Source organism: Sphaerodactylus townsendi, linkage group LG08, assembly GCF_021028975.2.
Source record: "Sphaerodactylus townsendi isolate TG3544 linkage group LG08, MPM_Stown_v2.3, whole genome shotgun sequence".
NCBI classification, from domain to species: domain Eukaryota; kingdom Metazoa; phylum Chordata; class Lepidosauria; order Squamata; family Sphaerodactylidae; genus Sphaerodactylus; species Sphaerodactylus townsendi.
In genome coordinates this window covers 88,072,404-88,144,492 of record NC_059432.1, presented here as the reverse complement: position 1 = coordinate 88,144,492, position 72,089 = coordinate 88,072,404, and the positions used below count along the sequence as shown (strand labels likewise).

General features: G+C 42.7%; 1 protein-coding gene across 1 annotated transcript; it reads right to left on the bottom strand.

Moving 5' to 3' along the window:
• Positions 1-23,384: 23,384 nt before the first annotated feature.
• Positions 23,385-48,913, bottom strand: P2RY1 (purinergic receptor P2Y1). Its single transcript, XM_048505326.1, has 3 exons — positions 48,328-48,913; positions 44,937-46,267; positions 23,385-24,351 (listed from the first exon to the last, which is right to left on the bottom strand). Exon 2 carries the CDS (start codon positions 46,212-46,214, stop codon positions 45,123-45,125), a length of 1,092 nt encoding a protein of 363 aa, XP_048361283.1. The 5' UTR covers positions 46,215-46,267; positions 48,328-48,913; the 3' UTR covers positions 23,385-24,351; positions 44,937-45,122.
• Positions 48,914-72,089: the final 23,176 nt, after the last annotated feature.

Here is a 72,089-nt window from a genome sequence, read left to right as displayed (position 1 = left end):
GAATATGGCCATGTTCAGGAATTTATGTAAAGCCTAACGTTGTTGGTTTGACCGCAGGCCTGAATGAAAAAAAATGAAATTAAAACATAGTCTTTGAAAGAGAATTTAGTAGCTGCTTCCCGCAGAGGAATGGACATTTTTTTCAGAATAAAATCTAAAGCAGTTCAGAGTACAAAGTGAGATTCAAAGCAAATCCTCTATTCCTCATGTTGTTTATCTTGGGGGGGCGGGCAGGGGGCAGGGGTTGTTTGTTTTTACTTCAGCTGTAATTTATCTCACTTCTCCTAATTATTTTTTCCAGGAACGGTGATAAATCGTAGACTGTGTGAAGTCTGGCCATTACTAATTGGAAGTAATATTGTGGAAATGATATTCTTCGGCACTGCTTTAATGGGCAAGGCTGTTTTTTTTAAAAACAAACAAACACAAGCATTTAACCACAGTGAAAAGCCATATAGGGTAAGGAGGAAATGGCCAGAAAATGCAGAAACGTTTGTGCTGATCCTGTTGTAAATGGAGGGTAAAAGGAAATGTATCATTTTAAAACAGTAGAACTAGTTTTGACAAATGCATGTCAAATTCTATAGAAATGTACCTTCTCTTTTTCTTCAACCTCTGAAAAAAACCAGATCTTCACATCTGAGCCAGAGTTCAATTAAAGCTGGAAGGAAGGAAATGACTATGCAGGCGAGTCGGCATTGGTGCAGTGGTTAAGAGCAGTGGACTCTAATCTAGAGAACCGGATTTGATTCCCCACTCCTCCACATGAGCTCTAATCTGGTAAACCAGGTTTTCCCCTCCTACACCTGAAGCCTGCTCGGTGACCTTGGACTAGTCACAGCTCTCTCTGAACTCTCTCAGCTCCACCTATATCACAAGGGGTCTGTTGTGGAGGGAGGAAGGAAAGAAGTTTCTAAGCCATTTTGAGACCCCTTATGGTTGAGAAAAGTGGAACATAAATCCAAACTTTTTCAAATTCTTCTTATCTGATTGGCTAGTGTTACCACTGTTTCTTGGGTAACAATAAGTGATTTCAGCTCAGCAACATAATGAGGCGCAGGAAGCTGGTATTCTTCAAAGCAAAGGATTTTATTTGGAGGTGATGGTCACAGCTCAGGCAGGAGAATCGCGCCTTGCAAACAAGCGCAAGAACTTTTATTCACACACATCAAAGGGGGCAAGGGGGCAGGTAGAAAGGGGAGGTAAGGGGGCAAGTCCCTTACCAAACACCAATAACAAAACATCAATACAAAAGGAAGATACAATTTCAACTTTCTAATGGGATCACAAAATCCTGCTGTCAAATGTCTTCCTGCGAGATCTTGCGATGGTGCTGAAGGGAGAACAGATAAGGTCCATTCAGAGAATCTGGGTGGGCTCGCTATCGCACCCAGCTATCTCCTTTATCAGATGGCTGTTCCTTCAGTTATGTCCTGAGGCTCCTGTGCCTCAACTCCGCAACAAAATAGAGTTCAAATTGTCCAATGGTGGTCCCTGCACATCCTTCAATGGCTGGGACCTCTGGGTGCTGCCAGCAGATTTTGATTTGCAAATCCAAAGGGGGTCTTTGTCCTTGCTAAGGAGTTGGCTGGGTGTTGGTTTGAGCTGCATTCCAGGACTGACTTCCTTGTCCCTTAATGTCAGCTTCTACAGGCTACTGCTTTTACTAATAGCACAAATATCAAAATAACTTTTCTAAACTTAAACATTAGGGAAAACAATACAATACAAGCACATAAGAATCTCCTAACTTAACAATAACAAAACCTTAAACTAACTGGGGAACCTAGTCAAACTAAAATCCTAAACAGCGGGCAAATCATAAATTCAACTCTAAAGGGGCTTTCATTACATCTTACAAGGGCAGAGGCAAGAGGGAAACCATATAACATTGGCACAATCACATGTTTACGTCCTTTGCAAGTCTTATGGAGGCTTCTGAACTACACAGGTCTCTGCGTCCTGACACGGAGCCAGTGCAATCGGGTGACTTGACACAGGAAAATATTTTAGCTATTTTCCTAGGTGGTAACAGTCCCCCCTCTTCTGGGCATCCAGGCCATGGGTGGGGCGCAGGGCATGGATGCCCAGAACCAATTCACGTAGGCATCCAAACATGGAGTGGGCACACACATTCTGAAGGACAGAAATGCAAGCACAATAAATGACCTGGACCACTGCGGCTTCAGGCAGCCGGGTTTCCAGAAGGGGATGGAGGTAGGCAAGGCGCTTTTATTAGACTCGACCACTGGGGATCAAGGTTGGGGCCAGCCAAGAAAAAAAGAATTGTACTGCATATTCTGTTGTTTGATTTTTTAAATCTGAATGATATTTTTGTAATCTCCTGTGGGTCACCAGAGGCAAGAAAAGTGGGGTATAAATATTTCCAGAAATATATTGAAAGGTAAAATTCTACCATTATAACACTGGGAACCAATTTATTCTATTTCAATTCTGACTGTTTAAAAGGTGGTCCACTTGCATGTATCTGTAATGAGTTCACCAGTTTTGCATGACAGGGAAATAAATATCCGCTTTGCCATTATTTTGCCAAGGCAATTAAGGAAATTTCCATTAGTTCTTGATAATAGTAGGCAGTGATTTTGCCATCAGAATTAAATTGCTTTCTGGAAGAGAACAAGTTTGAACAAGTATTTAGTATTATTCATAAGAGAAGAACATATTTATACCTGTATGTGATTACATTTTTAAAAGGTGACATCTCCTTAACATAATTTCAAAACAATGCCATGGTAATAAAGTTTAAAAAATTGCAGTGTTGGCCAACTAAGAAAAAGCTGAGTGTTAAAACAATATTTTCTGGTGCATGATATTTCTTGGAAGAGGACAACTGCTAAAGTTCTATAGAATTTGCAATCAAGAAGTTACTGTGATGTCCCTGATGAATCTTACAAAATAAATATTATTTACTCTAACATAACATAACCTGTCATATTTGGTCTCCATAACATTCCAGTTCATTTCAGTCTCTGAGAATTCAACTGTATGGAAAAAGGGTACTAAAGTAAATGGACTGGACACTCAAGGGTTCTTATAAATCTTTTCAACATAAGTTTTTCCCTAAAGGAGTTTCCCTCCCCCTCCCTCCACTAATGTGGGTGGGCCATGTCCACATGCTGAACCCCCTCCCCTCTCTCCCCTCCCTTGCATGTCACCCTCTCCCTCCCCTCCCTCCCTCCCCTTCACTTGCATGCCACCCATCTCCCTCCCCTACCTCCGCTTGGTTGATTTCCCCTTTTGCCTCTCTGGTGCCCAGAAGAGCTGTCTTGACAAGAGAACCAGTGCAAAGACTAGGAAGTAGAAAATAACATCATGTCAGCAGTGAACTAAGCTTGTCTTCAGATTGCTCAGCTATACATTGTCCACATGTATGGAAAGTAATCTGAACAGTTCATGAACAACCAAACTGCTTGCTAAATTATCATTTCCCTGCTTGAGATGGGTGAACAAGATGTGAACTTCTCAGAGTGCCATGGCAGATAAAGACAGATCTGTCCATGGAGAGCCAGAGTGATGTAGTGGTTAAGAGCAGGTGGATTCCAATCTGGAGAACTGCGTTTGATTCCCCACTCCTCCACCTGAGTGGCAGAGGCTTATATGGTGAACCAGATGTGTTTCTGCACTCCTGCATTCCTGCTGGGTGACCTTGGGCTAGTCACAGTTCTTCAGAACTCTCTCAGCCAGTGGCGAAGCCACCAGGGGAACGGGGTGTGTGCAACGCACTGGGCACACCAATTCTGGTCACGTGGGGGTGAAAAAATCCCCCCTTCATGGTCGGCTTCCCCACTCCCCATGGCCAGCTTTTGCTACTTCTTTTAGGAATGGAACATCCCAGAGAAGAAGCCTGCCTGCATTGCCTGGGCCTGGTGGGCACTACATTTCCTGGCAACTGTAGTTCCCACCAGGTCCAGGCAACGCAGGCAGGCTTCTTCGGCCTGCTCCTTTCCTAAAAGTAAGTGGAATAGGCTGCCACGGGGGGCGGGGGAGCCAGAGTGTGCACCGGGCGCACTCTGGCCTAGCTACGCCTCTTCTCTCAGCTCCACCTACTTCGCAAGATGTCTGTTGTGGGGATAGGAAAGGAAACCACCTTGAGTCTCCTTACAGGAGAGAAAGGTGGGGTGTAAATCCAAACTCCTCTTCTAACTATAGATTTGGCATCTACAGCCCTGCAGAAAATGAATTGCTAACAAAGTTAACTGCGTGAAGTTAAAACATGCAGATTAGCATGAACAAGTTGCCCACCCTTGCCTCGAGCAATGAATGTAACAGCCAGCATCTTGATTCACATGTTAGAGAGGGCTGGCACTTATGCCAAGTAAGGTCCAAACAAAAGAATGATTATCTTCAGGGTATTTGGCAGAGACTGGCTCCTTGGCAGGGCCTGAAGGAAGACAAGAATGGAAGCACTTCTGGGGTGGTCTCAGGGTCAGGCTTATTTGAATCTGTGTGAAACCCATTGTCTTAGCCGAGAACACTTTCCTTTTCATTTGTTGGTTGCGAATTTGGAGGAATTTTCAGTACACACTGTGCTGTACCGAATAAAATATCCTGAGCCATATCCTTTTCATTATACTTAAGCCGAGCATACCCAGTGAGTTTACAAAGCACCCCTTCATCAAACTGACCACTGACCACCCAACCCTTCCATAGTCAACTTTTTTTTTCAAATTGCAACTTACTTTCCTTTTCCCTTCTTCCTTTTTCTTATTTGGAATGCTAATTCCAAGAAACAATTTTCCTCTTCATTGCTAGGTCAAACTGCAAAGTATTTAGGCATAATTATAAATAAATAAATAAGCTCAGATACTCAGACAGTTATGTCACTGCTTTTCCTGACAGTAGAAATTATTGTACAGAAAACCAAGAGCAGGGAGAAATGAGCATTGTCAAGCTTTTCACAGATCATCCGGGCCTTAAGGGAACTGTTTTTTGGCCGCAAACTCCACTGCTGACAATTTTGTTTAAGATGGCAGCAAATGAAGTATTAAAAAAAGCAACCACATGAAAGTTTTTTTAAATGGCACTGTGGCTTCATGAAGACTGGCAGAGACCAAAGAACTATCCAATATCCTTCCATAAGTTGTAAGAACATATGAAGTTGCCCTGTGCTGAGTTGGCACAGGAGATAAGGTTGCTAGCTCTGGGTTGAGAAACACGGGATGCGGAGCATGAGGAGTGCAGGGTTTCAGAAGGGAGGAAGAAGAAGAGTTGGATTTATATCCGCCCTTTCTCTCCTATACGAGACTCAAACGGGCTTACAATCTCCTTGCCCTTCCCCCCTCACAACAAACACCCTGTGAGGTGGGTGGGGCTGAGAGAGCTCCAAGAAGCTGTGACTAGCCCAAGGTTACCCAGCTGGTGTGTGTTGGACTCCACCATCCAAAGTGGCCATTTTATCTAGGTGAACTGATATCTGTTGCCTGGAGATCAGTTGTAATCCCAGGAGATCTCCAGCAACCTCCTGGATACTGGCAACTCTAACTGGAGTTCTCAGAGGCTAAACCTGAGACTTTTTACCTACAAGGTGTATGCTTTGCCATTGAACCACGAGCCCTCCCCGCAAATAAGTCCAGTCCATCATCTGACTCACACAGCTCGGAATATATTTTGCCTCAAGAAGAGATACATAGCAACCAGGGTTACTACAGTATATGCCTCTAGTCCAAATCACAACTGAGTCATGTTGAAAATGTGCCACACTTTGATGTGCCGTTCTAAATTTGGAGGCAAGTTTCTTCCTGACCTGGCATATAATCATTAAAATTAATCATTAATAATCAGTAAAACCAAAAGCTGACTAGAGAGTTTCTCAGAAGGAATAATTATTGGGACATAATGTTGTTTGCCCAACATCCTTTCTCCGTGAATAACCGTCCCTGATGCTTCAGAGAGAGAAAAGAAAGCACCATGGGTCTGGGGTGGGTATATGTGTTTGAGAGTAAAGGCCATGAAAGAGGTCAGTCAATTTGTTCTAAAAAGTGTCATTTGGAGTTTCAAGTTCTTCCCAGTTCTCTGTAGTATTTAGCTGTTTTAACTCCAGACTGCTGTTTAGCATTGTCTGTGACATCAGAGAAAATAAGCCAATAGAATCCTTTTAAAGGGTTGTGATGCTTCTGCTTGCCAATTCTTACATCACATCACAATTTAAAAAAAAAATAATTAATGGACTATGAATATAGAAATCCCATTTTGGTTACTCCACATGCTATGGAATCAACACACATGGAATTGTAGTGACTTGTTTATCATGTTACAAAATGATCTTAATGGATCTTCTGAAACTAATCTATTCATTAATTCTACATTTTGTTTTTCCACATGTACTTCTGCATGTTGTTGTGGACTTTATCAATTTGTAAGTAACTCTGAATCTGTTTTTCCTGTACCCATTCTCTTTTTAAGACCTGAGAATCACTATTCATACTTATGGGTCATCCTGTGAACCTTGTAGATTTTCTTGGCTGGAAAGGTGGAGCAAATCTGGAAAACATATAATGTGGGCATGAGCCAGCCACTTAATTCTCATTTCAGGATTACTCAGACTTACTTAGACTTAGTTCTGCCTGTGCAACTGGGCACATTGAGCAACAAGTGCTCTCCAACGATTTCAGTCGGCTGCGATGAGTTCAACTTTGTCCGAGATGCGAGCCTCGTTTAGATCTTCTTTGAAGGTCTGGCACCATGTTTTCTGTGGTCTACATCGCTTTTGCTTTCCTCCAGATGGTACCCATCACACCTTGGTTTTCGGGTGATGGTGACCTGGTAGGCATAGGATGTGCCCAGCAAGATGCAATCATCACTCTGTCACAATGTCCTGCAGCCTCCGAATACCACTTCTGTGCAGAATTGATTTCAGGATTGGTATCTGATAAAGGAAGCTTGACTCTTAAAAGCTTATACCCTGAAAATCTTGTTGGTCAATGAGACTCAGATCTAGCTCTTAATTCTTATTTATTGCAGTAGAGAGCATGCACTTAAACCTCTCTCAGAATCAATGGTACTTAAAAGTGCTTAACTTTGTTTGGATCATGTCCTACAGAAATAAATAAAGTATGAAAGTAGCTGACAGGCTTTCAATAAAACATAGTGACTTGGCAGAACATTGGCTACAGCCAGACTGGACATCATTCCCATACATGTGGTGAGGAGTTATTGTGCAAGTAAAAGCATCTGCCCCATTTCCATTGCTACCTGGTATCTTCACAGATAGTATACATTTCAATGGGGTCAAAACACACATAATTATCAGCAGAGTTTAAAGCGGAGTCATTCTGGTAAGATGAGAAGGTTTAGTAGTCTTCTTGTACTCACTGCAACCTTCTAGCACACTTGGAAAAGAATACTATCCACACAAGATGTTCTTTCCATAGGAAGGCTTTTACTTTAGCAGTTGCAAGGTTACACAAGTCTATCTATACAAGACTATAATACTATACAGAACTCTTCAGCAATAACAAAGTTCAAAACATACACAGAACTTAACCCAACTCTATCTCAACATATAAAATGCATACATCAGGGATTTATTTTACCCCGCCCACGCAACAGCCTTTCATTGGTCTAGAATTACAGTTGAACTAACCAATCATGTTAAAGGTTAATCATTGCTACTTTTGCCCCTAGACTGACTGTCTACATCCTCTGGGTTTTTGCAAACTCCTGCTAACTCAAAAGATGACCTTCTAATGAACTTTTACTCTTTTTTATATATCATGACAATAATTAAATCAAGCTATGCAGTTGATTCCCTGACTTTCCCTGGGAAACCAACCATGCTAAATGGGCCTGCCTTACTGTAACCAGATCTCTTGCTGCGGTGGGGGACATCCTGCCTGGACCTCTGGTTCCCTGATGCAGCTCAGGGGGATAGGGGAAAATGGCAGGGACAGTTTAGGACTAATGCACAATGTCACTTCTGGTGATCTCATGCATTAATGTGGTGTCAAATCACTTGCTAAGAATCTGGGGTAGTGGCCCAGTGGTAGTGCATCTGCTTGGCATGGAAAAGGTCCCAAGTTCAATTCCCGGCATCTCCAATTTAAAGACATGATTTAGTAAGTGGTAGGTCTCTCAACCTTAAGCCAATAAATAGACTCTGAAGTATTGATAAGTAGCATTTATTCAATAGGCATTGAAGCACCACACTTGGCAAAGCCAGTTCTGATGAAGCTGGTATTCACAGTCCGCTTTATTTCCTGTAGAGAACCCCCCTCTCATTTTCCCAAGAGTTTTTGAAAAAGTCTTTGGAGCTAAGGTGCCCCAAGGTCAGCAGCAGATATCAGGAGAAAGTCACCTGGCTTCCTGTCCCATGGGACAGGAGTACCAGGGGAAGCCTGGTTGTCTACAAAGCATGTGAAGCCATATTTTAACCTGAGGACCAGTACTTTGTATGGTATTTTATTTATCCACTTGTTGTTGCTATTGTTGTGAACCGCCCTGAGCCCTCTGGGGGAGGGCGGTATATAAGTGGAATAATAAATAAATAATAAATAAATAAAGTGAGATCAAGGAAAGAATGCACATATGACAGTGGATACATATAACAGGCTGGTTAAATATATCCTTCTAGCAGCAGCAATTTGTTATTATAAGCAGTCCCACAGTCCCACAGTTCCATCAGATACAGGAATGTATCACAATCACCCAGATATCATTCCTCTGACAGTAAGTGATGTAAGTAAAACCTCTGTTTGTCTGAGTAGATAACACCGACCTTGATGGACCAATGGTCTGATTCAATATAACAGAGCTTCTTGTATGTGTGTTCATGTGTGAGTTCATAATGACTGGGGCAGTAAAGCACAATATCATCCCCATGGCTAGAAAAGTGGTCTGTCCAGGAATATCTGATCCTGGTCCATTATATCATCATCATCATCATCATCATCATCATCATCATCATCATCATCATCATCACCATCACCATCACCATCATCATGCAATTATATCAGTAACCTCAACAGAGTCTTTTTATTTTACACAAACCATTCCAGGAAGCTGTAAGTCACATACAGAACAAAACTTACCTGAGGTGGCCAGAACAGGTTTTTTTTGAAGACCATGTTTTATCCCCTGGTAGGTCATAGTGGCACACCTATCATTCCCACATGTCAGCAAGACAAAACCCAGTGGGATAGGTTAGCCTGAGAAGGGGAGTTGACCAGTACAACCAGAGCTACTCAACAACAAGCCTTTATTGGCATACGAAACTGTACAACCAGAGCTACTCCATGTTACAATATATACCTAATCATAGTCCAGCACTGGCCACTACACCACAGTGGCCACACCAATAGTGGTAATTTGTCTCCCAAAGAGATAGAACCAGCAGAACCTTATTGAACTGATAGGTATTTTACTAGTCAACTTGCGGGGTAGGGGTGGGGGGAGCTCTTTACTATCTTATTACTGTTCTTCTGCTTTAGGGCTTTTACTCTAGAGCTTCTACTCTAGAGCTGTGGCTATGCTAAACTCTGCGGCTTTGTGTTGACGTGTTTGGGGCTGTGTAGGGATGGGTGGAGGAAGGGGAAAGTGAGGATGGGGTATGAGTCTGAAATTGTGTGCATCGAGGGATGCTGCTGTAAATTTCGTTGTGCGTGCACAATGACAATAAAATGCTTATGCTTATGCTTTATGAAACATTCCATTCCTTTCCAAGCCCAACAATGGGTGGCAATGCCTCAGATCAGAACTGTTCCCAAGTTAAATACTTCACATGCAACTGCCATGTTCTCAGACTGCCAGCCAAGAAAAACCTTTTGGAGCAAAATTAAAAATTAAAGATACCAGAGAGAGCCAGGGAGAGGGAGAGGGAGGGAGAGAACGATTATTAAAAATATATTATTTAAAGCTGGGTGATCTGAAAGGACAATGTATTCCCACCAAAATTAGAAGGAAAAAACATTTAAAATATTTAATGTGCTACTATTTGATTGCCTGCTATTATTATCTATCAGTTCAGCTGTGATGCTGGACTGCAAAACGTACTGTCAGTTTTTCTTTTACATCATATCTATTCCCCCCCACCCCCCCCAAAAAAAACCTTCTCCAAATGTTGGATTTAGTAAAAGTTAGCTTCAAGTTCCAGAGTTCAGTAAGAAGTTATGACAATAGATTTGAACAGTCCCATACTTCATGCATCACACTATGACTGTGCTATGCTATGGATATGCTATGGCCAGTGAGCCAATAAGGTGTAGTGGTTAAGAGCGATGAAATGGGTTTGTTTTCCCACTCCTCTACATGAAACCTTCCAAGTAACTTTAGGCCAGTCAGAGTTCGCTCAAAACTCTCTCAGCTCCATCAACCTCACAAGGTGCCTGTTTGTGGGAAGAGAAAGTGAATGTGATTGTTAGCTGCTTTGAGATTCCTTGTGGTACAGAAAAGCATGGTATAAAATCCTACTCTTCTTCTCTTTCAAATTAAGCAGAAGATAAAGTCTCCTGACAATGCCCTAAAAAACAATTTTAGGTGATGCAAAAGGTCTGAGATCAGCTGGAAGTCAGCTGGCTGGGGGGCGGGGAGAGAAGAAAAGAGGAAAAGTTAGCAATGGCGTAGGAGGTTAAGAGCTCATGTATCTGATCTGGAGGAACCGGGTTTGATTCCCAGCTCTGCTGCCTGAGCTGTGGAGGCTTATCTGGGGAATTCAGATTAGCTTGTACACTCCCACACACACCAGCTGGTGACCTTGGGCTAGTCACAGCTTCTCGGAGCTCTCTCAGCCCCACCCACCTCACAGGGTGTTTGTTGGGAGGGGGGAAGGGCAAGGAGATTGTAAGCCCCTTTGAGTCTCCTGCAGGAGAGAAAGGGGGGATATAAATCCAAACTCCTCCTCCTCCTCCTCCTCCTCCTCCTCCTCTTCTTCTTCTTCTTCTTCTTCTTCTTCTTCTTCTTCTTCTTCTTCTTCTTCTTCTTCTTCTTCTTCTTCTTCTTCTTCTTCTTCTTCTTCTTCTTCGCCTGCTTGAGCTTTTGGGAAAGATCTCAGGAGTAGGAATTGCTAACTGCTCCCCCTCCCATGATTCATATGATCCCCCCAATATGCAATATACCCTTATCATGTTTTTTACACATGACACATATAAACATAATATACATGTCAAATCTATGAGTATTTATAAAATGGTTTAATTGGCAGTTTCCTTCTGAACTTTCTGTATTTTATTCCTTTGTGTTGGGTGATATGGACTATAAAAGCAAAAGAATGCTTTCCATTATGAGGGAAATGCTATTCACCATCCTATTGGACTGTAAAAGGCCATATGGATACAGGCCTCAGTCTTGCGGATCAGAATGATTTCCACAACTGAAAAAGCAAGGAAAAAATGATTTGATGTGATGATTAGAAACCTGCAGTCATGTACATTGTGGATTCCCCCTCCCCAGAAACCTGACAGAGTTCTGGTCCCGCACCTTACATCAGTCATGTATTTCCCCACAACATCTTGGTATACTCAAATCATCTCCCACTAGGTTTGAAGTTCTGAAAATAGCACCGAGATTCATCTGTTCTCGTTCATTCAACTGAGAACAGTTGACAACAGCTCTGGGGGAACAATGGCACAGAACTTGTGAAAATCTCTGAGTTTTGCAAAAATTGCTGCTGCATCCAAATATCAGCCTATACAGATTCTCTTCCTTTTTCAGAACATCTGCTGTAGCCTGAACAGGCAATCCATAGGTGGGATTCTGCAGCTGTAGTGAGCCAGGATTGCCAGATCTAGTTCGAAAATTCCTGGAGCTTTAGGGGCAGCGCCTGCGGAGGGAGAACAGTATTGTCTAGAGATTCTATAATATGCCACAGTTTCTGCCTCCAAAGTTGCCATTTCACCTGAACGAGCTGATCTCAGTAATCTGGAAATCAGTTGACATTCCAAGATAACTTCTGGCCCCCATCTTGCCAATGGTAACCCTAAGTGTGCTGGGTATTATGGCCCAGAGTTTCTCCACTTTGAATTGCCTTGCTTTTCAGTTCTTACATGAACATAAGAACATAAGAACTAGCCTGCTGGATCAGACCAGAGTCCATCTAGTCCAGCATTCTGCTACTCGCAGTGGCCCACCAGGTGCCTTTGGGAGCTCACATGCAGGATGTGAAAGCAATGGCCTTCTGCTGCTGCTGCTCCTGAGCACCTGGTCTGCTAAGGCATTTGCAATCTGAGATCAAGGAGGATCAAGATTGATAGCCATAGATCGACTTCTCCTCCATAAATCTGTCCAAGCCCTTTTTAAAGCTATCCAGGTTAGTGGCCATTTTCACTCACCTCCTGTGGTGCAGCATTATTCCAAACACCAACTCATCACGCTATGCGTGAAGTAAGTGTTTCCTTTTAATTAGTCCTGAATTCTTCCCCCAGCATCTTTCAATGGAATGCCTCCCCCTGGTTCTAGTATTGACAGGAGAAAAGAGAGAAAAATTTCTCTCTGTCAACATTTTCTACCCCATGCATGAATTTTATAGACTTCAATCATATCCCCTCGAAGCGCGTCTCTCTCTCCAAACTAAAGAGTCCCAAAGCGCTGCATTTCCTCTCCTCAAGTAAGGAAGGGTGCTCCGATCTAAGTCAATCATCCTCATTGCTGTCTTCTCTGCACTTTTTCTATCTCTTCGGGATATTCTTTTTTTTTGAGATGTGGCGTAACTCAGAACTGAACCCACGAAAGTACTCCAAGTGCGGTCGCATCTACTGCAAGGCCTTTATATAAAGGAGCATAATGATAATCCTTGCAGCTTTATTATCAACTCCTTTCCATGCATACCTTTGGGTCTACTACAGCAACTGTTTTTAAACCAAGCTTTACAAGTGGGTGCCTCATTGACTGGTGGTAAAATACCTGCACCTAATTTCAGGCATACAAGGAAGCACTGGGCCAGCGTGGTATAGTGGTTAAGAACAGATGGAATCTAATCTGGAGAACCAGGTTTGATTCCCGATTCCTCCACATGAGTTGCAGACTCTTACCTGGTGAACTGGATTTGTTTCCCCACTCCTCCACATGATGCCTGCTGGGTGACCTTGAGCTAGTCATAGTTCTGTCAGAACTCTCTCAGCCCCACCTACCTCACAAGGTGTCTGTTGTGGGGAGAGGAAGGGTAGAAGTTTGTAATCTTTGAGACTCAATGCAGGAGAAAAAGGTATATTTACAGGGTGTAAATCCAAACTCTTCTATGTTAATCAACACCACTGGAAACCTAAGCCGGGGTTTTTTTTGGGGGGGGGCTCTTTCTAGGACAATTTTCTATACTATGGAAATTTCCTCTCTTGCGTTATTCACAGTCAGCTTGCAGCAAAAGATGCTTCCTTAATTTAGTATTATGCTGACTCTAAAGAGCATTGAAACAGAATTTTTACTTCTTCTTAGCACTTCCTTTATACCCGTACAAAATTATCCCATATATGATCCTGCCACCCTGACAGCTGCTATGCCTCATTGCATGAGGTAGAAGCAGCCCAATGTATTCCCAGCAGCTAAGTTAGAAGCGCAAGAGCAGAAGCTGAAACAATCACTAACATAGCAACATGAATATCCCGTTCCACAGAATCCATGGTAACAGCCACCGCCCACAGTCTCAACAATGTGCACTAGTAACACCCCCACAAGAGCAGTGCAACACACGGCAATCACACAGAACCCTCAAGATACCATCCCACCAAGTACAAGCCGGGCCCTTTCCACACACACTCAATGCATACCAAGTTAGCCAAGGAAAAAACAGCCCTTGACATGACACCAGCACCAATCCCGAAATGACCATTACAGTTCCACCAAAACCTGTCCAAGCTCCATTTATCTCTCTCCTTTGATTCAGTATTGAACTGCAGCTTTAGCAGTTACAGCGGAAACTGCACTGGAATACATCTTCTCTGTCAGCACATCTTTCTGAGTGATCAGCATGCGCATATCTAGAAAGGATCCTTTCCTCATCCAGTGGGAATATCTCAGTCAGTGTCAGACTTATTTTAGAGCAACAAAAGAGGTAGTTGATCACCACAAATGGTGATGGATGGCCAGAAACTGTGAACAGACTGTTTAACTTTAAACAATGGTTGATATATTTTCTAAAGTTTGAAATCGAATTGAAAACATTCCACATATGCTTATACTGCTTTCATCATCCGCAATCTCAGTTATAGGTTAACAAATCAATTTTTTTTAAAGAGGAGTTTTCACCCTGCTTCTGAGGTGGGGAGGCTGTGTGGTTCCTCTCTCTATTTTAGCCTTGTGCATTTTCCTTGGCTAACTGAATGGGTTGGAGACAGCATAAATTTTCCACCAGTGAAAAGGAACTCCCCTGTCTTCCTCCTCCCACTGCAGCTCAGCAGTCATGAAATGTTGTCCCTGAGGACCCTGAGGAACAACATGGGAGGGGGGTATTGCCAATGGGAGAACTGGCTGAAACTGCCAGTTTAGTTTGAATCCAGCACCAGTATTCGTTATGTCTGAAGTGCAAATTCTTTGCCACGGCTGTGCTCCTCCACCCTTACTTCCAGATTCACTAGGGCTGCCAGGTCGCTAGCCCTTCATTCCCTGGTCTCCTCTGCTGTTCCAATGAGCAGCAGGAGAAAACAGGGAAGACAGATATAGCACGTTGACACAATGTCAGTGCCAGCCAAAAATCCATCTGTGATCACACAACGCTCTAAGAATCCTTCTGATCTCTATGGTAGAAGCCATAGAGATTTAGTAGATTTATAGAGCATTGTGCAACATGGTGACTGCACTTTTGGTTATTCTTGCCTGTTCTCTCCCTGCTCCGCCAATTCTCTTGCCAGTTGCCAGCCAAGCTTAAGTTTCAGCCGCTGACTTATCAGGAAAACAATTCAGTTAAATAAAGGGGATTTCTTTGGTTGCCTCAATTCTGTTGGAAGGGAGAGTTGAGAAAACTGTGTTATGCTCTAGTCCTGTCCATTTTCTGTCTCTGCCTGATTCTTAAAGCTGAGCATGTTCATTTGCATGCATTTGTATGTTCTCACACTGCTGGAAGCTTTAGTCCGAGCCAGTCAGCTCTGATCATGCACCAGCACGGTGAATGCCATTGAATCCATAGCAGCATCGACTTTTAAATGGTGTCCGTGGGGCATACATAACCCAAGCAACCCATTTATCAGCATGTGTCAGCAGCATCTATCTGGCCACACACCAAACTGAATGCCACTACTATGCAGATACAAAACTATTCAACATGCTGCTCATTTTAAATGGCAAGCAAACTATCTCAACAAGCAAATAAAATGAGTCAAAACGAGTATTCCAAATAAGGTTGCTTTCAGCATGCCTGTGATTCGAACAACATGTTCATAATGGAAATGTAAAATTTCAAACTTAAAATCCACACCATGCCCAATGATCAAGCCTCACAAGGTGTCTGTTGAGGGGCAAGGAAGGGAAAGGAGCTTGTAAGTGACCTTGAGTCTCCTTATAGGAAAGAAAGGTGGGATTTAAATCCAAACTCTTCTTCTTACAAAACTGGTCTTCAAAAGTCTAGACCTATTGTCTCTGGATTTCATTTAAAGATATTCTGTAGAGCATTAAGAACTTGGCATTTTTCTGAATTAAGCACAAATGCCATGTCTTGCCTCTGGTGCTCATTCGCTACAACTGCGAAATAATATTAAATTAGGTTACTGTTCTCACAACATATACTCCCCAGTGGGTTCCACTGTGCACATAAATAAAACAAAAGGAAGAAGCTCTGTCTTAAAGTGTTTTGCTTCAAGGTTTATTACCCAATAGATCTCTGTACCACAAAGTGTGTGTGAAATGTGGTTCCAAAAATGACTCCTAACCACACAGTTCATCTTCTTTTGTCTTGAAAGTATATTTGATGCGTGTGGCCTATGAATGGCAAGACAGGCAGGGAAAATGAGGAGGGGGTCTCCTCACAGTGTGGGTCTGTTATTAAGCTGAATGTACACTGCTGCTAAATCACGCTTTAAGATAATGCCTACTGAACTGGCAGTACAAAGTGTTTTGGAGTGCTTCTGGCAATCTTCCACAGAGCTACTTGTGGAATTGGGATTGCAACAAGTTCCAGAAGATTTCTTTGTTTCTATTTCCATATCCCACCATGTCACAGAGGCTTGGGGCAGGTAACTGATAAAGAACTCACAGCCCCCCCCCCCCCCAATCACTCTTGTGGAATAGAATACTAATTTTTGTATGAGTTTTTTTGGACAATATGTTTTAATTGTGATTGTACGGTGTGAGCTGCTCTGAATCAATTTGTTCAGGAATAGTGGTCTACAAATCAAATAAATGAATGCATGAATAATATTGGGAAATATGACATTCTTAAAAGTATATTGCGTCTGCACTCAGTTTAGATTTTAAAAATTAACTCCAATGTGAATATGTTACAAATACATTGTATAAAGTGTGTGCTATATAAGTGTTACTGTGTAAGTACAGCAATAATAATACATATGAACAAATGAAGCTGTCTGATACTGAATCACATCATTGGGCTGACATGGTTAGTACCGTCTACTCAGACGGACAGCAGGTAGGAAAATTAAGCTGAGTGTGGCAACCAGTCTGGCAACAATATAGCCTGGTTTTTTTAATTTTATTCATTTAGGACTTTATAACAAAAAAAGCAATTTATTTGCTTATAACTAGAGTAGAAAAATACAGTTTTTCAACAATTTATATTTTAAATTGTCATAAGGGGGCACTTATCATTTGAAATGTTTCAAGTTAGAACATTTTTCCAGACCTTGCAAGAGATAAATTGTGCTACAGTGGACTGTTTTTGCTGACAGGGCACAGAAAGGCAGGCCCATAAACATACAGATATCGACCATTATTACATATATAAACAAACCATCCTTTATTTCATTGTTTTCTAAAACCTTACAGATACATAGCATTTTAACTTTCATGGATGAAAAGACAATTGTTGTCTACTTATTTATACTTTGAAAGGTTTTTTTTCTACTTTTAAAATTGCAGGGTCTTTTATCAACTCCTCAAAATGAATCTGGTATAACAAATCTGCTGCAATTCTAAGCAAATGTATTGAGTCTGTGTATGTAGACAGAGACCAATTCCTCTTGAAAAAAGGGCTACTTTGGAGAGTGGTCTGTGTGGCATTATGTCCCACTGAGGTCCTTGCCCTTCTTAGACTCCACCTCCAAATCTTCAGCCCACAAGTGGCAACCCTACTGTTGTATTTGGTGCCTCATATTTGGGTTGCATTTGCCCTTTTCCTACTTGGAAATGCCTTCAGTTATTTTTAATGTGGTATAAATGTCATACAACTCTGTAAAAATCTCATACAATCCCACAAGTCCAGTGCTAGGACTGTGGGTGTTTACTTTTAATAAGGGAACCAAACTTGAAGCATGTGTTTGTGTTAGTGAGATTCTGTTGGGGAGAGAAGTCTGCCTTTGATCTTTAGAAGAAAACAGGAAAATGTTTAGTGTGATTGTGGACTTTCAAGCAAAGGATATTTCTTTTAAATACAGAAATAGCTTTCTTGGTGTTTGATTTTAGACTTAATTGGTGCTTCTTAATGATCCTGTAGCAATGGACTGACGAGTTCCAATGAAATAAAATCAGTGGGACGGCAGAGACGGTAGAAGGCAGAGGTGGAAGATCAGGGCAGGTTGAACAAGGATCAGTAAGACAAAACTACAAAGACAACGCTACAATCAAATCTTAAAGATTTCTAGGGAATGAAAGGATGCAGATGGCTCATGTGAAAGAAGTCTATCCTGGGGGTAGGTAGAGAGATACAAATAGTTGGGATACTATTTATAGTAAATATTTTCTGTGTTGCTGAACTTTAGTGCAAATATTTGGTAGTAAATGAAGTTTGGAGAAATATGGTATACGATAGACAGGTAAGTGAGGAACTTGTCTAGTCACAGGTATTGTGTATATCAGGGGTGGGCAATTATTTTTTCCATGGGGCCGCATAAGAGACAGAAAATATTGTGGAGGGCCGGGCCAAAAGGCTGAACTCAATTCTGCATAATAGGGGCTGATAAGTGACAGACAGGTGCACAGATCAACTTGGAATCAGTGGCAACAGTTCTGCATACAACACTATTTGGCACAAAGAATCACAGGCTTAACCTACCTGCATAGTTGTCCACTGTGACAATCAAGCAAGTGGGGAGACTTAAGTCCCTTGACCTACTTTTTTCATCGACTGGCGCTTTTGAAAGCCCCGCAGCAGCAGGCAGCCAAGGCAACCGGCTTCTGCGGGGCTTTCAAAGGAGGGGATCGCCCCAGAAACCACTACGCGAGGGGGGAAGGGGGAGCGTTAACGTGAGCAGCGTGGTTCTAAACAGGTCCTCTTAGGCCAGGGCCAAGTCTGTCATAAGGGCCAGTCAGGGTCATCTGGCGGGCCGGATGTGGCCCCCAGGCCATATAATGCCCAGGTCTGGTGTATATGGTAGTGCTGCTATAACCCTGTCCCATTTTTCTCCCACTGACCAGTCAAGCAGCAGCGGGGAAAAGTAAATGGCAGTAGCTGAGGGGTATATGAGCAAAAAATGGTTGGGAACCTCTTCTCTTGTGTTAAAGGAGCAAAAATAGTCGGTGATATCCATAGTATATTTCTTGGAAATCAATGTAGTATACCGAATTTTATTAACTGTTAAATGGTGAAGTACATTTAAAAAATCCTTCCTGTTAGGACTTTGCGAAATGTATTCTAGCCTTTTAAAAACTGAGAGTGGGCTGGTTTTGTTATGTTACATTTTTATGTTGTATAAAACTACTACTATTAAAAATTGAAAGAATATAAAAGATATTGTCAATTATTTAAATTAACAAGCCCAGTGCCTCGCTATTTCTAGACAAAACTGAAATTTCAAGGAGGACTAAATAGGTTTTTTTGGGGGGGGCATGTTAAGCGAGCAATATTTTCACAACATGCTGGCAGTGTTTATAAGAGGGAGAGTTTTTTAATATTTAAAAATGGAATGAAAGGTAGAAAATGAAACCAAGGAAGCAAACATGAAATTAGGCATCCTGTTCATAATTAATTGCAGAACCCTAACTAATACCATGTTTATTCTAGCAAAGGACAACAGAAACTACTATTAGGGAAATTAAATTACCTCAAGTAGCAGACTTCGGATGCCACTACAGGGAAACACCATGGGAACATCAAAATGTCATCACCATCTCTGAGATGCTCACATAAACATGCACACAAATGGGTTGATGCTAAACAGCACACCTAGTTGTAGAAAGATGTCTTCTGTAACATGTGCATGCTCACGCAGGCTGAAATCTGGCTTGGCACCTTACCAAAGATTGTCAGTAAGGAAATATGAGGAGCAGAAGCATTTGGAGCAGAGGGAAATGATGCTGTGCAGCACCATGATGTCAACAAATGCTCTAGGAACTCTACGGTAAGAATCACAGAGATTTGAAAAATTTGTGGAGCGCTTTGTGATGCTGCTGCTCCTTTGTACTCTGCTCCTCCTGATTTGTATCCAATGCTCCATTGAGCAAGTGCATGGGCAGTGGGAGCAGGGAGCTTCCTGGCAAAGCTAACCATAAAATTCTGTTCAGAGAAGTTGAAGTCTTCTTTCAGTGTAAGGAAGCATCTTTTTATTACACAATAGGTTAATGGGAGGGGTGGTGATTGTCCTTTCTTCCCATCATGCTGAACTCTCTCCAGAAAAACTGTCTTGAGTTTTGGCCCTGGCAAGATATGTGGAAACAGGGTTCAGGGCAGGTCAGACAGAAAGGTGACAAAGAAGCCAATCTTTCAATTTTGTTATTGTCCAGCTCATCCTCAAAGAAACTCAAGTGGTACGCATAGTTGTCTCTTCTCCATTTTGTCCAACTGTCCTGTGAAGTGGATGAAACTGAGAGAGAATGAATGCTCCATGTCTCATGATTCACCACGGCAGAGAGCAATTTGAATCTGATTCTCTGTCTTCCTAGTGCCACTGTAACCACTGCTCAGCACTGATTCTCAATAACAAAGAACAGTGTATGAAAATGTGCTCCAGCCTCACCCAAAGGGACCTTTCAGCCAAGTCATCACATGCTTCAGACAAGGCTGGCCTGTTCCTCCATTGTTAAGGAGACTTCCATCAACTTCCTAAATGGCCTCAGACTCTGGCTCCTTGTAAAGGGGTTGACTGAGCCAGGAGTGAGCTCACCCTATCAGTTGTTGCCTTGACTCACTTCCTATATTTCCTCCCAGCCCCAGTGGTGCTTTCCCTGAAACCCTTTCCCAAATCCCCCTTTCACCATTTTGAGTGCAACTGTGGGCAGTCTGCCTGACAGCACAGCTGATGAGGGTGGAGTCTTGCCCTGCTCTGCTTGGGCTTTCGCCCCACCCTCAGTTCCCCATCCTGGCTTCTGGTGTGGTCGCTGAGGGAAGTCCTCTTCTCTGACTTCCACTACTCTGTCATGTCCCTCCATCCTCAGCCAGCCTTCACCATCCAGCCGTGCAGCATCCTGATGGACTCTGGTCCTGTCTACTCTGTCTCTCCTGGATTAAGTGCAGCCAGGAACTCCATGACCACTCACCATCCTGGACAGTAAACCTGCCATGCTTACTTTCTCTCGAGCCTGGTTTCCCTTGAATTCCATCACAGTTGTTTGGAAACAATGGGGAAGAACTGAAGTAGAGCAGTTGATAAAAAGCACCCATTTCCTCACAATTGTAATAACTGCAAGCAGCCATTAAAAATTGTGGTGTCTAACAGTCTAGAGAGCCAGCATGGTGGATTCTAATTGGAGAACCAGGTTTGATTCCCCACTCCTCCCCCTGAGTGGCAGAGGCTTATCTAATGAACCAGATGTGTTTCTGCACTCCTACATTCCTGCTGGGTGACCTTGGGCTAGTCACAGTTCTTTGGAACTCTCTCAGCCACCACCTACCCCACAAGGTGTCTGTTGTGGGGAGAGGAAGGGAAAGAAGTTTGTAAGCCACATTGAGTCTCCTTACAGGAGGGAAAGGTGGGGTATAAATCCAAACTCCTCCTCCTCTTCTTCTTTCTTTCTTCTTCTTAGTGTGCCTATACCTGTGTCCCAAATGTAATGCCTGTGGGTGCCATGCCAGCCACAGACCCATTTCATGGGGCCCAGCAACTGTTTAAAAAATAGGAATGGTCAGATGGAGATTTTGCCTGGCAGGCCTTCTGATTGGCAACTGGAGATCTGATAAGCTTTGCAGATTTAAAAACAAGGGAAAAAACATTGTTTTGGTAGCAGCTGCCTCCAGAGCACAAGTATCTCCTCTGTGTATAGGTCAGAATTCAATTGGTGCTCACAGCTCAGAAAGGTCAGGGAACCTGAGTCTTTGTCATAGATGCCATCTCATTTCACTCCCTCCACCTAAGGGAATCCTGGAAACTGCAGTTATATGTGGGAAGGCTAACCATTTCCTAAGTGTCAACATACTATAATTACTAAGATTATATAAGGGAAACCTGGCAGCATCGTGCACAGTGGTTCACAATGTCTGCCACTGAGAACTGCAGAATGGGTAAAGAAAACATGATATTCTTCATGAAAGTCACAGGCAGATATGAGATATTTTTACAGTATACAGGTACATGGCTACTGAAGGGATAGCAGAATCTAGTCCGATCACCTCGTATGTTGGCCACTATTCCCACTATCTTTCAGAGGGCAGCCATGTTGGTCTGCAGTAGAACAGTTAAGAGCACCTTTGAGTCAACAAGATTTTCTGGGTATTTTTTGAGTCAAAGATTTTTTGAGAGTCAAAGCTCCCATCTTTCAAAAGCTCATCATCTGAAAATCTTGTTAGTCTCTAAGGTGCTACAGGACTCGACTCTAACGCTCATGCCGAAGCAACACCCTCAGCTGCTGCCCCAGGAATGGGTTTTGGGCTCTCCTTCACTATTCAATGACAATGTGCCAGTTAACTATCATAAAACCCATTTCTAGAGACTCAATAATAATTAATTATACAAACCTGAAGATTGACAGTAATGATCTTCTGGAGAGGCTGTACTGTTTGTGTGCGGTCCAACCTTCAGAAGCTATGTCCAGGAAAAAAATCATTTTCTACTTAGCTTTGAAGCTTTCTTCCAACAGCTGTTTACCTGGCATTAGCCTGTCTAGTTTTACTCATCAGGTGAAAATTTTTCCGTTTCCTTCATTCTTAACTCGTACGTGTGTGGACACAAGTGGTGATTGTGTTAAGTTTGCAAGGTTTTTTTTTCCTGATTTGTTCTGTATTGTCTCCTATCAACATTGGCCTTTAATAGATGAATTTCTCATTTTGCATTAGCTACCATTTAGTTTTTGATCGTTTTGGTTTTGTAAGCCACCACAGAAGCTACCCAGTAGAGACGTTTTATACAATATACAGTGGTGGGATCCAAAAATTTTAGTAACAGGTTCCCATGGGGGTGGGATTCAAACAGTGGCATAGCGCCAATGGGGCTGGGCGGGGCATGATGGGGGCGTGGCTGGGCATTCCAGGGGCAGGGCATTAATAATTTCTCTGTTACTGTAAAAAACTCTAACTGTAAAAAAAAGTTCCTAATTTCCAGCTGGTATCTTTCTGTCCATAATTTAAACTCATTATAGCAAGTCCTATTGTCTACTGCCAACACAAACAACTACTTCTTTTCTAATTGACTGCCTGTCAAATACTTAATACTTTCAAATACTTAATTTTGTTTCTAGAAATCAAAAGAAAGATACTTTCCTTAAACAAGGAACTTTACCATATTTCTAAAACATGTTTTTAAAACAGCCCAACAGGGAGAATTATCCCGTTTTCTACCTTCGCTAACCAGCCACATAGGAAACAACAGGACTTTATGATTTTTGGACCTAATGGAATTTCTAACGGAAAAGCAGACCCAATTAGTAGCCCCCTCTCGGCACACACAAATAATTAGTAACCCACTCTCGGGAACTGGTGAGAACCTGCTGGATCCCACCTCTGAATATACATCTTTAAAACAAACAAACAAATGTAAGACCGGCTACTGTGGGTTTTCTGGGCTTTGTGGCCATGGTCTGATAGTTTTTGTCATGGGCAGAAACACATCTTACCTGGATATGCCTCTGAGGATGCTAGCCATAAATGCAGGCGAAATGTTAGGAACAAAAACTACCCACCCTACTACCTACTAGAACCCACAAAAGCCATTTGATTCTGACAGCGAATGCCTTATTAAATGTCTTATTTAAAAAAACAAACCCCAAAGACTAGATCAGTTGTTCTCATGCATCTGACTTTGAGAAGCCAGATAATAGTTTTAATTTATTTATATACAGCAGATGTATATTGAAGCAAATATATTGTGCAGGATCTTCTTCTAAACTTCTATCAAGCTTTTGGGACCATCTTGCAAAGTAATTTCCCCTCTTCCCTGCGAACATAAAATGCAGGAATCACACATCAGTTAATGAATAGATTTATCTTTTCTTTTTAATTACATAATATATACACACAACAAGCTTAACAACAAGCTATATGCCATGGCAATTTCGCACAACATTATACAGAAGCAAGCACATGTTTGTCATCAAGCCAGAGTTCACCCTGTTCCTTCATTGCTTTGAAAAATGATCCAGACCCTGGCATCTTTGGTTAAAAAGGGGTCATGAAATAGGTGATAATTAGGTGCTATGAAGCACCTCTGCCTGAAAATTTAGAGAATGCTGCCCATCAAAGTTTACGATGGCATCTGGCAGAGCAGTGATGTGACTTCCTAGGTTTGTGTAAGGCTTTAAAAAGCTCCAGAAAGGCCTTCAGATTGGGGAAATGGTGCTGGCAGCAAGAATTATAAGCATTAAACTGTAAAGTCTTGGACCCCAGAAGGGCCTGTGGCTCAGAGGCAGAGCATCTTCCTGGTATGCAGACAGTTCCAGGTCCAACTCCCATCACTTCCAGTCAGAGGCGTAGCTCCAAGGGGTCAAGGGGTATGTGTGACGCACAGGGCACACGCTCCTGTGGGGGTGTGATGAGGGTGTTCCAGGGGTGTGGTGGGGGCATTCTGGGGTGGGACGGGGCAGAGGACACACCAGTGCATTGGGCGCTTTCCCCCCTTATTACACCTCTGCTTCCAGTTAAAGGGATTAGGTAGTAAGTAGGTGATTCGAAAGAGCTCTGCCTGAATGCTGCAGCCAGTCTGAGTTGACAGTTGTCATCCTGATGAACCAAATGCTGTGATTCAGTATAAGGCAGCTTCCTGTATTTAGATGACCCGATCCTGGAAGACTGGGGTGTGGCTGCTCTTTAGGGACAAACATTAGCTCTCCAGCTTGATCTGTAGCTTCATGTGTCTTATGCAGCGGTTCTCAACCAGTGGGGGTCGAATGACCCTTTCACAGAGGTTGCCTAAGACTCTCTGCATCAGTGTTCTCCATCTGTAAAATGGATAAATGTTAGGGTTGGGGGTCACCACAACATGAGGAACTGTATTAAAGGGTCACGGCATTAGGAACGTTGAGAACCACTGGTCTTATGCATCTCATACAAAACAAATCCCCCAGATAGCATGTAGTAGTGTGCAATAGTGTGCAGTATAAAGAAAAGCGTAAACAAAGGCGAAACAACTTGTTTTTGCTCATATGAAGCAAATAGAAAAAAATGTCTTGTAGCTTATAGTTCCAAAAGACAATAAGTAATATCCAACATACGTGGACCTTATCGGAGCTATAAAGATTCTTTCTTTAAACTCTCTGATAATCAACCAATTTCGCTAGCACTCAATATGCCAAATATGATCCAATCAGTTGCTTTTAAAGGGAAGTTCTGTCTTTTTCTAGTTTACAGCAATTGCCATCTTCACAGCCATGAGTAAGCTCAGAACTGGCTCTATGTCTGAGGAGGCGACAAACTCTATGAGATAGCTTAGTAGAACAACCGCACATGTCGTCCATCTCATAAATAAACAGCATTGAATTTGGGGACATGTTCAGAAAATAGGCAGCAAATCAACATCGGATTACATCTCCCGCAGTTATCGTATCTGCTAATCTACGCAAATGCACGAGGAATTAAATACCATTGGTATCATTTTTAAAGATGTTTTTCTTTTAAACCAGGGGTCTGCATCCTAGCTATCCAGATAAATTCATGAGACGTTCATACTTATCAGCTCCCCGCTGCTTCAAGCATTGCCAATTGGCCATGCTGACAGGGGCTGATGGGATTTGTAGTCCATGAACATCTGGAGAGCCGCAGGTTGCAGACCCCTGTTTTAAACGCATAAAATAATAATGTTAGGTAGTAATATTTTATTTATTTATTTATTATTTACATTTCTATACGGCCCCATCCCCAGGGGCTCTGTTTCACATCCATGACAGCCTGGAGATAGGATTGCCAACTCTGGATTAGGAAAGTCCTGGAGATTTCAGGTGGTGGCAGGAGAGGGAACAGTTTAGGGAGGGGAGGGACCTCAGCAAGGTATACTGCCAGAGAGTCCACCTTTCTAAGCCACTGATTCTTCCCAGGGGAACTGATATCTGTAACTTGGAGATCAGTTCTGGGAGATCTCCATGTCGCACCTGGAAGCTGGCAACCCTACGTGTTGATGGAGAGCTCTTGATTGTGCTTCTCTTCCAGAAAAGGAGCACTATATACTGGAAAGAAAGCATGGGTGAATGGTGGTTAAAGGTCCTTGGAGCTAATCACCAGCTAGCTCAAAGCAGCAGATGTAATATACTAATTATCCTTCTTTTGAAATGAAGGGGTCAGACACACCAGCCTGCAAGGCTCCTCCTAGATAGCAACGTAGATTATCATTCTTAGTGGAAAGATCATTTTAACTTTTTGCAGAACTTTTAAGCAATGCCTTTTTCAGTATGACTAGTTCAAGCAGATTACAGCAAATAAATGTTTTGGGGACACAGAGTTTTCAGGGCCGGATTCGAAAGGCTTTCCTATTGCACATGCCACAGAGTGCTGCCTGCTGAAAAAAAAAAACAATTGTCAAATGGTCAAGACCAGACCCACAGTCAAATAAACCAGACTGAGTTTTGTACTCTTTGATTGCAGGAAAACGTTTTCCATCTGCAGAGTTGATAGAAAAATCAGTTTTGTCTTCCTCGCTGGTTGTCGCTCCACTTTCTCATCTTCTTTCTTTCTGTTGTTGTTTGTGCTCCTCCAAGTAATGCAAGCCGAGGGTTCAGTACAGGTGAAGAGTGGCTGTGTTATTTAGTTGACAAGAACATCTTCCCTTAAAGTCAGGCTAAAAATATCACATGTTGCAAGAGCTGTGTGTAAAGGCGAAAGCCTTTCCACTTCCTCAAAACCCCACGCTGGGTAGCTGGGATGCATATTTCTTCTGCAACAAGTGCTGATCTCTTTCCCATTTTCCGGCCTAATTTCATGAGTAAACAATCTCAATTCACAAGTAAAAGGCAGTGCTGCTGTTCCTGACCAGGGGCAATCCCAGTTACTTTGTCAGGAAAGTATACAACCTCCATTGGTATGTGGTGCATTTCCTAGAAAAGAGGAGCAGATGTGCAGCTTGTGCCTTAAAACCTGGCTACAACAAGGTGGGGCAGTGTGCTTATGGAGGGAGGAGAGGTTGACAGAATAATCATCTTGCTTTGGGCCAGCTAGTGAATGTCTGATGTTGGAACTGTGGATTCTCCAATGGATACACATGCAGCCCAGCCCCCAACTACATCCAATGGGATTTATTCTTACACAGATGTGCATAGGAATGGATCCTTTGTCGTGTATGCGGATCTTTCAACTTCAGCCATTTCCACATGGATTATCTGCTCCAAATTCAATACTTTTGGGAAGCATTTCCCCTTTATTCCCCGGATAGGGTTTCCAATCTCCAGGTGGGGGATGGAGATCTCCCGCTATTACAACTGATTTCCAGGCGACAGAGATCAATTCACCTGGACAAAAGGGTTGCTTTGGAAGATGGGCTGTATGGCGTTATACCAAATTGAAGTCCCTTCCTGCCCAAATCTTTCTTTCCTCATACTCCATCCCCAAAATCTCCTGGTATTTCCAAACCCACAGATGGCAACCCTATCCCTCCAGTATAGTGATATATTTGTGCATCTTCTGAGGTTTCTTACCGTGTTTCCCCAAAAATAAGACAGTGTCTTATATTAATTTTTGCTCCCAAAGATGCGCTATGTCTTATTTTCAGGGGATGTCTTATTTTTCTGTGTTCTGTTCGTCGGACATGCTTCCAAACAAAAACTTTGCTACGTCTTACTTTTGGGGGATGCCTTATATTTCACACTTCAGCAAAACCTTTACTATGTCTTATTTTCCAGGGATGTCTTATATTTGGGGAAACAGGGTAGTTTTTAACTAATCTTTCTCAAATCTGATGTTTTGGGAAAGACCACAGGCTGCTGGGTGGGTAAATTCAGATTTGCCAGCCCATGGCAGCTATTTTCCCTGACCTGGCGCCTGTGGTAGCCATTTTCTACCCTGTCACCAGGTTTTTTTTAAAAAAAAATTAAAATCAGCACTAGAATATCATATTGCTATACTGTTGTAGCAACAGTTGTCGGGGGGGTCTCTGAATTCTCAGCTTTAAGTTTCAAAAAGTCTCTGTCCATTTTCCTATGGAAATATAAAGGAAATGGCACATTTGCTCAAGGAACAGAACTAAGGGTTTTTTAAAAAAATGAAAGAGAAATTCAGAGAACCTGCTACACCTATCGTTACAATGGTATATCAATATAACAGTGTTCCAGTGATTATTTTTTTTAAATTGCAAAAGTCGTGGTTGCTGTGGGGATGGCCACGTCTGGGGGATTTGGGCAGGGAAAGTGTGAGGAACCTGCCACGTGAAAGCTCCATTGCTGCTATGCTTTATCTGCAGCTGAACCAGCAATGGGGAAACTGCAAAATCGCATCCCTCTGTTGAAGTCACCTTCTAGTCAGTCCTTTGGCTGCAGCAGAGACAAAATCTAAATGTGCTACCAGGTTTTTTTGGTACCGCAGAGCAACTCCTGGTCAGGCACTGACCTGACCTATTTTTTAAAGTGCTTGATGCCCATCAGTGTCAATCAAATGCCCTGTAGTTTAAGATTATATAAATAAACATGAGAACTAACCTCTGTGAAAATTCTGGCTCAAATGATAGATAGGAAAATTTGGGGGAAAAAATCTTTTTTGGCCATAGCGATACATCTGGGTAATAGTTCACGCAGTGCAGTTAATTCTAGCTTGCTCCCCATTTTTTGTAATTCTCATTCTATCTGAAGATTTTTCTGAATATTCTTTTCAAGATTCATTTAAATATAGTATGGTATTAGTGTAGTTCGGTGTTTCTATTTCATTCTAAGTGCTCCTCTACCTCATTAATTCTACCCCTATGACTCGACTACATTTATTCAGGGATAGGGAATACCTGCAGTCTTCTCCAAGCCAAACATTGGATAGATAAAACCAATTTAATATCACAACATGTAATATGAATGCAACTCTGAAACGGTTTTATATTTTTCTCCCATACAATGCTATCTAGGGTTCTGTGACTTTCCAAGGGGTTCAAAGGAAGTAGCTGTTTTAAACTAAGCTATATAGATAAAGAGGTTTCATGCCTGCATACTATTCTGGGGCATTTCTCCAGAGCTGTAAGTTAACAGGAAGTTTGGTGTCAGTAGATAAATGACGCGCTTTAACATGTTGCCAAAAGTTTCGGAGAGTGCATATCGCTGAAGGAAAAACCCTGTTACTACTTTGAGCCATGCAAAGATATTCCAAAGTGCCTTACACTGAAAATGTTTTTAAAATGTTAAACATAAATCCCTGACATCACATTTTCACATATTAACATTTTAGATCAGATGTCTGGGTAGCTGCTGAAGAACAAACCATCCTAAAGCTTTTGTAAAAATGCCTCAGTTTCAGGACAAAACAATGAAAAGTAAAAAATCACTCTCAGTTAAATTGGATTGACCAGAGCAAGGCACACTCCGCTGCCTGCAGCCCTGTGTGGGTGCAAACATGGGGGGTGCCTCCAGTCATGCTGACAAACTAGCTCTGGTACTACTAGTAAAGGTGGTATACTCTATTAATAGAATGCCATGGTCCAACCATTTCACCCTGAGGGTTTGGGTGGAGTTACCTTCTCACCCCCCAGTTCGAAGCAATGGAGCAGATCTGAGGCTCCCAGTCTCACGGAGGATTCATGGATCCACCTCAGGCTTCAGAATGGCCCTGTGGGACCCCACGCTTCACTTGGCATCCTCGAGGAGTGTCAAGCCTAGGACTGGCACTCCTGCGCTGCTGGATGCCACTGAAGCACTGCTCCCCGCTGTCCTTTGCGCTCTCATCCCCAGCATGCTCCCTGGTATACAGAGGAGCTGTGTTCAAGGAAACAAGAGCTCAGACAACGTGAGAGAGTAGTGGCGGATGAAAAACGTGATGAGGCATCGGATAACCTGAGGACACTTATGGAATACCCAGGAGTTAGCTGAGCAAAGTGAGTCCAAGAAAGGTGATTTACGTCACCTCCTGCACAGCACCAAAATGCTCCTCACCCAGCACAACTGTGGGATGGGATTGGTCATTAACATCCCTAAACAAGAGGTCAAAACATATTGTAACTCTCTCTACGCTGGTCTTCCCTTGTCCCTGATTTAGCATTTAAAACTGGTTCTACACATCGGGCAGTATTTGGCTCCGTCTGGTTTCATGTTTGCCAAGAGAGCACACGCACCCTAGTGCTCCCAGTGGAGTTACACTGGCTGTGCCAGTGGAGCTCTTAACCTGCGTCAAGGTGTTGCTCAACATGATTAAGGCCATTAGCGGGCTGGGACCATCTTATCTTATAGACTGGCTCTCCCACTATTGCCCCACACGTGTCCTCTGATCAGCAGAGGCAAATCTGAGGCAAAGCCTTCATGTCATGTGAGGCAAATCCACTGGCCATCCCTGGTCCTCCTGCATGTGACTCTGGCTTTGACTTAGGACCTGAAACTTTACAGCCCTTGGCCCCAGCCCAAACGCTTCTACTCCATTTCTTTCATCGAAATCCCTGCTGGACATTCAGAGTTCCACAGGGCCCAGAAAACAGAGCTGTTCCACCACGCACTTGGCCTTGAGGGCTGCATGCTGATTCAATTCTGGTCTTCTTCACATAACATCAGCCAGTCTCTCTCCTGAGGAGGGGAGGGAGCAGCAGGAGGAATGCCACCCACAATGGGGTTTCAGTGGGACCTGGCCTCTTAATGCACTTAATACTAATGCATGCACACAATGGCATTTCACAATGGCTTATTTTAATCTGTATTTTAATGTATTTCATTAATGTATTTTATTTTAATCTATTAAATGTAAGTCGCTCTGAGCCCTATGAGGGAGAGCAGCATATAAGTTTAATAATAGTAATAATAAAAAAGGGGACCTGGGAATCAGCAAGTCCCTGGTTCAAAATTCTTCTTGCCTGATGTATATATCAGGCCAAAGTGGTTGCTGATGGCATCTGGGCAGAGCTTGGAACAGTGTTGCTGAGGAACTGTCATTCTCTAGGTTATTGCCTTTTAAGCAAGCACAGTGTGTGTCATGGGAAAGTTCAGAACAGTTTTTTTAAAAAAAGAGCAGTATTGCAAGGTCTTCAATTACAGTTTAGGATTAGTAATAAAGGCCAATCTATGAATGACCAGGTTTCTAGTTATTTATACTATCTGTTTAAGCCTAGGGTCAGCAATTAAAAAGCAGCTGTTACTATTAAAAATAGCTACTATTAGAAGAAGAAGAAGAGTTTGGATTTATATCCCCCCTTTCTCTCCTGCAGGAGACTCAAAGGGGCTTACAATCACCTTGCCCTTTCCCCCTCACAACAAACACCCTGTGAGGTAGGTGGGGCTGAGAGAGCTTCAAGAAGCTGTGACTAGCCCAAGGTCACCCAGCTGGCATGTGTGGGAGTGTACAGGCTAATCTGAATTCCCCAGATAATCTTCCACAGCTCAGACGGCAGAGCTGGGAATCAAACCCGGTTCTTCCAGATTAGATACACAAGCTCTTAACCTCCTACGCCACTGCAATTAAAAGTTGAACTACCTCAAAATTCAGAGCGAGTCTAAGAAAGTCTTACTGAAAATATACAGCTCAATGTCATTGATTATTGACTTGTTGATTAATAATCCATAAGGCGTCTGCTGCCCAAATTCTCGTTTGTCACGAAGTAGCACGCACAAGATCTGACAATATATACAGGACCACCCTGCACAGTTTAGAGCACCGGCATAAAACTGTGCCTGGTTCTCACTTGGATTACTGACAGTTATCCTTTATCATTTCCCTCTCTGTGAAAGGAGCTCTAGAAGGCCCATAAAAACCGTCTGTTTCCTTCATCTACTGGTTATTCTAGTACTCCACCTTCCCCCTCAATTAGTTTAAACATTAAGATTCATTCTTTTCTCTTTTTTGAGCAGCTTTATTTGGTTGTGTTTTCATTCATCCTGAGAAGCTGCAGAATTCTGATTTAGATGTTGGCTTGGCTGATAAGCACTCGGAATGTGAAGTTCTTCTAGTTCTCTTAAGTACTCTGGCCTTAGCTGTGACCTTCCTATAATGCAGACATTACATTATACTTAAATCATCCTGTGTTTCCCCCTGTGCAGTTGGTTTTTGAATCAGTTAGTAGAAAACAGCTCTGGATGGAAGGACCATGACATGGGAACACTGCTGAAGCTAAGAAGCTTTGGACCTGGATGGCAAACTCCTGGGAAACCTAATTGATGCCACTCCGAGTTTTCTGGTAAGATATGAACATCGGGTAACAGTGAGTAGTAACATTTTTTATGTCCTAGTCAGAAACCACACAGTCCCTGATTAATGGGCCTGCAAAGTGGTTTCTAAATTGCTTAAATAAAGATAATTAAAAATGTATACTGTATATTAAGGGATTAAAAATGGATCATGTATTAACAATCTTTCAAACACCCCTGGATACCAGCACTACAATCTTGGTGTAGGAGCAATCTGTGAAGAGGTTATGTTGTGTGATTGCTGAGGAATAGTAACCTGTTCAGGATCATCTATTGAGTTCATAGTAGGGATAATTTTATCATGTACGTTATAAATTGTTAGCCATCTTTGCAGCTCTCGTGAGGGCAGAAAGACGGTAAATACATTTTGTAAATAAAGAAATAAAAATTTAAATGGGGATGCTTTCCACTTCAAGGCCCAGGATCCTTATCACTTCCTTATACTGCCTCTTCTTCACTGGTTTCAAGAGGTTTACATGGCAGCCTGTTCGTTTGGAAGGAGGTGGGAAAGTTCCCTATTCTGAGTGCTCCAAGACTTACTTATGTCCATAAATGCCATCAAGTCATAGCTGATTTACGGTTACCCCAGCAGTGGCTTTCAAGGCAAGCGAGAAGCAGAGGTGATTTGCCATTGCCTTTCGCAGTAGTCTTCCTTGGTGGACCTTCATCCAAGTACTGACCCTACTTAGCTTCCAAGCTGTATCATGCTATCTGCCTTCCCACTTAAGCCTTTTTTCTTTTGTTATCAAATTACAACTGACGTATGGTGACCCTGTAGGCTTTTCAAGGCAAGAGATGTTCTGAAGGGGGTTTCACTGCCTGCTTCTGCATCATGACCCTGTCCTTCCTTGATGGTGTCTCAACCAAGTAGTATCCAGAGCTGACCCTACTTCGCTTCCAAGATCTGGTGAGATTGGGCTAACCTAGACTATCCAGGTTGGAACACCAAGCCTTAGTAGTTATAAAAACTGGTATTTTGAACCGTTTCTATTCCAAGAAGCATGGATGTGTCACTGCTCTCCTCATCCATACTTATGTATCTCTCACATCACCTTGGCATATTGCCATGTGTCCTAGAAAGGAAAAATTCATAACATGACTTTGTGCACCCTTCACATATGGTTCCTGCATGAGGAACCAGCGACAAATTCAACAAAGCACATGAGCACCAAGCTGCCATCAATATATTCAAAGTACAATTCCTTCCCACAAGCATTACACGGCTCTGTGTGTGTGTGTGTTGTTAAGCCTAGTCAGTGATGTGTGAATCACTGAATATAGAACAAGGCTGCGATCAGATGGTAGGTGGGTGGCTGTGCTTGCTCTCAAAACGTCAAGAGCCAATTTGCAACAGGATCTTATGAGCCACCGTGCGGATATAGCAGCTCAAACGATTGCACAAGAGCTGGCATTGTGACATAAAATCAGTAGCGATCATTGAGCCGCTGTGTCAGTGCTTGCCTGCAAGAAATCTGGAGTTGCCAGAAATGGCACCACACCAGCAACAGCCCTTCAGATGAACTCAGACATGTTGGTCTGTTGTATAATCTCAAACTATCTGAACATCAGGATGGAAATCTGCTGCTGCAGTCAAATAACTGTTGAAAACACATTCATCCAGAGCAAGAGTCACTGTACATATGAAGATGTGCCTTGTACTGCATAATTGATCTAGGTGCCGTAGACATAGTCAGACCATTGGCCAGTGTAGCTCAGCAGTGTCTGTCCTGATTGGCAGCACCTCTCCCAGGTCCTAGACAGGTAAAAAAAATGTTCCCAAGACCAGCTCATATATATCTTTTAACTGGAGTTGCCAAGGACTGGGCCCATGACTTCTGCAAGCAAATAATATGGTCTACCACTTTTCCATAGTTTTTGCCTGGTAACTAGTAAGAATGATTTTTCCTAACTTTTCATAAATGTGTAAAAAGGGGGGATGTAGTCGTAACATTCAAATTGCTAAAAATGTAGCAATTGCTAAGTAGTTTCTTGTGTAAACTGAAGGGTATAGGGGTCCTGTTCCTCACACTCAATTAAAGGGTGATAAGAGAACAAAACATATGTTCTGTCCCCCAGTCCCTCATGTGAATGGCAATCACCACCAAAAGTCACCATGGGAAGAAGAGATTGTGTTAAACAGCCCTGAGTTTCTTATTGATCTAAGCTCAACCAACATCTAAACTATAGAATTTTGATTTCTACAGACAGCACTTAAAAAAAAAATAGGTCAGATCAGCGTTGGCCACGTGTGAGTTAAATGACGTAATGGATGGTCTTGCTTTATGATGGATTCACTTGTCTCAAACAGAGGTACATCAAATCAATACTGTTCAACTGCTCTGAACCTTTTGTTTCTGGCAGCCCTGCCCTCTTCACAGAATTAGCAAAATGTGTTTCTCTATCTTAAGGCAACCAGCAGGTTTCAATTTGCTGTAATAATATAGCAGCCAGCAAATCAGTATTCCATCACTTTATTGGATCTTGTTTACTCTCAAGTAGTTTGGTACAATGCTAGTAACTCTTGTGGAAGCAGAGCAGTTCTACTGTCACTAAAAAAGTTACAAGATGCTATTGCCATGCCTTATACAAAAAAACTGCATGCAAACTACACTGTGCTTTATACAAAAGTGGACAATCTTTTTATTCATGAGAGTTAATTCAGTTAGTTGTTGTTTTTTCCTCTAAACTACGACGACTTTCAATCCACAACAGAACCTGAGAAGCTTAAATATCAAGTAACACTGTCTCTTTAGGCAAATCAAATGGCACCATTAACCACAAATAAATCTGAGTTACTTAACAATATTACAGCATGATAGAAAAATAAAATATTTTCACATATGCACTTGAAACATACTATAAAGTCTGAATTTGCAAAACATTTAGCACAGAAATCACACTTTTCCTTCATATTAGTTTGAAATGATGCCAATAAAAAAAAAAATTACATCCGAGATATTATTTTTTAAAACAGAGAAGCTAAATTGTCCTTGGTGATTAAAACATTCCAGGCCGCTCTTGTGAACCCACTACTTGTGTGTCCCAATGCTAAAGAAACCACTTAGGTGTTAACACCCTGTTTCCAGATTACAGTCAGAAATTAAAATTAAACACAACAGAGATCAGAGAAACACGACCACAAACTGCTTTGCTGCAGTTTAGGGCTTGTTGGGGCCTCCCATACTCCTTGGTCAGGAGAGTTAAATTGTGCTCTTCAGTGATGCATGTAAACCCCCTCACCAAATGCTCCTGCACATGAGGCGGTATGCTCTGGAGAAATGAGCAGTTTTGTATTCTGGCTTTATTGCTGCCTACCTGAAGGTCCCTGGGCAATTTAACTTCACCTCTTTGCTTTCTATCTCTACAGCAGATAAGATAGTACTGCCAGCTCTCCAAGACATGAATGTGTAAACTGTTCTAGGAGTATTCGAAATCATATTGCTACTCTCAACACACACACACCCCACACGCCTGTATGTCTAAGGATAGGGCACGCATGCAGGGTCTCAAACAATTTGCTCACTGCTGTGGAATAAAATGCCTTGATGCCAAGATACTGGAAGGCAGAATATAGCCCGTAGGTAGGGTACAGCTGTCCTGCAAAACTCCACTCAAGGCACACACTGGACACAGAATATGTGAGAACAGCACAAATCTGTCCTCAATTGTTTTTGTTCGAGTTGTGCAGTTGTTATTGTTTTTTTTCAGCCCACATATGAAATGCTTTACAATTACAATATTCTTTAAGCCTTACAACAAAACTGCGATTTAGGATAGACCGAGAGAGAGCAACTTATATTGGACCACCCACTGACTGATCAGGATTCGAACTAAGGTCTCACATGTTTCAGTCCTAGCAATTCTGCATAACACTTCAGGCAGGGCTATATTAGAGACCTCCTTTCTTTGCTCATTAGTTCAACTGACAGAAGAAATAAGCGGGTTGTTCTGCTGCAGTGTACAGTGGACGGCTCTCCTTCAGTTTGCAGGGGGGTCATACTTTTTAAATTACCTCCCCCCTCACTCTCTCTCTCTCTCTCTCTCTCTCTCTCTCTCTCACACACACACACACACACACACACACACACACACACACACACACACACACACACAATCTCCATATAAATCTCATCTAGGAGAAAAGTTTTTGTTTATGCTTTTGCTGTTCTTGTTTGCTTGTTTTGCTTTTCAATAAAGGGGCATTAAAAATGTGATCCCCTGCAATCAGAAATGGTCCAGCCCATTCCACTACCTCAGAACACCACTTCATTCTCTTGTTTGTGTCAACCAAAGATACTGTAAATATAATTTGGGTATATTACTTCTCATCTTACAAATAAGCCAATTATTCTTAGGGCAGGAACACATGTAATGGAGAAAGGGGACATATGTTCTGCCCAGTGGTGGGATTCAAATAATTTAACAAGTGGTTGTTTACAAGCACAGTTTTAACAACCGGTTCTGCCAAAGGGGTGTGAACCTGCTGAATCCCACCACTGGTTCTGCCCCACAGCCTGTCCTCATCCCATAATCAATTCCCTCTTCCTACCTTAACCACTATCGATGGAAATGGCAGCACCAGCATTAACCACAATTAAGATTAAACAAGTTCCCTGATTCTTAACAACCTAGACTGGCCCTGCTGCATGTGTACACACCATCACTTAGCTGGGCTACAAAAAGCTATTAAGAAGACTATATTTTGCTAGTTGAAAATGCCAGGTGAGGGCAATCCAATTTTCCCAAAGGGCAGGATGGCAAAGTTTTATCAAAGATGCAGAAACAAGTTTATCTAACAGGATCATTCTAAGGAAATTGTATGTTATTGTGAAGGAACCTAACAATTTTGAAAAAGGCAGTCTTTTTGCAAGATTGAACCCCAGAGATTCCTGGCATGCAATGCTTCATGTCTTCCATGTACCACACAAAAAAAGTGCAAAATATAGGCTTTCTCTCATATTTCTTAAAACACATGTAACAGAAAGGTATTATGGACATCATGCAATCTGAAATATTGTGTAAAACTCAAAATTAGTTCCAATTCTCAAATTTGAATACCAAAGTTTGAATAAAAACCAAAGTTTTGTCACTAAATGAGTATTTCCTCCCCAAGATGAGTAAAATGAGTAATCCAGAAATTATTTAACAAATCAAAAAGTGATGTTAAAATAGCTGTTAATACAATTGCATACCTGGCCTAGTTTGATCATTCAGGATTGTGATTTTTCTATTTTAAAGTTATTCAACGTTTATTCATAATTTGGATCAGAGAAAACCACAGCATGCAAACATCCTGAACTTAAACAGCAATTGTATGGTGCTTTAGAGACTAACAAAATTTTATTCCAGCATAATTTTTCTCAGTCTACATCCATTTCCTCAAATGCTATGAATGGATTCTCATTTGGGTGTCTTTTTTATGTAAAGGCATTAAAAACAAACAGTCTCGGGTGTCATGAAATGCAGGAAGTGAAAAGTGAAATGCGGTTATGTCAAATTTAAATCTGATCAGGAAAAATCTAGAGAACATCCACTAGTTATGCTAAGCTATTTGTCACCTGTATTGGATGGGGAAACAGATTTTGTTAAAGATGGTCACGTGTAGAACTGTCTTCCTGAATATTCAGTGGGTATTACTCATGGAACATGCAACAGCAGAATTAGACTTCCAGTTTTATGGAGTGCTGCTGCATTCATGGATTATGCTCAAACAGCTTAAAAGATTATAAAATTAGCTACCTTTGATATTGGTTCTTATAGCAGCAACCAGTTTCACACTGTCAAATGAACAGATGAAATCTTCATAGTGTGGACCCATTGGAAACCATGCAAATCCAAGAAATTTACAAACTTTGAAGTTTACTGCATACTTTCTTTCTGGCTTTGTGCTCTAATTAAGTACTTTTGTAAATGCAAAAAGCAGGATCCACAGTAATTGAACTTCCAAATAGTTTATGCACATTAGATAAATTAATACATATTTCCTGACAGAATGGAAGTATTACAATTTTTTAAAATGACTGTGGGATTTACTTCTGTGTGCATCACTGCAGTCTTAAGAATACTAAGTTTCTGGCCTGACGGCTGGCTAAAGAATGCTGGGCACTGTAGTTCAGCAATAGTGGTCAGATAAAGCATAACATTTTCTCTCACACTAAAAGCTCAGGTGCAAACGGAAATGGGAGAAAAAGACTACCGTGGCTACTCGCCCCAAGTCAAACTTATTTCCACTGGTGCAAGGTTTTGTGTGAGCAATTTCTGGGCATTAGAACATATTGCAAAGAAAGCATTAGGTATTTCACATGTGCAAGATCTTGCCCATGCAGGACTGTGCTAGGTCTATTTATATTCCTGCTTGCTCATTGCTGGATCCAAGGTGCGACTCAGAATTCTGTTAGGGTTCCCTGACCCCTCTTCACAGGACTACAGTGGTTGGTTATTAAGTCAGCTTAAGTATGTGAGTTATATATGCCATTGAATATTGGGACAATTGAATGGTCTGACAGTGCAGTCCTAAGAGGGGATGCTGAAACTGCTCAGGCGGTGGTGTAACCCCATGCCAGCATACTTGCACCAGTGCAGAAGCACTATGCTAGTGTTGGGAAGCTAGTGTTGGGCAGTATGATATCCAGGGGCTAGCACTGCCATGGTGCCAACACTCCACCTGTACTGAGCCCACGATGGCACAGAAAGGGTTGGCTTTAGTTGGCTTCCTGAGCCCTTTCAGCCAGGAATGCCCCCATTTGCCAGTATAGACATGCCAGCAAAATCAGTGTTGCAGCCCGCTGAGCTGCATAGGCTTTCAAAGGGGGAAGGGGTAGTGTAGCTTTGGACTTACTGTCTGCAGCACAGCAAACCTCTTTGGGCTGTACCATGGCTGGGTCAGCCGTAGTGCATCTACTCCCACCCTACCTCCCACCCCAGGATTCCACTGTTAATCTCTGAGGGCACGAAGGAACGCAGAGAATAATCTGACTTTTAACCCACTTTCTGCCACCGTTAAAGTGGATGCTGCTGGCTTCGCACAGTAAACTACGGCTGCAAAGTACATTGAAAATGGATTGAAAGTGCATTATTCTGCATGTGCGAAAGTGCCCTGAGAGATGTTTTAGGAAAACATAGAGGTCACATCCCTCATTTATCACACTACAATAGATTTTGTGAGTAAAAGGCAATAGGGTTAAGGATTGAATCTTGCAGAAAATTTCCACAAATGGAAGGGGGAGTGATTTTCATCTATTATTTCTCCCCATAACATACTTTTGATTCCCCCCCGCCCCAACTCCAAGAGCAGCTGTCTGGGCATCCTTTTGGGTTGCAGCAGGACAGGGTTGTATTTTACTGATGGAAGGAGGTTGTATTTTACTGATGGAAATCCCTGTCAGCAATGATTTATCACAGGATCCAAGCCTTACAGTACAATTCTAAATCAGGTAGCATTTATGATTAAACATCTGTGTGCAAGCAAGCATGTACTCACAATTTTCCTTTTTATATCACAGCTGTTAAGGGCATTCTTTGCACAGTCCATCAGAACATACCTGCCATTTGGTCTCAGGATGTTCACACCTTTCGCTAAATAGCAACTTCCTTCTGCCAGGTAACTCAAGAACATGCCTCATGGTGTAATGTGAATGGAGAACAGGGTGCCAGCAGTACAATTCTATGCACAGTTATCCAGCCTATGTCCTCTGTTATCCATGGGCTCAGACAGGAATAACTCTACAGAAGACTGCCCTGTACATGGTCTTGTTAGCTTTTGGCAGATTTGGTTACTTTTGCTATATATATTTTTGCACTGAAGCATGATGCTCTCATAGATTATCATCACAGAAGCCCGTCTGGGGCACTTAGGACTGTAATGCAAGCAAAAAATAAAAATGGCCTGAATACACATTGTATAGAAGGAATGGCGAACCTATGGCACGGGTGTTCATCATGTGGGGGGCGGAAAATCACCCCCCCACACACACACACACACATCTAGGCGGGCCTGGTCCACTGAGCACGACGTGCGCGCACCGCAGTGAGCAGGGAGGACTTGGCTGGCGGGCCTGGTGCGTGTGCTCCAGGTGGCTGCTGCCTGAGGCGGGGGAGCAGAGGAGACAGAGATGCTAGAGAGGCACAGAGCAGTGCACGCGGGAATTGCTGGAGCCTAGAGCAGACTGGCCCCTGCTCGAGCAGGTGAGGCAGAGGAAGAGGGAGCCAACCGGTTTTTTCTAAACTAAAACCTCAGCATTCAGGTTAAATTGATGGGTTGGAACTTTGTGATAAATAAGTGGGGTTTGGGTTGCAATTTGGGCACTCAGTCTCAAAAAGGTTCGCCATCACTGTTGTATAGCATAAGGTTACAGACTTGTAAGATTGAGATCAAAGCACCTTTACTTTTAGTACAGCTTCTTTTCAACTTCTGCTTAGGGTGGCAGCCTCAAGCCTGGAGACTGGAAAACATTCCACACTGTAAATCTGGTTGAATACTGAAAAAATATTGTCCAAGGCAGTATTAGAATTTTACTTCCTACAAATGCCAATTAGAAAGAGAATAAGCATCTTATAGGAAAGTCTAAGGAATCCTGATGCTAATGTTACTGAGGTTTTGATACATTATGAAAAATGACTATTTGGTCATAGAAGACTGGTTGTCAGGATAGCCTTTAAAAGTGGACACATCAGTTAGCTGGCATATGAGTGGGTCAATTTGATCCCTTGCTTTAAGAAAAACAAAGATTTCTTGCTCTGTAAGAAGCATTTGAGGTTTGATAGTAGGCTGTTTACTATTTGTCCTTGCTGAGCTGTATATTCCCCTAGGGCCTTGAGGAAAACTATCTAACCGACCCCCTTACACTTTTGAAGGGAAGTTAAGAACCATACAGCATTTTCTGCACTGAAAGAGCTATAGAAATTGTTAATAAATAATCAACCAGTTTCCTAAAAATCTTAGATACCTGGCAGCCTCTACAAAAGCCAGTGCTGGCACCTTAATAGAATTTTCCTCGGTGAAAAGAATTAAATGGGAGAATAGGGTCTTTACTCAGCCCCGCTTTGAACTGTTCCAATGGGGAACCTCAGGACCTAGCCAAAGCTGGGTACACAAGCAGATCTTTTCTTATTCTCCTGCACATGATAATGGAGCTTCCTTCCAAAGTTAACTGGGGTTTTAGAAACCATTTCTAGCATTGACAGATGGAGTGGTTGCAGGTTCTTATATCCAGATGCTATAGATTACATCCCATCAACCCCAATTGGCCATGCTGGCAGGAGCTGATGGGAATTGTAGTCCATAACATCTGGAGTGCCAAAGGTTCGCCACCACTGGCATAGGGAGAGGTGATAAAGATGAAAGATATTATAGTTCCTAGAGAAGCCTGTACCAGTAGAAGAAGAACAGTTTTCATCTATACCCCACCTCTCTCCTGTAAGGAGAATCAAGGAGGCTTTTCCCCTTTTCTCTCCCCGTAACAGACACCTTGTGAGATAGGTGGGGCTGAGAGAGTTCTGGTAGAACTGTGACTAACCTAAGTCAACCTGCAGGGTCATGTGTAGGAGCAGGGAAACAAATCCGGTCCACCAGATAGGAGTCTGCTGCTTATGTGGAGGAGTGGGGAATCAAACCCAGTTCTCCAGTTCAGAGTCCACCTGCTCTTAACCCCAACACCATGCTGGCTCAGCACCAGTCCTACATAATATACATTCAACAATCTGTTTTCTACATTTTGATCAAACAAGCTAGGCCATCATTACACAATGCAACCACAGATGTGCAGATCACTATGATTTCGGAAACCTTTACCTCTTCCCACCTTCCCTTAACTGCATGAAATAAGGCAAAAAAACACAGGAATTCTGTAAAAGCTAAGCTGCATGTAAAAGCAAATTGTTTCAGAGGCAGGAGAGGGAGCATCCACTGCACCATTCTGCCCTTAATTCAATTGCCATGCTCAGCAGTGCATGTCTCAGTTAAATTTGGTTCAAGAGAACTGTCTAGTGTTACATGGTTCTCATTTACATGGAAGGCTTCTTCACATTCGTCTGGCGCTGCCACCGGGTCTTAATATAAACTTCTTGTCACAAGGGGATAATTAAAAGCGAAAGGACACTGTAGATCGTTCACCCTGGCTCTAAATTTCCTAGGCATTTTCAAACGCCCTTCAAATTGCTTGTTTCAGTTAGTAGTTCCACCTGCACACATGTCAACACTCGACAGTAACTTTTTACTGCTATAATTTAGCTTTTCTTTTTAAAAGGAGAAGTTAGATTACTAGAGTTTTTAATGACGCATGCCCCTGCATCTCAGCTCTGTAACAGCAACTGTAGAACTCAAGAAGCAATGTGAACGTCAGTGGCAGCACTTATCGAACTGACATTGCTGTGTCCAGTAAATAAGTTAAATAGATTGTGCAGGTTCAGTAGATTTGCACTTATGAGTTTAAGCTGATTTGTAGTTTTGTCAAGAGCAATTCAGAGCAATTCTCTTTCCAGTAATATCCAGCCTTTGGAAATTAATGAGCAAGATGTAAATAGTTTTAATTTTATCCCTCCTGTAAAAGCAGGGGGTTTTGTGAGGATTTGTCAAAGCCATTTATAGGATTACAGATCTTTCTCATTTGGTAGACAAAGAATTTATAGTAATTGAAAGTATTGTCTTCTAGAGCAGATCATTTTCCAGATATATTTGCAGAGGAATGCCATGCCAGAGAATCTAAACTGTGGTCTAAACTTAGTTTAAGCTACCAGTGAGCTTAAGCTGGAGTAACTCTGCATTGGATTGCCCCATAGGTAAATTTAAATAAGATGTTCTTTACTCCCCAAACTGTGATTGAGCCCTTAATACAAATATATACTTGCTAGTTCATGGATTGGCAATATTATTTTAGGCACTATTCAGATAATAATCTCTCCTAAATTTTTCTTGTAACTAGGGGAGAAGAGTTAAGATGTAACATTTTGCCCCAACTGAGCTGCAAATCAGTGCCACCTCAGTATTCCTAGACATCCATGTAAGCAAAACAATAAGTTTTATTCAAGTCCAAAGTCCAAAACATGTATAGTCAAAACCATGCAGCTGAGTAACCAGACTTCATGGGAAGAGAGGTGGGATGAAATCAGTCAAGGTATTTTGTTGTACGCAGCCTGGACTGTATGTGTATATACTCTGTTGAAATGAACATGGCTGTCCAGGAATGTTGAGGGGGGCAGGCCTACCCAGCAGGTGGGTCAGAAAGAAAAAAATTCATATTCTTACCACAGGAAGAAAGAAAACAAGGAAGAATGTTGTCCACCTGGCTTTCTTAATCTGCTCTGAATCCTTTTCCAATATTTAGATGAGGTCTTTTTCCCCCAAAGTAAAAATTAAAAGCTATTTCTTGTCCCTATTCTGAAAATATACTAGACTTTAACAATCTTTAATGAGCTTGCCAGGAAACTAGCAACTGTCACATATTTAAAAAAAAACAAATTAAGATTATTCATGCACTAAAATGAGTAAATCAAATGCATACTTCATGTCAACAAATACACAGATACTGCCAATGAGATGTGTTTCCACTTCCAAAGTTAGACAATAAGCTGCAGGGGTTACTGCAGTTAACTAACTAAGGCTGCAATCCTAAATACATTTTCCTGGAAGTAAGCCCCACCAACTAAAATGAGGCTTATGTCTGAATAGACATACTTAGGAATGCTTCCCACATTAAATAATGAATTTTAAAAAAATAAATATTATAAGAGTAGAATGGTCCAGCAGGGTTTGGAAAATAACATGCAGTGAAATTTTTTTGATCACCTCTTTTTCTTAACATTGTCAATGAAGAACAATCTAGAGATGGTACCAGCTATTCAACAGCCAAGAAGGAGCATAGCATGTTGGCCATAGTAAAAAAAAACAATGAAAAGCCCAAAATAAATGACCACTACTTGTGAGAAGCTGGTTGCTGCATCTACCATCACCCGTAACATGTTGTTTTCTGCACATGTCAAGAAGTACTGTTTTTCTGTGGCTTCACAGCAAATGCTGAAAGCTGAATCCTAGTATAAGGTATACACCACCTTTTCCTCATCACAGGCTGGGGACCACGGTGCCCCAGGCTTTACTTGTGAACGCCACGTGGCCAGACTTAGCGCATAAACTCAGAGTTAAGAGGGAAAACATTATCTGCTCAAATAGTAGCAAGCCGATGGAATCTCTAAGAAACCCTGTCAACAGAACTTAATAATGCTCAGCTGCCATCTTAGGGGGAAACTGCCGGCTATGTGTGGTTATGCGATTCTTTTGGGGGACATATTTTCACCCTTCCCACGATGCAGCCACCAAGGAGACAGTTTTAAGTGGGAGATCACTGAGGGACAACTGGGGCTTCTTAACCTCCTTTATGTGCTAATACCTTTTTTTCTCCTGAAAATATCCTTCCCCAGCAGCTTTTACCCTGGCTGGGTAATCTGCAAATGTTAGGGCAAGGAAGCCCTTTTTCTGTCCATTTTGGCCTTCCACGCAAAACTGCAGTTTTAGTAGCTGCATAGTGTTTCTAAAAGATCCCATAAAAGAATCACAGACGGACAAGTTAATACAGCGCTTACCCTTAATGGTTTTTCCCACAGTGTTTAAGAGACAGTGACAAATTCATAGCCAGAAATTTTGTCAGAAAGGAGGATATGAGTGCAGTGGAGAAGGGTGGAGGCCAACTTAAGTCAATATCAAACAATAAATTCAAGTTGCCTTATAAAGTTTCAGTTGCTTCATAGTTAGATCAAATTGTATAAAGGACAGAACAATTCAGAGCAGGCTTACTAGCTACTGAGCAGATGGGTGCCCTATGGCTCAGTTTTTTCTCATGGCACCTCTTCAACTGAAAAGGTGAGAGGATTGTTGCGTTTTGTTGCTTCTATTTTTTCAAATAAAAGGTCAAAACTCAGAGAGAGGGCCTGCAATATCCTCCCGCTTCCCAGGGCCACTGCCATAAAGAAAGGAGACAGATTTGGCAACAGGAGCACAGACTAGGACATTACAGAACAGTTTGATCTTCCAGAGACACTTCTGATACTCTATCTGGAGATGTCTTTAATGTTTATGTTAAAAAAAACCTGCATGCCTGCTGAATAGTTCTGGAGGTGGGCTGCCTTATGTTAATGTTTGTACTGCCAGTCTTTCCAGTTTTTAATCTTCAAAAGCTATAAGGGGTAAAAAAAAAATCTAAAATTCCCATATTGTTTACATGATTTTGTTTCTTTTTTTAAAATTTTACACTTACTTTGCTTAAGCTTGTCCTAAGGGCACAGAGCACATCTTTTAAAAACAACCAAACAAACAAGTGTTGTCTACTTGTAACACGTTCCTTGAGAATGCATGAAATTAAAGAGTTTCGTAAGGGTTAAAAATGAAGGTGAGTGTATGGTTAGGGAGGGAGAACACTGTTGCTTGCAAAGAAAAATTCCATTCACAAGCTGGTGTCTCCATTCTGTTTATACTCAGCTAAAATATTGAGAGTCATATCCTCGCTTTTGGACTGCACGTTGAGCTCACTGCGTCTCGAGGCCTTCCTGGTTGCCCTGGAGAGCCTTCTTCGAAAGGTGTCTCCTGCCAAGAAATATAGGATAGGATCCACACAGCTGTTGAGGCTAGCTAGCCCCCGAGTTACTTGGTAAGTGGCGTAAACCCTGTTGTTGAAGGCACACATTTCTGGAGTCTGAAAATCTAGCCTGGCTCGTAGATTCAAGTTCTTCATCACATGAAAAGGAAGATAAGACACAGCAAAAACGGCCAATACTATAATAACCAGATAGATCGATTTTCTCCTCAATGGAGAATTGTCTAAGTCTTTGTAAATCAGCGCTTTCACTATTAATCCGTAGCAACCCAGGATCAATATGAATGGGATACAGAACAAGAAGACAGTGGTACACATGCTATAAATGAAGTAACTTCGCAGGTAGTCGTCTTGCGTCGTATCGTAGCAAGTCATGGTCTTGTTTTTCCTTTGCCCAGTCCCCGAGTAGAACAAGATAGGAGAAATACCAGCCACAACAATAACCCAGACCAGCGTGCTGATATAAACAGCGTTTTTCTTTTTCAGTTTTCCCAGTGATTTTAAGGGATATACCACACCTGTGTACCTGTGGACACTGATACAGGTGAGGAACAAGATGCTCCCATAGAGGTTGACATGGAAGATGAACCTTTGCAACTTGCACATGAAGTCTCCCAAGATCCAGTCTGTTTCGTTGAAATAATAGAAGATCAGTGCAGGAAGGGTCAGGACATACAAGAAGTCAGCAAGTGCCAGGTTGAACATGTAAACCGAGATGCCGCTCCAAGGCCTCATGTGGAAGATAAACATCCATATTGCCACACTGTTGCCCAGGAATCCTGTAATGAAGACGACGATGTAGACGGCAGGAAGGTAATAGAACTGAAAACCAGTTTTGGTCAGTGCGCATCTGCTGGTCACGTTGCCCGGGGTCCATCCACTGCTAGCCAGCAAGTGAGTCTCAGTCACATTAAGGACAGCTGACCAGAGGACTTCAGTCATGGTTTCTCTAGCCAAGTCACATAGATCTAGAGGTTTGGTAACAGCAAATGTTTCTGATGAGGGAAAAAAAATATCTCAGCTGCAACAATATAAAAAGCAAAGAACAGCCCATCTTGGCAATTAAAGAAGAACCATAAGCCTGGGTTCTTTCCCCCACCACATGGTCATTCACTGATAAACCACCATTACTTGGTTGGTATGATGACAATGTTCCCAATGCTTATTTAAATGATTCTGAGAACAGGCCCTTATGCACTTTTAAAGGTGCAAGCACCCGGTCATTGCTGACCCATGGGATTATGTCACATCACAACGTTTGCTAGGCAGACTGTGTACAGGGTGGCTTGCCACCGCCTTCCCCAGCCACCTACACTTCACCCACAGCAAGCTGGGTACTCATTTTATGGACCTGGGAAGGATGGAGGGAGGAGTCAACCTTGAGCGGGCCACCTGAAACTGACCTCAGTCAGGACCGAACTCAGGTTGTGAGCAGAGCTTGGACTGCAGTACTGCAGCTTACCATTCTGCGCCACGGGGCTCCTTACTGTACTTGCACTGAGCAAATATTGGCCTGTATCCTGTCAATCTGCTAAGAAAGGTCTGAAGCCTTCCTCTAGCCAAAGAAGCTTTACTGGCTAGTAGCAGAATTATTGTGGTTAAATTGGAGGAAGCTTTGCTGAAAAGACTGGTAGGATTCCATGTTAAATATACGCATCTTTGCTCAGCTTTACGCATGGAAATACTCCTGCCTCACCCACCTTCAAAGCAGCCAAATATTATGATTTTCCCAATTGGCCAAGGCAACAACCTGCATCCCCCGCTGGAATCTTACACATCAGGTAGGCAGCTGGTAAACAGCCACCTCCATTGGGAGGTTCTGCTAGTAGTACCACCACCACCACCCCGCTCTTCAAAGCACCTGATATCCCACTGGCATCAGTCAAGACCCAAAACAAGGAAGCGACAGGAAGGCTCTAGTGTGCCGGGCTGAAAGAGAAGTGATGAATGGATGAGGCAAAACCAGAATTTCTTTTAAAGGCAAGAAATGAAGTTCTAATCCTGACCTCACGGCAAAAACTTCCATATGGGTCTGGATTACATTCTAAAGCCGAAAAGCTGACGCTGAGAGAAAGTGGCCACGTTTAGAAAGTGGATAAAGGACAACTTGAGTGGGAGGAAACAGAGGAGCTTAAGGGGGTGGGGGGGGGAATGTGACGGGAGAAAAATGAACGAGGCAAGGAATGCATGAGCTGTCGAGGCAAGCAGCAACGCAACACACTTCAGAGTTGTTTCCTTGTAGGTATCCTTGGTAGAGTCTGATCTGCCCATGCAGAAAATCCCAGCACCTTCCTCCATCAGTTTACTGCTGCTCCAAAATAATAATAATTTAAAAAACCCAATTTGCAGATGGAGTCTTATTACTAAGGGCAGCGATTCTGTACTAGGTTACTAGAGCTTGCATGCACGTCCTTCTCCCTAACACACAACTTCGCATGCAACATGCAGATCTTAATCAAAGTTCATCCCCGGGAACAGCTCAACCGTGGAACAAACTCAGTAATCAGCCAGCCCGGGTTGCCCCTGGCCATGTGCAGAACGCCTGTCCTTTCTCAATGAATAGTCAGAATATTTTTCCCCGCTGTCGCTTCTTTCAGCAACAGCTTGACGGCAATCTTGACGGCACCTTTGCTTGGGCGTGCAATTCCAATTAAGCCAATTAAGTTTCACTTCCGTGCAAATGTATATAGTCAGCATCGAGGTGTTCGGAGAGCTTTTTCCCCGCAACCTTGCGAGCAACAGGAAGGCCCGCTTCGTGTTTGGGGTTTCAACCAGAATAATCATCATAGCGATGATGATGATGAAAATAATAACAATAGTTATCATTATTGCCACGTGCTCCTGCATTTCTTCTTCTTCCGTGGGTAGTGCCCTAGTGGGAGAGGTCAGCCCCGCAGCTCGGGCGCCTTCGATGAACTCCCGGGCTAACTAAGCAGGGGACCCTCCGCAAAAAAAGGGCAACGCGATCGCCCTTTCCCCGGCTCGGCTTGCTTTGCAACGCCGCGCCTCTTCCCCACGGACGGGCAAGCCAGCAACTTTCCCGGGCAAGCCTTACCTTCTGGGGCGCCTCAACCCGCCCGGGGACGGCTGGCCAGGCGGCGCGCTGTTGCCGGCGGCTCCTCCATGCCGCGGTGCTTTCCCGGCGCGGTGGGGCGAGGGGGACGCGGCGGGCGGCGCGGGGCATGTGCCCCCGTCAGAGCCCCTGGAAGCCCGTAGCTCCGGGCTGCGGCGGCGGCAGCGGCGGCCGCATTCCCACACTGGCGGCGGGCGGCGAAGTGCGTGCGCGCGGGCTTGTGCGGTTGCAGCCCGGCGGGGCGAGAGAGCCGAGGGAGGGAGCGAAGGAGGCGGGCGCAGCGGCAGCGGCCTCCCTTAGGAAGCGGCGCCGACGGGAGCGGCTCCCCGGCTCCCGCCTCTTGCGCCCAGCCCAGCGCCGCCGCCTTCCTCCTCCGCGGGCTTCTCCCGGGCTGGTGCCTCTCGAGCCCTCCAGGTTGCAAAAGTTGTGGCCGGGGGAGTGGGGAGGGAAGCTCAAGCCTTCTGATGCCGGGGCCGTCAAGTTAGGAAACGAGAGCGACGGGGCCGCCTCGGAGCCGGTGCCAAAGGCTGGCCCCGCTGGCTTCTGGCCAGCTCGTGCATCTCTCCGATTAGAGTTGGCTTGCAAGAGGCCGGAGGTGGTGAATGCCACGAGGGCTGGGAAAAGGCAGGGCAGCATCGCTGGTGGCGCGTGCGTGGGGGGGGGGGGGGCGCAGGCGGGAGGCGCCCCTAGAAAAGGCTCCTTTCGCTTTGCAGTTCTGTGAGTGTAATGTGGGGCGAGGGAAGGCGCGCTGTTTGGGAAGGACTCCCGCTTTCCGACCCGCAGGCATTCAGCTACCTGCTTTCTTCTCAGGTGGGTACCGAGATCAGGAGAAAGCTTAGCGTGTACAAACGCCCCATCTTGGTTCAAAATGGAAAACGCTACCTTCTCGTCCCCCAGCACAGCTCGTCCTCAGGGGTTGGCAAAAGCCCCTTGGCTAAAAAGTTAGAAATCTATCTGGAAGCCACAGCCATCAAGTTGTTTCCTACACACAGCGACCATATGTATCGATATGTTCTGAAACATCTTATTTTTAACAGCGTTGCTTGGGACTCGCAAACTGAGGGCCATGGCTTTCTCTAAACCACGGAATTAATCTGTCTCATCTTGGGTCTTCCTCCATTTTTGCTGCCTTCATGTTTTCTTAGCATTATTGTCTTCTCCCGTGACTCTTGTCTTATATTGTGATCACAGTATGATAGCCTCAGTTTAGTCATTTTAGCGTCTTCCTATCCCCCATACTCTGGAGCCTTAGTGGGAGAGGATATGGTACTCTGTACATGCTCCAGAATACCCTTTATTTCAGGAGTGGGCGTTGGCATTTAAAAATCCTCTATGTCTTAATTAAAATGAAGTTCACCCATGTAATGGCATATGGAGTGGGATTCTGTCTGCCTCGTGCTTTTTCCATCACCCTATAAATAAGGAACACTCCAGTCTAGGTACCCAGCTTCCGTAGAAATCCCACTGAGTTTGCCACGTGCTTGTTCCTAACTATAACATTGTAGACTAATATAGTGATGATTAGTTCTTCATCTTAAAAAGCTTCCTATTTTTTTGAGCGGCCAAAGGTTTATGTTGCTGAGTAAATCTCATAATGCTTCTCCTACAAAAAGCTCAGATGTCCTCTTTAAAAAGACTTCTGAAATTATGTTTTACGAAACTCACCTTACATAAAGACTGGACCAAGTCCATTCATCTGCTGAATTGTGCAAGTTTCATCAAGTGTCCTAGCTAACAGCCCGTCCAGGTGATTTATGTGAGAGAAATCCCCTTAGTTTCTATAGCAGTACTCCCAAACACTCATTCTGACATTAATTTCCCCCCAAACTATGCAACTTCTATATCCTACGTTATCAGTTTGATCCTGAGCAGAGTCACATCCTTCTCAACCCAGGCTAGTCTGATCTCATCAGATCTTGGAAACTAAGCAGCAGGGCTGGCCCTGGTTACTGCTTCCATGGAAAACCAAAGAGGTCTAGGATTTCTACGCACAGGCTAGCAATGGCAAATCACCTGTTTCGATTTCTTGCCTTGAATACCTTACAGCAGTATCCATAAGACAGCTGTGTCTTGCTGGCACTTTTCATGAGCCCCATTAAAGACCGTCTTAGAAAGGGTTTCAGATTGTAGTATAAAACTTGAGAAGTACCAGAGTACTTCTTGGATAACCTGCAGTGGCGTAGGAGGTTAAGAGCTCGTGTATCTAATCTGGAGGAACCGGGTTTGATTCCCAGCTACCGCTTGAGCTGTGGAGGCTTATGTGGGGAATTCAGATTAGCCTGTGCACTCCCACACACGCCAGCTGGGTGACCTTGGGCTAGTCACAGCTTCTCGGAGCTCTCTCAGCCCCACCTACCTCACAGGAAGTTTGTTGTGAGGGGGGAAGGGCAAGGAGATTGTAAGCCCCTTTGAGTCTCCTACAGGAGAGAAAGGGGGGGGGTATAAATCCAAACTCTTCTTCTTCTTCTCTGCAAGATTCCATATGATCCGAGAAGTTCTTTTCCACATCACCAGACATTTGGTCCCTCAACATACAGACAAGTGAAATGATTAAAATAAGGGTTTTTCTTCCCTAAACACAAACCTGCTGCAAGCATATTTTAGTGACCATTGCATCAATTCTGTAGTAAACCTCCGAATTCCAGTACCAGGAAGCAACATTAGTGGAAGGCCCTGGCAGCTCCGCTCCGTTGTTGGACCTCCAGAGGAACTGGTTAGCCACTGTGTGAGACAGAACGCTCAGCTTAGATGGACCACTGGTCTGATCCAGCAGGGCTCTTATATTCTTATGGTGCACATTTCCTTTTATATCTGCAACAAAAAAGAGTCTAGAGATTTACTTTTTAAAAATCTGGATAGTCAGAGGAGCTAGGCTGTGGCAATTGGGCACCATAGCTTAGCATCGTTCAATTTCAGTGAAGCAGTTGGTAATGGTATAGCTTTAAAGAGCTTTCTGGTGGCATAGGGGAAAGCTGATAGTACTGTACTGCATTGTTAGGAAACAATACAATGAAGCAACCTGCTGAACTGTTACAAATAGGTCAACAAACACACAATACACTGAAAAATCAGCTTCCTTTTAACAACTGCTAAAAGAATAGGAGCCAAGCATCCTGGGCTACCAGGCATCCCAGGTGCTGGAAAGGGCCATCAAGGCGCCATGGACTTATGGCGACCCTGTATGGTTTTCAAGCAAGATTAGAACAAAAGTGGCTCTACAAATCAACTTGGGACTTCCCTGGTGGTCTCCCATCTAAGTACTAACCAGGGACAACTCTTCAGAGATCTGATAAGATGAGCCTAGCCTGGGCAATCCAGTTGAGGACATCAAGCAGCCCTAGAGGGTTCTAACCCATTCCTTCCCCACTTTTTCTGCTCTGCAAATGACCCTCCTCCCAAACCCAGCTGAGTTCCAAAATTGGAATCAAATCTGATTGGAGGAAAATGGCCTCCTGGGGACATCAGTAGGGTTAAATTAATGAGCCAAGGAAGAATAACCACCACCATTTTTTTGTTTCTGGTTTTCTACTGCATTTTTGTTGATTTTATTTTATCAAATACAGATTTGAAAACCTGGATTTTCCAAGACATGTAGCTCCACAACGAGGCTTCAATCTGTGCACATTTACTTAGGAGGACGTCCAAATGGGTTAAGGATTATGTTGCTAAAGTTTTTCAGATGTCCTCCTTTTTCATGTAATTCTTTTCATATTCCTACTTACCACAGAAAGAAACAGCAGCTGCTGGAAGAATCTTGTAGTGTTGAACTAGGACAGTGATGGTGAACCTATGGCACTCCAGATGTTCATGAACTACAGTTCCCATCAGCCAATTGGCCACGCTGGCAGGGGCTGATGGGAATTGTAGTCCATGAACATCTGGAGTGCCATAGGTTCGCCACCACGGAACTATGAGGTGGAATATCTTGAGTCCACATCCTGCTTACTAAAGCTTGAGGGGTAGGTTACCATAAGTGGCTATTTACATCACATGGTTGTTGTGTAGACAAAAGTGGAATTAAAGACAGTAAATATGCCATCAGGGTCACCTTGAAGATAAAACATGATTAAAACACTATGGCTGATTCCGCATGGGCCAAAAACAGCGGTGTGAAAATGGTGTGAAAACAGTATAAACCCTTTTACACCATTTTAAACCCTTTTACACCATTTTCACACCGTTTTCACACTGCTGTTTTTGGCCCATGCAGAATCAGCCTATGAGTAAAATGACTGTTTTTTGGATGCCAGGTTTTTAGTTTGAGTTATCCTACTCTCTCCTTCAATGTTACACTGCTGTCATATTTGTGTAAGTATTAATTTGCACAAACCATTTATACTTTGGAGCCCTGCCATGGATTTGCCTTGGGGAACTGTGGAGTAAGTAGTGTTTTTAACTTCCATCTTTAGTCCATGCTTTTAAATCATTTTGCCTTTGACTTCAGAGTGTTCCTGAAAAACTGTTTTTCTCCATTAAGACATAATTCAGAGTACCTTGATAAAACCAATGTGCCTTTGCCATAATGTACGTTTTGAAATATTAGCTTTGCTACATGAATGTATGAGAAAAATGATTACGTTTGGCCTTTCAAGCTAAAAGAAAACAAAATATTTGGAGAAAAGAAAAATATTGTAGACCTATATTCTTTAACAATGCTTTTCAAAACCTGTCTTTGACTCTGATGCGGCCTGTGTGCGCATGCTTTCATCTAAGGTTTCAAGCTGTACACTATGAGCTAGATACATGCATACCTTACAATAATAATTTCTTGCATTGCTTTGATATTTAATTTTCAACCTTGGAAGGCTTCTCAGATTATTCAACTACACTGCAAATCCATACGCTGTATTGCCAGTGGGATCCAGGGGTAAAACTGGAAGGAGATTTGGTTCTGTTTAGCAATCCTGGACTTCCTTGATGGACTCCCATTCACATACTGACCAGGGCCAAACCTGCTAAGTTTCTGAGAACTGACAAGATTAGAGTACACCCTGTTAAGGATAAAGATGACAAGAGATCTGTGAATTCATCTGCCATTTCCTGGACTGTCTTTGTTCTAGAATGCTCTGCTTGGGTCTAGTCAAGCGTCTTAGGGCCAGAACTAGGCAGGCAGTAGGACCCAAGTGTAGCATTCTAGAACAAAGACAGTCCAGGAAATGGATGAATTCTCAAATCTGGTGTCATCTTTATCCTGAATATGGTATATTGAGAGGTGTATGGCTCAGTTATATGCAGTTGCATCTCCCGAGATCAGAGAATTGGTGATGTGAGCGACCCAAGACCTGCTGCTAGTCTTGTCAGATCTTCCACCTCTGTGCTGGTATGTAACTTCTGGGTAGCTCTAGTAACCACCAGAAACTCTGTGATGTTCCATTATTCCCAGAGTTACAGAACTAGGTGGGCAATAGGATATAGCTTGGGCTATGCAGGTTAGAGCTTAAAATGCTTAGCCTGAAAAAAACTGATTAAATTATATTGAAGACCTCGTTTGGAAAAAAATAATTGAATTTGTTAGAAGCAACTAGCATTGCTGTAACATATATAGCAGAATGCATCTCAGTTTTACTTGCGAGCCTCATCTTCAGCAAATAAAATATGAGTCCTTTGTCTGAATACAGAAGGATCCGGTTCAAATCCCTTGTCAGCTTCTTCACTCAGTGATTTCTGACAAGACCCTGTCTGAGAATAAAAATTAAAGCAAGAGAATGCTCAAATTGCTGTTGCCCTTCTATCCATTTGGGATAAGGCAGTCAATGATTAAGCTGAATCCCCTCTTACCCTTTTTAATGTTTCCAGGTTGCAAATGTGTTGTGTCAAACAACACATTATGATTTGTACCATGTTATATATAGAATGTCGTTGTGTGCTTTGGCATCTAAGAAAATATGTGCAAAAGCTGTATCCGAAGGGTAAAATGTTTCATCTTGATGAATATATTTAGATCAAGTTGTTTTAGCAATATTATTTACAATTCAAGTTTTATGTTCTTTGTGTTTGATTGTAACAGTCTTTGGCTACGTGCAATAAATGCTACTTTAGTAACATGAAGTATCTAGTAACATGAAGTATATAGGTTCCCTCAACTTAATTTTGATTGAGACAGTGTAACGTCAGGTGCAAGGAAACGAATTTCCCACGCTCACAGGGCCCTGATTCAAATCAGGATTGTGGTGCCTATGGGGGAGGGTCTTAAGCCTCCCCCACCTCAATTTTTCTTGAACAAAATGGCACTTAGAATATATGTCCTGTTAGGGGTGCGTGTGTAGTCTGTCAATACATGTGTAACCCTCTACAGGACAAAAAATTCCCCTGGGACCATTTCAGGTTGGGAAAATGTGGGGAAGAAAGCTGAAGAGAGCTACCCACAATGAAAAGAAAAATGTAATGCAAAATACTTCAACTTTATTAAAACCCACTATTTTAGTTTACTGTTCTTGTCATTTATCATGACATATTCTAACATTGTGCTTGGTCCAGGATAAGCCAGGTCTGAATTATTTTAGAAATTTTACTCTAGTTCATATTTTAAGTTGGCCATGAAGTTTCTTAGCTGGTGGCTCCTTTGGTTTTTATTTGTTATTTTTAAATTTTGAATTTGTTGATGTTTATGGATTGGTTTTTAATTTTTTTTAATAAGCTGCCCTAAATATATGGCCTACAAGTTTTTAAATAAATCTATTCTTTCTACATTCTTCTCCTAAGCAATTTCCTTTGAATAGCAGGGTTCTGACAGGCACATGTTTAACGGTTGAAGTAGGCTACATCCAGATATATGTGGCCTTTCCTGGTGCCTGTCTGGACACAGTGTATAACAGATTTTTCTCTGTGATACACCGCTGAAGATGCCAGCCACAGCTGCAGGTATAATGTTAGGAACAAGATCTACCAGACCACGGCCACACAGCCTGAAAAACTCACAACAACCAGTTGAATCCAGCTGTGAAAGCCTTCGACAATATATCAGACAACTCTGAGCAGAAGAATGGTCATCAAGGGGAGGGTAAGCATGACCTCTCACTGCTTTTCTGCCCCCTGTCACACCCTCATATGGGGGCTTCTTAAAAAAAATCTTGCCAGGTTGCAAACATCTGCATGTAGTGTCTAGTGTGGTCCTCAGTGATATGCATCATTCCTATGGTGCTGAAAACAGCTGCCTGCTCTCTAGCAAAGGGGCACCTTTCCCTGTACCCCACATACTCAGTTTTAAAAACTGGTACTCTCAGTATTCATCCTTGTTTGCACTGGGGGAGGGACCTTTCATTAGTATCTTCAATTGGTTTCAGTGTAGTTTCAAAAACTATTAGGAAATGGACCAAGGATGACTGTGCACCAAGGATTTAAGAATCATCTAGTCTAATCTCTACCAAAAAAAAAAGAGCCAACAATCTGTAATCATAGTATCTTTTAAATCCTTTGCAAATGCATCCCCCTAGTAGGGCTTAAATTCAGGGATAATATATTTCAGTGATGTGCTCTGTGTTTGTGAATGCATGGACATTGGATGCAATGTCCTCCCTCCCTCCCTCCCCCCTCAAGCTTGGGACTGAAGATTTGTTTCCAAAACATAAAGAGGCACACATAGCGTTTAGGGAGTGATACTTCTGTGCTTTTCCCCATCTGCCCCCACACTATGATGCTTTCAAAGCTTTCATTCATCCCTTTTCAGTAGTCACAAGCTGAAGAAATGGTCAGTCTCAGTATCACATGCAGAGACCACAACGGGTAAACTGGTGCTGCAGTGCATTCAAGTGAAAACCTGAGTCATAGGGCTTTTCCCCACTTCAAAAGTGAAAGTGGAGGGGACCCCTGCTCCGTGTTCGGCTTCAAAAAGGTGTACTTCCGACCAGGATCCGAAATGACGCACATTGAGGGGTGGGAGGAGCGGCAGAATCGAGGCGACTGCGTTGTCGCTGCGTTGTCACTGCTGGTGTAGTGGGGAGTGCTGCAGGACCCCGGGGTATTTGCCGTGAGGAGTGCGCATCTAATGGCGGGTGGGGAATTGACCATAATTCAGGTCTGTAAACAGATGAAAAATGCAGTGGCTCAGCAATTAGGTTAATCCTACCCCATCCTACCCCTCCACTGAGCAAAGTTGAATCCTTTATTCCCCATCTGTCCTTTGGGATCAAGTTTGAAGCCTTCCTCTAAGAAGCCATTGGAACAAAGGTCTTTAGGCTACTTGGAGAGTGGTTGGATTTACCTGAAAGACAGCAACTGGATTCTCAATAAGCACTGAGTGAACACTTAGGCTGATTATGCAGGGAATGCTTACTTTGAGACTCTTCTCTGCTTAGTGGTCTTGCAGAGGGCTTTCCTTGCATTTCTCTGTTTACATGTGAGGGGGCAGCCCAGTGCCTGTCTGCCTGCAGCTGCTAGCTGAAGCCTCAACTGGCCTCTCCTTTCACTGCTTCTCTTAACTCACCCATCAACAACCTTAAAGACACAGATCTCACTGACATTCTCTCCCTCCTTTCCCCTGCACTCACACATACCCACTCGCTCTCTAACTGCTGCAAGAGTGGGAGGCTTGCTTTTAAAATAGAAGTTTGTCTGAAAGAAAGTTTTAAAAATGCCCTCCTGATCGTCAGGGAGGGCAGAAGCAGAGTGGGGGAGGAGCTAGAAAGAGACTCTGCTTGTGCTGTTCCTTTGCAAAAGCAAGATTGATGTATAGATATGAGCATTCAAGAAGCAGGAAGGAGTCAGCAACAGGGAGGAGGGTGAGGGGTAAGTGTGCAAAGCGGTGTGAATGAGGAGGGAGACTAGGTGGGCTGACTGTGGGTGAAGGGAAGAGGTCTGGGGCAACGCTATGCTCATTGGCAAATCTGCCCGCTGTGGCTGCGAGGCAAAATTAAATTCAGAATAGAAAATGAAAGCAGAGCTTGTGTGTAATCGTCTTTAATGTCAGTTCCAGATCTGTATGGAAGTAACTATAGATATAGATGGAGATTGTAGATAAAAAAGATTTTTCACCCCTAAGCATGTTCTTGTACTTCTCTCTTTTCTCCAAACACGTCCTTGCGCAATCCCCCTATATTCATCCCGTCAAGCAGAGCTACAGAAATTGACTTGCACAATTTCATCTTGGTGAGGAAACTGAATTGTTCCCATCCTGACTTTCTGTTTTGCTTTTGAAGGCGTGGTGGTGGGATACAAGATACGAACAGAGTGGAACGATGTGGAAGAAGGCAGAAGGCTTGGCAGATCTCTAAGAAAGCTTCACTGACAGGCTAAATTAGCCCTCCCCCTCCCGGATGGATTTTACATTTTATTTCAAAAGGGCAGCTCTGAACAGCAATCTGTCATGTTGCACAGCTTCTTTTATCTAAGAGATCATCTGAAATAGTTGTTTATACTTTTTGGAAAAGAGTGAGTCTTCACAGATGCTAACGAACAATTTCTTGGAAGTGAGATTTTCAAACAATTACTGAAGCACAGTAAGATTTAAGAAGAGACTCTTGTTTAAAGGAAGCTGAAAAGCATGCTTATACAGAATCTCATATGCTTCCCCAAGTTCTTGCCACTATACTTGCCATTAGAAAAAAATCCAGATGCAATTCTTGTGCCACACTTTTTATTAGGGTTACTTCAAACACCAGAAAATAGCAACCAAGCCTTCAAATTTGTGGGTTTTTTATTATTTGCTTTATTTGTACCCTGCCTTTCTTGCCAGTGGGGACCCAAAGTTCCCAAGAACTGTTCCTCAGGATAGATGTTTGAGACAAAAATAAAATTAAAAGGATGGTGTATTCTAAAACAACATCTGCAGTTTGCAATTCTCTTAAAATGGATGGTACAGCATGTACGAAAATACAACATTTAAAAGCACACCCATTCAACAATGTGAAAAAAATAGAAGCAAGATAATGATTACAATTAAATCCCTAAGGCAAACATGTTACAAAAATATGTCATTCACCTAAAAAGCTATAATCAAAATCTTGTGATGTCGCAAACTAACACCAGCTCTTATGGAAAGCACAAATAGCTCATGTCCAGCAATACAGCCCTCAAAAATACATAGAAGATAATATAAAAATATAAACAACAAAAATTAATGAAAGGTGTTCCACATGCTCTAGCTCAAATATGTGCATTGACACAGTAAACAAATATTCACCATCAGATTACTGCAATTAGAGTCAGTCACATTGGTCCAGATTAAAATGCCAAAACAAAAACCATGTAATACCTTCCATAATAAAGGTAAAGCACCAGGTCATTACTGACCCAATGGGTGACCTCACGTCACAACGTTTGCTAGGCATACTATGTTTACACAGTGGTTTGCTATTTCCTAGTCATCTACACTTTACCTCCAGTAGGCTGGGTACTAATTTCACTGACCTCAGAAGGATGGAAAGCTGAGTCAATCTTCAGCCGGCTTCCTGAAACTGACTTCCTCTGGGATCGAACACGGGTTGTGAGCAGAGCTTTGACAGTAGTACTGCATTTTACCGCTCTCTGCCAGAGGGCTCCTTGCACCTTTCACAAGCTTTTGAATTCCTCAGGCTGGATATTTAAAAAATTGGGAGGAGGGAAGATATCCCAGGACAAGAGTTCAAGACTTGAATACACATGAAACTGCCTTATACTGAGTTAGAACACTGGTCAGTCAAGGTCAGCGTTGGTTACTCTGGCTAGCAGTGGTTCTCCAGAGTCTCCGGCAGATATTTTCCTTCTCATGTAGTACCTGATCCTTTTAACTGGAGATGGCAGGGATTGAACTGTTACCTTTGGCATGCTCTACCACTGAGCCATGAGTTCATCTTATAGGCACCCCATTTGAAAGGCAGGTACTCAGTTTTAAAATGGTTCTAATGTCAGATTGGAGTCATGCCCTTCTGCAAAAGAAGAAGCAATATGGTTGAGAACAGTGTTGGCCTATTTCAGCTGGTTCCTTTTCTCCCGCCCTCTCTTCTTTTCTCTGCCTTTTTCCTTTTCTTCCCTGTTCCCATCTTCTCCTCTCCCTTGTTCCTTCCCCAGCCCTTTTGGATGGATCCATTTTAGACCCCTTGCTTCCCTCTTGTCTCTTTGATCTCCCTGTTATTCCCTTCTGGGACCAATCTAATCCTGTTTAAGAATGATTTCCCTCATTTAACCTGTCTAAACTAAAGTGAGGGATCACTACTAGAAGACGAAGAAGAGTTTGGATTTCCTGTAGGAGACTCAAAGGGGCATACAATCTCCTTGCCCTTCCCTCCTCACAACAAACACCCTGTGAAGTGGGTGGGGCTGAGAGAGCTCCGAAAAGCTGTGACTAGCCCAAGGTCACCCAGCTGGCATGTGTGGGAATGTACAGGCTAATCTGAATTCCCCAGATAAGCCTCCACAGCTCAAGCGGCAGAGCGGGGAATCAAACCTGGTTCCTCCAGATTAGAATGTACCTGCTCTTAACCACTACGCCACTGCATAGAGCATCATTTTTAACTATTAAGTTTTAAGGTTAATATCGTTGAGATCTATATATGGTTTTCGTGATGATGTTTTAATGAATGTAAAGTATATTGTTGTCACCTGCCCTGAGCCCAGCCTTGGCCTGGAAAGGGTGGAGTAGAAATTAAACAAATACACAAACGATTTGAAAATGTAACAACCAGCAATTGATCAGAAAGCACTACGTTGGATGTTTAAAAATGAAGAGCTCTATAGGAATTCCTTGCAGTAAATTTATTCATTTATTCATTTATTCATTTATTCATTTGCTAATTTTAAAAATCCTGTCTTTCAAAATTGGTCCAAATTGACTGGCAAGCAACAAAACTGCATTAAACGATCAACAATGCTCTGAAAGTCTCCCAGACCAGAAACAAGCATAATCTTAGCAAAGAAACACCTTTTGGTCTTCGAACTTCCACCTAATTGAAGCAAGACTGCTAGCTGGAATGGCAGAAGAGAGGACTGACAGATGTCTTCCTGCTTCCTTCCATGTGCAAAATAGGGCATGGTAAAAGTAATTGCAAGGAAATCTGATTTGGAGGGGAGCAGAAAGGCTGGGGAAAGGAGGCTTTATCTTTTCCTGTGATTAGACCCAATAGGAGCTTTAAAGCTTTTCCGTGCCTTAAGAGGAAAGGAGTACCCAAATTGTGTTTCTTGCTTTTTTCCTATTTCCAAACGAGGGGGAAAAAAGATATAGTGAGCTTTTGGAAAGAGTTGATCCTCATAGTTGCTTACTGAACCTAAATTATACGTCTAGGGATCCCACACATCATAACAGATTATTCCCAGTCTCTCATAAGATCTTTTAACTGCAGATGTCTGGGGTTGAGCACAGAATGCTATACATGCAAATCAACGTACTACGACCCATGCACTGACCATCACTTAGCAAAAAAGAACCTAAATACACTGGGAGAATGGATTCCATGCTAGGCTGCTTGTTAATTTAGGGGTGGGGGGCACATAATTTTGATATTAGACCACAGAGGAAAGAACAAGAAAATGCTTTCTAGGTCATCTGCAGGGCAATCCTAAGCAGAGTTTCTAATACCTTCAAACTCTTGTTGAAGGCTTCCACAGCCAGAATCAACTGGCTGTTGTGGGTTTTCTGGGCTGTGTGGCTGCATGCAGGTGAAATGTGAGGAGCAAAAACTACCAGACACAACCTAGAAAACCCACAACAGCCAGTCCATCAAAGTCCTCTGTGCAGGACTGCACTATTAGACACTGCATGCTGGTGGTACGGAACAGTGTGGATGGGAATTATATAAATTGTGGAAATTGCTGGTGGAGAAAGGGTTCAACAAGCCTTTCCCTCTGCTTTCCAAGGTCAACTGTATGCAAACTCTTGGCTTAATCCATATTAGTTCATGTAATATAGTAGAAAGGCACAGCTACCCATTTACCACCATTGTTGCATTCATTAAATATATACATGTGGTAAAGGCCTGTACTGTACCCCATAAATGTAGTGGCTTGTTTGTGTATATGCATGAAAAATTGTTTTATTGTGTTTTAAACTGTTGTAACCCACCCTGAGCCCTGTGGGATATGGCAGGATAAAAAAATGTAATTACCAGTAATAATTAATTAATTCATCAATCATCCTGTGAATAACTTCTTAAGAGGCTTCAAATATGTACACTCAAGATCCAGATAAGTAGGTAAACTTTATAGTTACATAGATGTTTCACATTGCATGCATTTGTGAAAGGACTATAATTAGCATATGCACATATTCTTCTTAAAGTACTTCCAGATCCTCCTCTTTTGCTGTATTTGTTAAATGCTCAAGTGTCAAAATTTTGGCATGTAAAAACCTGAAAGGTCCTGAATGCACTTCTGTTCGTTTTCTGAATTGATTTCTGGCCATTCGAGATGAGTTATTTGCCATCATATTTCATCTTTCCCAAGCTATATGTGCCATGACCTGGGTGACTCAGGCTAGCCTGCTCATGTCAGATTTCAAAAGCTAAGCAAGGTTGGATGGCCCTTCGGGGACGGGGCGGGATAGAAATTTGAAGCATAAATAAATAAATAAATAAATGGGAGACCACCAAGCAAGTCCAGGGTTACAATGCAGAGAAAAGCAATGGCAAACCACCTCTCTTGCCTTGAAAACCCTACTGGGTTGCCATGCCTGTTTGTGTGCCAAACTACTATAGTGTTTGAATAACCAGTTCTATGACCTTGCCATTTCTTCAACTATGGCTATAAGTTAAAATGTGTCTAGCTCTACTGAAGAAGAATGACACTGGTAACTAGTTGTCTTTTTGGAGGAAAGTGTGTCCGCAAATACTTATCTCACTGAACAATCCTTGAGCAGCTAATTCCAGAGGACTCCAGAGCTCTTAGAACATAATTTGAAAACCACTTCTCTAAAGCCTCTACTCAATGGACGAAAGGTTCAGTATAACATTAGATCAGTGTCCACTTTCCTTGTCCTTTCCTGCATTTCTTGATTTCTGTTGGTGCTTGAATTTCTTGATGGCACATTACTGAAATGGTTCAGAGATCCTTGAGAAGCATGTCTGCAGGAAACAACCCCATCAGCTTTATTTAACGCAGGTCTCTTTGCTAAGCACACCAGGAAAAAAATCCCTGTAAGAGTAAGTTGTGGTTTCACAGTGCTCGCCATTGTTGTATACCTAAGTACCTTTTATACCTTTTTGGCCATCGGAAGCTGTCTTTTTGGGAGTCAGACCTATCAAGCTCAGTATTTACTCGGACTAGCAGTGACTAGCATTTACAGTTTTTAGTGTGGTTGTGTGCTTCACAGTGTGGTCTACCCTGCACTTCCTTGTTTATGTGCAAGGGGTGCCCCCACTGCTCCCCCCTCAAACCAAAAACACATGCAAGAGGCCATAGTGCCCATGAGCCACCATGGCACCCAGCAAAGGGTTTCTTGATCTGAGATATCAAGAAGACGCTCTAATGTTTTCCAACAACTGCTTTTTGAAATCCTTTTAGTTAGAAATGTGCAAGACTGAATCTGGGATTTTCTGCAAGCCAAAGCATGTGCTCTACCATCAAGCCATAACCCTACTTTGTGGACTTATTATCTTGATTCTTTATGACTCAAAAGTGTCACACACCATATACACTATGGACAGCAAATTTTTGTGATATGTAAGCCAGGAACGGGATGCTAAATAGGGATCCAGCGAGTCTCATTCAATGTAGAAATAAATTGCAGAAAAGAAGCAAATGTGAGGGGTTTTTTTGTCCTCCTCCCTTGCAGAATTCTTGCAGCAATTTATGACATTTTATTATATGTAAAACAAACAGAAATGTGACATGCAGGAATTAGTTAATTATAAGCCAGATTCCTTTATGGCAGGCTTCAGGAAGTAGACATTAATTGGATGTCTTAAAGTGCTCCTTTTTTTCTGGCAAGAACTGGTAGAAACAATGCATACATGAAAGAACATGTTCTTTTGTTAAGGGGTAATTAGAAAACGAAATCTTATCTTTTTCAAAAAATTGTGACGTATATTATGTATCATGCAATATGCTCAGTTCCCAAACTTGGAACCAGGAGTTTTCATTATTCTCTATCAGGCTATTATTTCATCTGGATTTCTCTGAAATGTTCACTGGACAGACGTAATAGGACACAAGATTGTGTCTACTGGTCCCACCTCAATGTAAACACATTCAGCCAAACAGCTGTAGCGAGTCTCTGCCTATGAGGACTCAAATGCTCGCACGCTCACCTAGGTGAGCAGGACCTCGTGCTTTTTTGCAGCACACCTAGTCGCATGAAAAAAAAAAGCATGTTCTCTGGGACGTTCTACTTTGAGAACCATCCCCTCCCCTAAAACAAACTAGTTCTATCACAATTTTTTAAAGGCCTGCAAATGCTGCCTTACTCCACCAGGTGTTGGCAAGTTTATTTACAGTGTCATGCTAAGTCAAGTCACACCCTCCTAAGCTCATGGACTTCGATGGATTTAGAAGGGTGTAACTCTGCCTAGAGTGGCACAGTTATTTGCTTAAGAAACAAGCAGTCTGTCTTAGTCTGCCACGGCTGCTATATTATGAATGGTTTTATTAGTGGTTTTAAATGATCTGATATTACTGCCTGGGTTTTTAAACATGTGTACTTAACATAGCGTTTTATGGTTTATTTTGTTTTACTGGCTTTTATGGCTTTGTTGATGTTAATGAGAAGTTACAGTTCTCTAATTTGTGTACACTGGGATTGGATTTGAACTTGATGCTGGTGAGGGAAAGGCACCAGAGAGACTTTACACTCATGTGGCTCCGTGTTTAAACTGAATTGATAACTGGGAAGAGTAGCTCTGTGGCATGCTAGTGGCTTTGCTTTGAGAGCCTTGGAGATGTAGTGGTTGAGGTATTGGAGAGAGACCCTGGTTCAAGTCCCTGTTCTATCTGCATTATCACCTAGGCAAGACCTACTTGGCCATAGAGACTTTCTGCGTGACCCTGGGACAGTCACTGATGCCCAGAGCCCAGCTGACCTTTCAGAGTTATTGTGATCACAAAAATGAAAGAGGGGAAAATGCTAATGAGTCCCCATTGGGGAGAAAGGCAATGTGGGTAGTGGTAAAGTGTCAGACTGGAATCCAGAAGATTCAGCTTCCTTGGGCTAATCACACTCCTGTCCTAGTCTACCTCACAGGATAGTTTTGAGGATAAAATGGATGAGAAAGCAACAGTGCACGCTGGTTTGGGTCACTCTTGGGGAGAAAGGCAGAGTGGAAATAAAGTAAATAAATAAAATTTGCACAGGGACCAACTCTGTCTAACAGAAATGCCATGCAGGGGCAAAGTCCCACTAATGAGTGCTTTTGAATGTGGTAGTGGCATTGCATTTAAATGAGACCTCAACTCTTGAAATAAGTGGAACTCGGGTGAAGGTCAGGTGTAGTCGCTTGCATTGTAAGAATGACAATTTTAACTGTTCCTTTTGGGAGATAACTTTGACAAACACACACACACACACACACAATTATACCCATTGCTCTTTTCCTAGCCTAAAGAGCTTCAAGCCACCAAATCCAAAGGGTTTTGTGGTGCTGTGATTATCATTGGCATCGGGTGCAGATGTCTCATACGGGCATCCTAAGCTACAGCCAGACATTTCTGGAGACACACGGTCAAAAAAATGTAAGTTCCAATTCAGCATCTGTGTACATGTGGAAAATGCTGTCACATTGCAGCCAACTTATGGCGACCCCTTATGGAGTCTTCAAGGCAAGAGACTAACAGAGGTGGTTTGCCATTGCCTGTCTCCATGCCCCTAGTATTCCTTGGTGGTCTCCCATCCAAATACTCAGGACGGACCCTGCTTAACTTCCAAGATCTGATGAGACTGGGCTATCCTTAGTCTAATTCAGCACAGCTATATGGATATTCTTGCATGCCGATGAACAGATTGGATCTAATCAACTTTTTAACGGGTGACCTGGATAATCCTACCTAGCCCAATCTCATCAGATCGTAGAAGATAAGCAGGGTTGGCCCTGGTTAGTACTTGAATGGGAGCCCAGCAAGGAAATCCAGGATTGCTATATGCAATGGCAAACTCCCTCTGTTCAGCTTTCTATGAAAATCCCACAATGTCACCATAAGTCAGCTGCAACTTGATGGCAAAAAAAGGTCCTCTGACCATCAAAAAAAGCTGTGCTGGAGTCGATGGAAACTGCATGGACAAGTAACATGGGAGATGGGAAGATAAATTGGGCAGACAGGATTGAGTGACAAAGCCGGCTGGGTCCTAACACCAATTGTTAACTGCCTACATTACTACCCAGTAGGAATTATATGTTTCAGTGTATTTCCTGCTGCAATTGATTGATCCTTCAGCTGAAAGTGGGGGAAATTGCATTTTGCCAGCAACACAGTGGTGCACTTTGAATGGCAGGAAGACGTGATTTGCTTTTAATAAACAACTCTTGGTTGAAAAAGGGCTTCAGAGGGCTGGAGTATCTGCTTTCCCTATGGAAGATCCCAGATTTGTTTCCCAGAATCTTCAGTTTAAAAGGATCTTATTCGGGTACAGCGTTGGGAAAGGCCATTCTCTGCCTAAGAGCTATTTCTGATTAGCGCAGACACTGCTGAGCAGGTGGACTTTGTATAAGGTAGTCCGCATATTCAAAGGGCATCAGAAGACAATAAAATAATAATCTGTAAAGGTCCAAATTCTTTCACACTGTAGATCAGGAACAACCGTCATCTAGCAAATGCCATGGTGGTGCATATTTATTAAAGAGATACAAAATCATCATATCTTGCCAGTGCTCCCTGCAACTGTGACCTTTTGCAAGCTGTCTTCCTCACCTAGCAGAAGCAGAGGGCTTTGAATGATAGATTTAATGCTGCTATTTTTAAAGCACAAGTAGCTGTCAGGGTAAAATCTTCCCACATTTCAGTGGTACAGTAAGAAGTAGTTTGTTCACAGAGGCTGAGGTACTGATCACAGTTCAGTTGTGGTCTTATTGACATTCCAAACGTCAGCCAATCTCACATGTGAGCGAATAGGAAGACTGCTACCTCATAAAATATAAATATAGTCATGCATAATAAACCCAGAGTGTTAGATTCACACAGCTTTTTCACTCAGTCTTGGCCAGTTCTCCTTATTATAGTCCCTGTCATCCCATGATCCCCAACTTAGGCTTTTTGATAGTGAAAACACTATTTGGATCTATTCTGGTATGTTTCAAGGAAAAAAATCAATGACCTGGTAAAAGTTGTGTTGGATGAGAACAATAGCCCATGCAGTTTAGCATCCTGCATTCCAGAGTGGTTGGCCAGATGGCCTAAAAATGTGCACATGATCAAGGGCTCAAATCCCTAGCACATCAAGGGCACAAATTGACACTCAGGGGCATGTTTCTTCCAAATGGATGTCCCAATCACCCTTCATTAAGAGATTTATCTTTTCTGAATCTGTCAAATTTCCCTTTAAGACCTCTAAACTAGTGGGCTTCATCACATCTCAAGGTAAGATAATTACTGTGTGGTGGTACTTGAGAGCTCTAAATGGTCTGGTATTGTTGATGTACTAGGATTTCGAATGAGTATAATATCTCAAGTATCACCTCATCCTATGTGAATCTGTCTACCTAATGTAGTTATTAGAATCTTTTAAAAAAATAGATGAAAGCTTGATAGATGAAAAGAATGCTGTTGATGTAGTAGCATACCTTGATTTCAGTAAGGCTTTTGACAGAATCCCCTATGATACTCTTCCCAGCAAGCTAGTAAAATATAGGCTAGACAAAGCTAATATCCGATGAATTTGTAATTGGTTGACTGACCGAACCCAAAGGGTGCTCACTAATGGCTCATCTTCATCCTGAAGTGACTAGTGGTATGTCACAGGGTTCGGTCCTAGGCCCAATACTGTTACAAATTATTTGGATGATGGAACAGGGGGCATGCTAATCACATTTGCAGATAACACCAAATTAGGAGGGATAGCTAATACCCCAGAGGACAGGGTCAGAATTCAAAATGACCTTGACAGATTAGAGATCAGGGCCCAAACCAACAAAATGAATTTCAACAGGAAAAATGTAAGGTACTTCACTTAGGCAAAAAAAAAAAAATGAAATGCACAGATATGAGATGGACAACACCTGGCTTGACAATAGTACATTGGAAAGGGGTCTGGGCAGAGGTGTAGCTGGGCCAGAGTGCGCCTGGTGCGCACTCTGGCTTCCCCCGCCCACGGTGGCACTCCCCCTCCCCCTCCCACTTACTTTAGAAAACTGAGCAGGCTGGAGAACAGGCCTTCCTGTTCTGGTGGGAACTATATTTCCCAGGAGACCCTGGGAACAGGAAGGCTGTTCTCCAGCCTGTTCGGTTTCCTAAAGTAAGTGTGTGGGGGGGTGCCGCAGGGGGGCCGCTGTGGGGGGAATCATGCCGCCCCGCCGTGGCGCCCCCCCCCCCACAGCAGCGCCCCCCCACTCCCACTCACTTTAGAAAACTGAGCAGGCTGGAGAACTGGCCTTCCATTTCTGGTGGGAACTACATTTCCCAGGAGATGGGGGGTGGGGAAAGGGGGAGGGCCGGGGGATTTTGCGCCCCCCACGTGACCCAAATTCGTTCACCCGGTGCGTTGCACGCACCCTCTCACCTTGGGAGCTTCGCCGCTGGGTCTGGGAGTCTTTGAAGACCATAAGCTGAACATCAATCAACAGTGTGATGTGGCAGCTAAGAAAGCCAATATGATTCTGGGCTGATAGGAATATAGTATCTAGATCAAGAGAAGTAACAGTACCACTCTATTCTGCATTGATCAGACCTCTCCTGGAATACTGTGTCCAGTTCTGGGCACTACAATTAAAGAAGGATATTGACAAGTTGGAACATGTCCAGAGGAGGGTGACCAAAATTATAAAAGGTCTGGAATCCATACCCTAGGGACTCCCCTAGCTTAGGGAGCTAGTTATATTTAGTGAGAAGAGAAGGTTAAGGAGTGACATGATAGCCATGTTTAAATATTTGAAAGGATGTCATGTTAAAGATGGAACAAGCTGGATTTCTGCTGCTCCAGAGACCAGAACTTAGAATAATGGATTCAAGGTGCAAGAAAAGAGATTCCACCTAAACATTAGGAAGAACTTCCTGATGGTAAGGGCTTTTCAGCAGTGGAATATGCTGCCTTGGAAGGTGGTAGAGTTTCCTCCTTTGTAGGTTTTTAAACTGAGGCTGGATGGCCATCTTTCAGGAGTGTGGATTGGCCTCAGCTACTATTTGGATGGGAGGCCTCTAAGTAATAACAGAGGTGTGATGTGGAGAAAGGCAGTGGAAAAACACCTCTTGTCTTGAGAATATGGTGGTCACCATAAGTCAGCTGTGACTTGATGGCAATAAAAGGGGGACAAGAAAGTTTTTTTTTCTGTTTTTTTTACAGCCCCACCTGTACTCACCACGACTACCTCCATCTCTGCCACACATGATCCAGGTTGGCAAAAGTGGCAGCAATGTAAGCAGGCAGTCAGGACAGTGAGAGGGGGGGGGAGTGGGGGTTGCATTAGCAGCTACATGAGCCAATCAGGCAAATGAAATAGCACTATGGGCAGAAAGGGTTGCCAGGAAGTGGACACGCAGGAAACGGGGCAAAAAGGATTGCATTTCCTTCCCCTTTGAATCATGTAGGTCTTGTGCTTATCCTATATCTAATTCTGAACCTGGCCCCATGAGGAGCAAAATAACCCAAGAATGGGGCCAGGTATCAATAGCTGTTTCTCCACCAACCTTGGTCATTCCCCAGGACTGCAGAAAAATATTTAAAAAAATGAAAATACTGAGAACTTGTGAGTGTACATTGAATATATCAAGCACTGTTTTGAGGGAGTGGGCAGAGGAGGGAAAACGGGAGCCACTGCCTCTGTCGCCATGGGAACCAGGCAGGTGGAGCTGGTGATCGGGTAGGTATTGGAGGGGGAGCTGAAGCTGTTGCCAACATTGGGCAAAGGGGGGGGGAGAGATTACCCCCTGCAAGACTCGGAGGTCATTGCTTGTACAAACATATCACTGTATATTTAGAATCACAATATATCATAGTAAAGTTTCTGGCCCCTGCAACACGATCAGGCCAACTTTGAATGAAGTAAGGGACTTTGCATACTCAGGATAACACCTAGGTATGCAGAAGAAACTGAATTACGTAAATGAACCAAAAGAGGGGGACGACAAAAATCTAAAATGGTATGATGAAGAATGCATCCATCTGTCACAGACTGCTGAGTCAGTTAAAGGAAAGGGTGAGGTTAGCCTGCACAGATTTCTGAAAGCTTATAAAATCCTAGAAGGGGAGATCTAAGGAATGGGGGATTTTCAAATTGCACCCCCACTGTTGATTAATGAGCCCCCAGCTTGGTCCCCCCCCCCCCCGCATATATTCATTCCTGGAACACAGACCACATTGCCATATCTCTGAAAAGAGAATGCAAGGGAGATTTTAAAATGTTTATATAAGTACGAGTTAGAGTAGTGGTGTAGAGTGTCAGACTAGTATCAAAGACCCAAGTTTGAATTCCTGCTCTGCCATGGAATTTTGGTGACCTTGGGCCAGTCACAATCTCTCAGCCTAACCTGTATCACAGGGTCCTTGTGAGCATAACATGGAAGAGTGGAGGAGGATATAAGCTGCTTTGGTTCCCTGTTGGGGAGAAAGGCAGAGAATACATGAATAAAATAAAATATTATAAAGCTCCAGCTCCTTTTACAAGCCAGTATATAACAAATTGCTCCATTTTAGTTTCTGCAAGAACTGGACTCCATTTACACTGGAATCAGGTAATGAAGATACAAATGGCACTTGAATTAGGAAAATTTTGATCAAACAGCCATCTTTAAGGAACTGCAGCCTGAAGGCCAAAAGCTCAGAAAGAAGCATGCAAAGAAACAGGGGAAATGACACAAATACTGGGAGACACAGGTTACAGAGGACACACATACAATCCACATACAGTGTACAATTGATTCTTATTTATATGTGCATTGAGTAATTCTCATGTTACATTCAGTACACAGATAGCTGAATGTCTGATTGAAATTGTCCATTTATCCAGATACTGGTGCCCAGTTCTCTTTGAAAAGTGAACACACATTGACTCTTTCAGGCACACACACACACACACACACGTGCGCGTGCGCGCAAAAGGATCAGGATGTATGTGCATTGGAACTTGTGATCAGGTCAGGAATCTTATCAAAAAAGTATGAGCTGACAGTGTTATGATTTGAGAAAGTACAAAAAAGTAAACACTCTCCAAAGAGCAGGAGAAAACATGCTAGCTATAAACTAGTCCTTTGTCTATTATCTAAATAAATATAATTAAGTTCAGATAGATGTATGGACTTTGGCTAGCTTTGTATCATGTGCATATTTTGCTATGAAGGACTAGTGATTAAACTCATGTTTGGGTCTGAACATGTATCACTGACCCAAATAAAGAAAGGCCAATTAAACAGTTGTAGTGTACTTTCTTCATACAAAGGGCAACCCCATCCGCAGCTCAAGGTGCCGGGATGCAGGGCTGCAAATGGGCTGCCTCCAGAAGGCTTTTGGGGGGGGGGGGGGGAGGGTGTGCAGGGAGGCAGGAAAAATTATAATCTAGGTCTTTTACTGATTCTGAAGAGCACAGTCAAATTCTTCAAGGCTTGTGCTAAATACGTTGCACAAAAATTGATTAGATATCAAGTGGACATCCTGATGTAATTGGATCTGCTGACTGGATATTGATTAGTATTTTCCATTTCACACAAGAAAATCCAAAAAGTGTATCGAGCCTGATTCTTAATAATTTGAATAAATGCAGCACCAAGCTGCTTTCAGGGCTCTTTGAAGCTGTGCGGAATGGCAAAAACAGTTGTGAAAGCAGCTTGAAAGTGCATTATTTTGCGTGTGCGGAATGAGCCAATGATATTGCCAGATCCAACAATGAATGTGTATGGTCTGTATGGTCAGGTTTCATTTCTGTATGGTCAGGTTTCATTTCTGCAAATGTTATTAAAAACCATTGCAGAGATAGCAATCCTTATCATTCTTCTCAGAACATCTTGAGAGTATTTTGAAAGGAACCAAGTTAAAAAGCTTGTGGCTCAAACTTTGCCTAAATGGCTGATAGTAGTATTTGGTTGGGAAAAAATCATTCGGCACTTGTTCTTCTACTGTACTTCTTTCTCTGGCTAATCTGCTATGACAGTCCAGAAATATATTTGGTTTGCAGATGATGGGTAACTGCTGTAGTTTTGGATAAGCACCAAGTCAAAGTTAATTAGATTTGGGGTCATGGCTCCAATCCAAAAGGCTGGATTGTGAATTCAGTACACACAGGACATGAGCCCAAGTTCCTCTTTTCTTGCCTCCAGGAGATTTTGTAGGACTCCTGTCTAGGCAGGATTTCCAGAGTGGCTAATTTTAGTAGCTGACTTCAATGGCTAACATTCTGTGTTTTTAATGACAGCTTTTAATTATATTAATTTGTTATGTTGGATATGGATCTGTCTGGATTTAAAATTTGTTGTCTTGTTCCCTGCCTTCTTTGTATTAAGGGTGGGTATAATCAATCAAGAATGCAACTTCTAGTTTTTGAGAGGCAGATCTATGAGACAAGATACTCTGCCAAAGTCAGGAATACTGCAGTGTACCTCTGATGCAGCGTGGCAAGCTGAATTAAAGGAAGTGCAGGCATCCAACTTGGATCCAGCAAGAAAGATTTCTCTATGCAAACAGGTTCCTCTGCACTTTCATCTTATTTGGAGTGTATTCAAGGACATAGGTAAAAGGGAGTTCTTGGGTTCAAACCCCCCATTACGTGTCC

What these genes read in the sequence shown, in the direction of transcription:
- P2RY1 (XM_048505326.1), bottom strand. Translation starts at nt 46,214, where the DNA reads ATGACTGAAGTCCTCTGGTCAGCTGTCCTTAATGTGACTGAGACTCAC.